We start from the raw sequence: 56,259 nt of genomic DNA on the forward strand, positions 1-56,259 counted from the left end.
AAAAGACCCCAGTTAACCTTGTTTTCAGTGGCCCTTTGTGGCAACTAACTTTTTCTGCATTATGCCCAATCCAGCAACAGAGATCACACACATGGAATCAGCTTTTCATGCATGTAATCAATACAGATGCACAGCTGGATGAAGAAGATAATCAGATCTGTCAGAATTTATTAGTCAATCCACAATAGATTATGATGATAATTAACAATATCAGTTGTACAGCACTTTTGAGTGCACAAAGTGCATGATACATATTATCTTGAATTGTTGCAGCAATCCTGGAGGGTAGGGGACTATTACCCCACATAGGCTGTGAAACTGCTGAGGCCTATGGGCATCTAGTGAGTTTAGGACAAAGGCAAGATTTGAATTGGCATCCTGTAGCTGGGCATTGATCTGATATGTCCAGACACATTTTCCAATGCACATTCCCAAATGGGATAGGGAAGCTTGGAGAACTTGATTTTGGTCAATCACACTCACACACATGGTTGGTGCTGTGGGTTAAACCACAGAGCCTAGGACTTGCCGATCAGAAAGTTGGCGGTTCGAATCCCCGCGACAGAGTGAGCTCCGGTTGCTCGGTCTCAGCTCTTGCCAACCTAGCAGTTCGAAATCACGTCAAAGTGCAAGTAGATAAATAGGTACCGCTCCGGCAGAAAGGTAAATGGCGTTTCCGTGTGCTGCTCTGGTTCACCAGAAGCGGCTTAGTCATGCTGGCCACATGACCCGGAAACTGTACGCCGGTTCTCTCGGCCAATAAAGCGAGATGAGCACCGCAACCCCAGAGTCGGTCACGACTGGACCTAATGGTCAGGGGTCCCTTTACCTTTACCTTTACTCACACACACACACCCCAACTAATATGAGGATCAGAATGTAATTATCCTTTGGATTTTGCATTTCTCTGAACCTTATGATAGTGTTCTTAGCTCAACAAATGTACCAAAATGCATTAAAAATGTGCACTTGAGATAATATATAAATATGTATTTAAGTATGAATCTTAGTGTGAATTTCTTTTTTAACTATTAATGGATTAATGCAGAAATGGGCTGAAATGGATTTGTAGATTAACATGTGCCAAACTGACACATGAACTGGTTGATCTACCACTAATCTGGGGTCACAGTTAACATGCACATCTAGTTTGCTGTAACTAGAACTGGATCAGGGCCAATGCATTTTCACTTTGTAAATCCTTGCTTAGACGGCTTGCACACACGGAAATCAATTTGACGAAATCTATGGAGCCTATTTCCAAGAGAGTGATTAGGATTACAGTGCCATAGACCTTTATGAAAGATGTTTACTGAGAATTCTTAGCTTTAAAATGTAGCCATTCATATATTTATAATGATGTATGTTCAATACCTTTGGCTTTCTAACAGGAGTATACTAATGGAAAAGAGGCTGCTGGATGGCTCCCATGTGCCTGTTATATCTTGCTGCATGAGACTCATTCAAGGAATCAGGAGAGACATCTTAAAGACAGCCAACTACAGGAGATTTGGTATTCTGAATGAAGGACTCAGCTGTGCAAATCTATTGAAATCTATTGGAATTGAGAACACCTCATACATGACACTTCTTATCTCCAGTATACAGTGGTACCTCAGGTTACATACGCTTCAGGTTACAGATTCTGCTAACCCAGAAATAGTACCTCGGGTTAAGAACTTTGCTTCAGGATGAGAACAGAAATTGTGCTCCGGCTGCGCGGCGGCAGCAGGAGGCCCCATTAGCTAAAGTGGTGCTTCAAGTTAAGAACAGTTTCAGGTTAAGAACGGACCTCTGGAAGAAATTAAGTACTTAACCAGAGGTACCACTGTAGTTAGCAACATAAGAAACTGTTACAGAAAGGCAGTTAAATTCCCATTGATTTCAGGGAGAGCTAAGCCAGTGGTTTACAATGGTACCTCGGGTTAAGTACTTAATTCGTTCTGGTGGTCTGTTCTTAACCTGAAACTGTTCTTAACCTGAAGCACCACTTAAGCTAATGGGGCCTCCCGCTGCACGCTGCAGCAATATTTCTGTTCTCATCCTGAAGCAAAGTTCTTAACCTGAACTTGGTTAAGAACTTCTTGGTTCCTAACTTCTTAACTTCTTGGTTAAGAATTTCTTGGTTAGCGGAGTATGTAACCTGAAGCATATGTAACCTGAAGCATATGTAACCTTAGGTACCAGTGTAGTTGTTTGCGTAGTGGACTTCAGCCTTGGAAGTTTAGTGGTTTAGTGTTTAGGACTTCAGCCTTGGAAGTTTAGTGGCTCTCACCCTAACCTCACAGTGCTGCTATGAAAAGAAAACAGGCAGACCATGTGCATATTATGTCTTGAGCTTACGATGAAATTGCTCCAGCTGAAATACAGAACTAAAGCTTTAGCTGGAAGGTGTCCTAAATCACAGCTCCTACAAGTTAAATCCCTCCCAACGTGCATTGGAAAATACAAACACAAAACAATTCAGGCTCCATTTTAATAAAAGGATTCAGGTTTCATATTATTATCTAATACTATTCTGTAATTCATGACCTATTTGTTCACATGCCATGTATCATAACACAGAAGTCAAGAACCATTTTTAGAGCGGACCATATGTACTCCCTTTCCATGAACAGGAAAACTGAGGTCAATCAGAGCTACTGTTAAATAGCCTGGTTGGGGGGAAGGGGTTCTAAGATGATTTGTGGGTATTGCAGAAAGTCTCACAGTTAATTTGTAATGGAATGGCGCAGAGGGAGAATTTTCAGCAACAATCGAGAGATAATTGGGTACATATATAGCTCATTGAAATAAACAGAATGGAAGAATTAATTGCTTAGTTCTCTTTGATTCCAGTGGGATATAAACCTGTTAAATATTCTCTGGATTCCAGAGGGGAAGCTGTCTTAAGTCTGTTGCAGAAAAAACAACAGCTTTATGGCACATTGAATACTACTAGGACTGTTGACGTAGGTTTTCATAACTGCATTTGAAAAAAAATGTTCTCTAGTCTACAGAGGGCCTTCTTGGTAGTGGCGCCCGCCCTGTGGAACGCCCTCCCTTCAGATGTGAAGGAAATAAGCAGCTATCCTATCTTTAAGAGACATCTGAAGGCAGCCCTGTTTAGGGAAGCATTTAATATTTAATGCTGTATTGTTTTTCACACTTCATTGGGAGCCGCCCAATTATTATTATTATTTACTACAAATCTTATTTCCCAGTAAATCTGCTCATCTTTACAGTGTTAAAATATTCTTTGCTGTTTTCTCCAAATTTTGATCAAAATATTTATTGCTGTAACATGCCAGATATTGCTGTATCCAACCCCTGAGAGTGGTTTCCGACCCGTAGACTATGGTGGGGGAAAGTCAAATCATCTGGGCTAAGCCTATTTTTGATCACAATCTTTTTTGCTGTTGAGATAAAGCGCTTATCCACACTTACAGATTGCCCCACTCTTTCCAGACAGAGGTCCACCTTTTAACACTGCATGTCCAAGCATTTTATTTTTTGTCCTGTGCTTTCTCTGCAAGAACCCGCTTTTAAAAACTGAATCAGACCAAACATCAAGTTAGGTTTTCTGCAGATTGACATTTGCTCCAATTGAGATTTAAAGAGCGGGTTTTCATGGAGAAAGCTCCAAAGCAAAAAAAAAAGGGGGGGGGGAGAGAAGGTGCTCAGGCGTGGAACTTTAAATTGCGATCTATGCCTAGAAAGAGCAGAAGGAAAGTAAGTGTGGAGAAGGCCCAAATAACTGGTATTGCTATGTAGGATGGCTTTGATTTATAACCTGAGTGAAAAACGAAACCTGTTTGTTAGGGTCTCATAGCCGGTTACAACAAAGCCGCCACACACTGCAGGTCCATTCTAATTGTGATTAATGAAGGCCACAACCTGCATTCTCTCATCTGTAGCATTTGTTTTTAAACGCTGCTGAACTAAGTTTGATTCTTGAGTCATGCACTGGAGCTGCTTCATTTTGGCATCTTCATAGCTTTTTAACAGCTGGATTGCCTGGAGTGACCTACTGCTAACATTTTCAGTGCTTCATTTAACAGCGATGCGAACAGCCATCGCTTCACTGGCTTGACTAAAACGGGTAGGGAGAAAGAGGATTTGGCTCACATGGTAAGGAAATGTTATGTAAAGCACAGTGCTCAAAATAAGAGTGGTGGGTATTTGAAAAGCTCTGTTTCTAAACAATGCAGTTGCAGACCTTTGCAATGAAAACAGAACCACAATACACTTTTTGAAAAAGTCCATGTTAAGATGATATAATGATGTGCACATATTCCTGATAATTTGTGTTCCTTAGTAAAAGTTGCCAGGTTTCAAATCATCAATTACAAATTTGCCTGTACCAAAAAGTAGGGTTTCTGTCACTGTGCTGCGTAATTTATATTTGTTCTTGCGTTATCACCCTACTTCCCCAGCTAGGTAAAGGTAAAGGGACCGCTGACCATTAGGTCCAGTTGTGACCGACTCTGGGCGTGCGGCGCTCATCTCACTTTATTGGCCGAGGCAGCCGGTGTACAGCTTCCAGGTCATTTGGCCAGCATGACTAAGCCGCTTCTGGTGAACCAGAGGAGTGCACGGAAACACCATTTACCTTCCCGCTGGAGTGGTACCTATTTATCTACTTGCACTTTGATGTGCTTTCGAACTACTAGGTTGGCAGGAGCAGGGACTGAGCAACGGGAGCTCACCCCGTCACGGGGATTTGAACCGCGACCTTCTGATCAGCAAGTCCTAGGCTCTGTGGTTTAACCACAGCGTCCCAGCTACCAGGGGGTAAAACTGAAGACCCATTTACTTTAGGAAGATGGTGCTGAGCAGTGGAATACAGCAATCTGTCTCACTGTATGTTAATGTCTATAAAGGTGAAGGTCTGATCTCTTGCTTTGCAACCTGCCAACATTATCACTGGTGCTCTTTGGTTTAGAAACATGCAAGATTGCAATACAAACCTAACCATAGTGGACTCTGCACAGACAAGCATAACAAAATCTGTTTCACAATCTTCAGAAAGGAGTCAAATTTTATGAAAATAGGGATCCCTTCTATGTTATAGAATTAAGACGTTTAGTTTGGTAGTGTATGATAATGAACTTTCTTATATTTGTAAGTCTTTTAGCAGTGGGACTGGGTTAAAGTTGTCGCTGTCATTGTGATTATTAGTAGAAATGTCCTTGTTGATAAACATTTTTTTCCTCGGGGGGAAATCAATAAAATTGTAAGCAAAAAGAATGATAGGATTCTGCCACTGCCACCCCATCATCCTGAAACCACTCAATGTCAGTACAGCTTTGCATTTCACTGTTTTAATATGGGGAACTAAATGCAAACAAAACCTTTTTACAATAAATCTCAGAATGTTTAACAGCTGAAAGCTGAGCTGATTCTTGCACGCAGTCTTAACCTCTGTGGCCCTTTCACCTGATCAGGCGGTCCACATTTTAATGAAAAGGCCATTCAGATTGTGTGAGCTTTGCACCGGAGATTCTCTTAAGCATGCATTAAACAAACTGAAAGCATAAATTGGCCAATAGCGTGAAAATTACCAAAACACCAGTTCTCGTGGGAGCCTTCTCCAAAGTAATCAGGAAGCAAAGGAAAGGAATTAGGCAGAATTAACAGGGCATGATCCTGCCAAAGATAAGCAGCAAGTCTTTCAATGGTAGAAGGAAGCACATGTGTTGTTCTGTCCCAGTGAAATCAACTGTACTTTGAAAAGTTTAACTTTGGCTAGATCCAGGTCCATGTGAGGGAACAGCCAACGTTAAAAAAAAAATGGGGAGTAGGAAATGTTGCATGTGGTGGCAGCACACCACTTGCTTCTTTTACTAAACATTATCTGAGGGTTGGCAGCAGCTATTAGCCTTCCAAAACAAGTGGCCAGGCCATAAATATTAGCAGAGGTGGGTTGGAGTAGTTCAGATGAAGTCCTGAATGTGGAGCTGCTGTGAACTAGCCACCTGGGAGAGATTTGGGGAACAGATCACATGTCCACTCTTTCCTCCTCCCCTAAATCAGACTGAGCATTGAACAGACAGGACTCTCTAGAGGCTCCTCCTATCACAGTTGCACCAGAGACCAAATAGCGGAGCTCATTTTCTTGCTGCCTTCCTTGACCATCATGAAGCAAAGACGATGTAACAGCATTTTCATCTCAATGCTAACTTTTACAAATCCCAAAAAAGCTTTTTGAGTTAGTCCGTAAATATGGTTTCTGCCAAGATCAGCTCACAGGAGGATTGGCACACTGGAGATATTTCCTCTTCTTTTCTTTCTACGCACGGCTATCCTGCCTCTTTTGGTTTCCCTTCTCCATTCTCGATTTTACATCAATGTTGTCGATGTGTTAGAATTAATTCTAATGCATTGCACACATTTTCTGAGTAATTATAGGCTTTAAAGTGTCTTTACCAATGGTAAAATGGACATGGCATGCATTTAACCAAGTTAATGCGATCCCTGATTAAATATGCAAACTTCTATAAAGTTCAGAAAACTCCTGACTAATGCCACAGGCACATCCTAACTTCAGAAAATGAGTAATCTGTCCTTTTGATTTGTTTTTATGTGAAAATGTCACTGTACATGAGTTGCCCCCTCCCACCTCCCTCCCACAGCTCCTTCATAAACTCAAGTCAACAATTATGTGTTCAAATATTTGCGTGTGGCCTTTAAAGCTGGAAGCAAAGAAAAAATCTCTTCTATCGGTTGACACAGCTGTGAATGAACGAGGTGCCTGCACGTAGATTTCCTTGAATATTTTGAAGAGCTGCTTCTCATTATCCCACTGGAATATTTGGGAGAAGGTGTAGTCACTTCCCAGGGCTAGGTAGTGATGATTCTTAAAGGAGAACGGCTGAAGGGTCATAGCTCCCCGGGAAGGCAGAGCTTGGATTTCCACAAATTGTTTGCTATTCCACATCATGACTCTGGAGTCGCCAATAAATCTTGTAAGTGAGAGGTAGAGGTTGTCCTGTATTCGAAAGCTTTTCACAGCCAACACATCTTCCATGTTGGGTATCTCACTGTGTGGGAGGAACTTTCTGGAATTTTTGTTCCATTGAAGGATAATGGGAATCTGCGAGCGGCTTGACAGGATTAGATGAGATTTTCCATCTATATCAACAAACTCAGCATCTGTGTCCCGGAACCATTCATGCAAGGACTGGTAAGAGTAGAATCCCTTGTTGTTCCATTTATAAATTGTCGTCAGACCAGCTTTTGAGCTATCTGCGATGACAAAAAAGGTTTCACTCTCTATCTGAAAGAGTTCTATGTCATTCGGCTTTGAAATGCGGGAAACTTCTATGTCCTGGAATTTGACAAACTTTGTCCAGCCTTCCTCATACTTATAAATGTGTGAGCCACCGAAAAGCTGAGCCACCACCACAAAAACCTGATCATCAATCAAGATAGCTTTGCATCCCACTATGGACTGACCTGTTGGCTCAAACAAAGTAGCAATATCAGCAGAGTACAATTAAATCTTTTAAACAATATATTGACCAATTCATCATTGTTTTTGAATGAAACCAACATAATCCAGGCAGTCAAGATAGTTATGAAGCGACCATGTTTCTTTCCACTGAGAATACCATATTAACCTTGCCTCTGAAGATCTGAAATGAACTACTGTCAACATTAAAGAGGACCCAATGGAGTACATTGTTGGTAGGGCTAAAAACTTCAATACTGGAGAAATGTTTCGGTCAGTCTGATGCTCTGGACAGCTATATCAAAATCTAGAGCAGGCCCTCCATTTGTTTTATTTATTTATTCATTTATTTAAAAGCATTTATAAACCACTTAATATTTTAACACTAATATCTACTTGGTGTACATCATTAAAACAAGAACACAACATAAAATCAGTAGTGTAACAGTAGTATAAAAGCATCTAAAATAGCAGTTCTGGGAATTAAAACAAAAACAATCTTAAAGGTCAGTGAAAGCCAGGGCAAAAAGATAGATCTTTACAATGTTGCTGGAGTACAACTCCCATAATCTCTGACCATCAGTCATAATGCTGATGGGGACTGGAGTCTGTCATCATCTGGACGGCTACAGACTCCTCATCGCTGATCTAGGCAAACAAGCTAAGGTTCTTAGAAAACTCTCTAGCTTGAGCTGGTAGCCAGAGCCTGAAATGCAGGAAGGTCAAATTATTCCTCCGTTGATCAGGTAAAGGCAAGAGGCCAGATTCCTAATACTTACAGCAAAAAAAAGAGTAACTTCTGTGCTTGTAGAGGAAGGATGGTGAACCTGTGGCCCTCTATCATTCCCAGCCAACATGGCCAACGTTCAGGGATCTTGGAATTGTAGCCTGAAAACTGAAGGACCACAAGTTTCCCATCTGCTGTACAGGGAGCCGTAGCCTGAGCCTACCCAATCGATGATAGTCCACCAGGCTATATCCCAACCCATGAGATTCTTGGAGTCCCAAACAAGGAATACTGGAGTCAACTCTACCAGTCATATTTATGGACCCCTCCTGTTGTTAGCTCATTTAAATAACTGTTGCTGATCCTTCCAGTAAATGTTGTGACTGGAGGCATCCACCAAAGCAGTCTTGGAAACACATCTTGGAGAGCCTAAGAGCATTCATGACTGGTGCAGAGCTACTGAATGAAAGGACTGCTACTTTTACAGATTTAAAAATCAGCATAGTAGCCTTTCAGCCATAACAACCTTGGGTGTTTGCTGCTGATCAACAAGAATGCCCTTTCTTTGAAAGAATCAGCCATGCTGAAATAGACTTGATTTGACTCTATAAATTTCCTATCCATACAGCAACCTACTTCCTGTTCCTTGCTAAGGGGAACATCATCTTTCTACAACACCCAACATTTTTTTTAAAGCTTCACCTAAACACCATAAATTGAACAAACAACAAACATGATGTTTTGTATTTGTTTTTTTCAAGTGCAATAGTTTCAAGTGAAAGGTCAGCGAAAATATGAGCTGAGAATCACCACACAGGCAGTGCTGAACAATTCCTTGGCTGCAATCCTGGACACTTACCTGTGAATAAGTCCCATGAACTCAACAGGTTTTACTTCTGAGTAGACATTCATAGGAATGCAGTGTCAACCTCTTAAAAGCCTCTTTGTCAGGCTCGGACCACAGATCTTCTGGGAGCAAAACCACTGTGAGGGTGAGCTAGAGCATCTCAGTGTGCTGGCTTTGGCACCTAATACAGCTTAAGTGAGAACCTTGGGCAGGGGAGAAGTTTTCTCCATCTTGCCTCTTCTGGCGCTGTGCTGTCTAGAACCAGAGTTTTTCCATGAGGGTGAGTTTTGGTTCAGGATACAGGAACCTGGTGAGAAAAGGGCTTCCTTCTAAAACAGGGTGGGTTGTCTGAAGTGCCTTGTGGTTATTGTGCCTTCTCTTTCAAAGCTAGAGGTGGGGTCAAGTGAGGGGAGGGGGTCTCATCTGGAAAAAGTGTCCCTTTTAATTGGGACATCTTGGTTGCGTTTGTGCATAGTGATGTAGTATGCTTGATTAGAGGCTAAGAGTAGTTTGACTTAGCGCAGCGCAGGGACTCTCTTCTGCGGCTCTGGAAATCGCTTCTGAGCATGCACACCTTCCGGCGTCTGGGCATGCGCAGAAGCAATTTCCAGCGCCGCAGACATGCGCAGATGCGATTTCCGGCATTGCGCTGCGCTGGCCCAGCCCACGGTGGATCTATGTGGGAGTGATCTGACGTGCCCGATAAGCCTTGCTGACCCCTGGAATAGGGTGAGCCTGTGGCCTGGATTCAGGAATTGAGTACCGGTAGTTATCATAAGAAAAGAGTGGCCAGGATGGTAACCTGGCAGACAGGAGATAAACAACACACTCAGGATTTTGTTTTAGACCATCCCTTCTGATGTACGTATGATGTACTAGACGTGGTCTTGGGCTACACCCCTTCTGTGATGTATTTATTTTTATTTTTTATTAAAGATTTTCTTGTTTTACAGAAGTAAGTGTAATGCCTCGTATTTTTTCCATGTAACATTTTTACAAATCCGTTTCATTTGTTGAGACATTAGGGGGAGAAGAAAAAAAGGGGGGGAGGGAGGGAAGATGGGTGGGGGTGGGTGGCGATCTTTCTATTTTGCTTAATGTATGTAGGGTTTGGTGTCAGCGTTGCTTGTGTTCCTTTGGTGGTGAGAGAGGTTGGGGTTGGCCTAGGGTGTGGTTGTTTGTTTGTGATTGGCTGTGGTGATCTTTGTTTTCGTGTGTGAGTGGGGTGGGTGGGTGTTTTGGATCAGGTTAGCCATATTGATTTGTATGCTGTTGGTGGATTATTGTCATTGTCTTGTTGGGCTGTCTATGTGACAAAGGGGAGCCATACCGGGGTAAAGGCGTCTTCTTCTGTTTGTCCACGTGTCAGTTTCAGTTTATTGGTTACTTTTTCTAGTAGGGCTGTTTCCCATACTATTTGGTACCATTGGTCCATGCTTACTCCACCCTTCTGAGGGATGTGTCCCAACAGTCCCCTAAAGCAGGGATGGGGAGCTGAATGCAGCCCTCAAATCTCTCTATATAGCCCTAAGCTACACCCCTTACTATAGCCATCTTTGAGTAATTGGCTTGCTGAAATCTGTCCTTAAACAGCAGTAATACTGATTGCTTCCTTGGATAGAGGATGAAGAGGTGTGTGTGTGTGTGTGTGTGTGTGTGTGTGTAAAAGTAAACCCATGACATTTGTGTTGCCTGCTGTACTGTACACACCCATTGCTCCATCTACTTTTGTCTCTGGTCCCACTCTCTACTGGCATTAGGCTCCCAGAAGGTTGCTCATGAGTTACAATTTCCCCCATCTCTGCCCTAAAGTCTAGTTAAGATGTAAAAGGATAGATCAATTCAGACCTCCCTACTTTAGTTCAGAGTCTAGATTTCTTGGCAGAGGTGTCCCCAGGAGCACGGGGAATGACAGTGAATTGGAACAGTTTCTTGCATGCTAATGGGCCTGTTTACCATAATCAGACCTAATGTAGTTCAATAAGCATCATACTGTCATTTATTATCTAGCAACTAGTAACATGGAGCAGTGCTTGTTTTGAGCTGTCATGTGTAAAGAGGGAGAATAGAATGGGAAGGGAAGGAGAAGATTTGAAGAAAACATCATCATGTCTTAAGGTGGAAATGGGAGGAAGAAAGGGGCAGGAAGTCATTGACTAACATTTTGAGTTGGCCATTGTGGATTCCTGCTTGCCAAATTGATAGAATCCTATGAAGTGAGAGAAGTCAATGAATAAATGCAATGGCGCATCTTTCATTACAAAGGTTTGTGGTTCATTTTTCTCAAGCGCATCAGCCTGGATAGCTCGGTTGGAACGTGGTGCTGATAATGCCAAGGTTGCAGGTTCAGTCCCCAAATAGGACAGCTGTATATTCCTGCATTGCAGGTGGTTCGACTAGATGATCCTATGATGGCCTGGGAATCTGATTCAGAGGCTGAACCTGAGGAATCCCAGCCTGCACAGGAGTCCCCGCCTCCAGGACCGGCTGAGCTGGGGCAGGGGCTTGAACCTGAAGGGCCCTCACCTGTGCCAGATCCTCAGAAGCAGACACCAGATGAATCCGCTCTGGCTCCGGAGGTGATCGAGGACCCATTGCCTGCAGGTGCTCCTCTCCCAGCCATGTCGGGGGAAGCTGAGGTTGCCTCTGGGTCTGGTAACCCTCCAGCCTCTCCTGAGCTGCAGAGGCTCAGGGCAGAGAGGCGGAGGGAACTAAGTTCTCACAGGAGGAGTGCTCACCTCCAGGCCAGGAGAGGCGAATCACCTGTGGACTGGGGCTGCCCTATGCCTCGGGGCAGATAAAAGCCGGCCAGCCCCAAGTTGCGGGAGCAACATTGTTGATTACCTGTTCCTGCCAGCACCCTGCCCTGCTCTTCTGCCAGAGTTCCTGACCACACCCGACTCCCTGCCTTGGACCCCTCTTCAGCCTCGGACCGGACACGGACCATGCCGCACGGTAACCCCCCCCCCCCCCGGGACCTGCACAGATCCTCAAGGTCCCTTCCAACTCTACAATTCTAAGCAACAATTTTGTTGCTGCTCTTGTCTCATCTCCTCACAGGTGCGAGCAAAGTGTTTGTATGAGGGAACATGAAGGTTTGGTTGGAGACCAAAAAACAGCCAGCTCAAACCTTCAGGAGGAGGACTCAAGGTAAGCGGGGGCAAAGAATGCTTGGTTGATCTGGGCAGGGCCAAACAACAATGTTTGGGGCTGTCTCTCTAAGACCATGATGGCACCACCTCTAGTTGCAGGGAGATTAGATGACATTGGCTATCTGATGAGCATTCATTCTAATTTGCTTATGGAGAGGTCAGATGACAATGTGTCAAATCAAACACACTGTCCAGTATATCTTTGTATCGCTTCCTTTAGAGCAAAAATATATATCCAGTATTTGGGTCAAGCTGGGTTGTTGCATAAAAATGCCCATCAACTTTAATTGCATACCCTGAATTTGCCAGTATATGATTGAATCCCACAGTCTGGAAGCCCTGTCCCCCTATATTGAGAAAAAGTATGGCAAGGTTAATACCCCCTATCTAAGTTCCAAGGTTTGAATTTAACCCCCCCACCTCTGATGCTGAGGGTTGCTTTTTGTTTTTTTAAGAGTTAAAAGAGATTTGATCTCTAACATTTCATCTGCTTTGGTCTATAGTGTTACTGTACTCCATTCTGAAGAATCAAGTTTACTTATTGCTGCATAGCTCTGCTTTGCATTCCATTTCTTGGTCAAACTAGAGTGTGGCATCTTGTGACCCTCTGAGGATCCTGCAATATATGAACTCATATTCTATCCATCATAATGATAACCATTTTGTTAGTGAACTAGACTAAACTATTTTTTATTTTTCAATGGATCCAACCTAAATTCAGCAGATATCAGCAAGAGATATTCTTTTCAATGTGCATTTTTTCCTGATACTCGGATACTTAAAAAAAAAAGACACTAATAATCAATTAAGTAATATAACAAATAAAAATTATGTGTTCATTTTTACCAGTAATGTTGTCATAACTCCTGAAGTTCTTCTCAATGTGATCCCATTCTAGCACCATGCAATTTTCCATGCTGGGCTGGGCAATGGCGACATACACATCATTGTTTGAGTGGTATGTGTCCACTGAAACTGACTGGTAGGGTAAAATCTGATGAACCACAAAATCTGAAAAGAAATGTTTGTAATTAAAAACAACAAAAATGTTACAATTGAACATGGCAGAAAACATAAAACAGAAACGTTGTGCTGATTTCTCTCTGGAAAACCCTGGCTTGGAAAAATTACTTTGGGGAACAGTCTTCGGGGGGGACGATAGCAGAATGAAGTATGAATTTAAACCCATGTACTCCTTGGGGGGGGACGCGGGTGGCGCTGTGGGTTAAACCACAGAGCCTAGGACTTGCTGATTAGAAGGTCGGCGGTTCGAATCCCCGTGATGGGGTGAGCTCCCATTGTTCGGTCCCTGCTCCTGCCCACCTAGCAGTTCGAAAGCCTGTCAAAGTGCAGGTAGATAAATAGGTACCGCTCTGGCGGGAACGTAAATGGCGTTTCTGTGCCTTGCTCTGGTTCACCAGAAGTGGCTTAGTCATGCTGGCCACATGACCCGGAAGCTGTATGCTGCCTTCCTCGGCTAATAAAGCGAGATGAGCGGCACAACCCCAGAGTCGGCTACGACTGGACTTAGCGGTCAGGGGTCCCTTTACCTTTACCTTACTCCTTTTTTTCACTTGAAGTCACTTTCACCTGATCAGAAGCAGATCTGCACAGTTAAAGACATGAGTCTGACAATGTCCTACATAATTTTGGTCTTAACTCCAATGATATATTATGTGCTAAAAGACACATGTTTCCACACACTGTGCCTTTCTGTGACTATATCCTCTGTGCCTCTTCTGGTTTCTGATACCTACAGTATCTTGTAAGTCTTAAAGTTTGAAATTTTGAATTAACTAATATATACAGATGGTCCTACCCTTTTGTGGGGGGACTCTGAAAAGGAAAGTCTTAAATGATGTATCCAGTTTGCTCTGAAATGACAGACGTCAGTAGCAAAGGAGGGCATCCCAGCAATTTGTTTCACAGTATGGATTCTATGGGCTTTTACCCACAGTATGGACGCGGGTGGCGCTGTGGGTAAAAGCCTCAGCACCTAGGGCTTGCCGATCGAAAGGTCGGCGGTTCGAATCCCTGCGGCGGGGTGCGCTCCCGTTGCTCGGTCCCAGCGCCTGCCAACCTAGCAGTTCGAAAGCACCTCCGGGTGCAAGTAGATAAATAGGGACCGCTTACCAGCGGGAAGGTAAACGGCGTTTCCGTGTGTGGTTCTGGCTCGCCAGAGCAGCGATGTCACGCTGGCCACGTGACCCGGAAGTGTCTTCGGACAGCGCTGGCCCCTGGCCTCTTAAGTGAGATGGGCACACAACCCCAGAGTCTGTCAAGACTGGCCCGTACGGGCAGGGGTACCTTTACCTTTACCTTTATGGATTCTAAAGAATGTCACTTCACACTGCTGGAACACTCTATTAAAAAATGCATTTTCTTTCCAGAGGTGGGCCGTCAGATTGTTCCTTCACTAATAGAATTGCTTTGCTTTCTCAGCATTTTCCTTCTCCTGCAGTTGTTTTGAAAACTAGAACACATTTCGCTGATTTTCTCCAACATTCTCATGTGTAGCTGTTGATCAGCTGTGTGGCTGGATGATGCCCCTCTGACTACCATGTTCAAAAAGCCTTTGGTCAGTTACTATGCAAGTTTCAACCCACCAAAGACTATAAGCCACCAGCCTGTAGTTTGCTGTGTGATATTTACAGGTTACAATACATGGAGTAAATATAAACAATAATTTTTTTAGTATTTAGATACTACTTTCCCCGCATTTTCCATAATCCTAACAGCATAGTAGGCCAATATATTATGCCCATGAGCAGTAGTGGTGGTGAGAGGTAAAGGTAAAGGGACCCCTGACCATTAGGTCCAATCGTGACCGACTCGGGGGTTGCAGCACTCATCTCGCTTTATTGGCCGAGGGAGCCGGCATACAGCTTCTGGGTCATGTGGCCAGCATAACTAAGCCGCTTCTGGCAAACCAGAGCAGCGCACAGAAACGCTGTTTACCTTCCTACCGGAGTGGTACCTATTATCTACTTGCACTTTGATGTGCTTTCAAACTGCTAGGTGGGCAGGAGCAGGGACTGAGCAACGGGAGCTCACCCCGTCGCGGGGATTCGAACCGCCAACCTTCTGATCGGCAAGTCTTATGCTCTGTGGTTTAACCCACAGCGCCACCCGCGCCCCTTCGGTGAGAGATAGTTACTTGCTTAAAGACATCCCACATGGTTGAGTCAGGTCTTGAACCAGAGAATCGCAACTCACAGAATATGATCTTAAATACGGCCTCAAACTAGGTATGCAGCATCAATGAATTGGTGAATGTATATAAACACAAGTGATTGTGCACATTCACAGGAAGGCACTAGGAGAATGTGCACCAACCGACAGCATCAACAGGGAATTTTACACATGGTCTGGTGAGTGAAGATAACGGTCAGCAAATGCTAGAGAATGTGAAAGTATCAGAAATACTTCAAGTGGTTCAGCGAATAAGCACGGCATTTGTGTCAGTTCTGTGCAACAGCCAGGCCCAATCTCCTATTTACGTTGACGTACCAGTATACCTACTTTCTGGTTGACATTGTCTACCTGTACATACACCTCAACAGCACTTGGAAGACTAGGCATGTTGACCGGTCAATGCAGAAGACCCCTATTAGTAAAGACTCTTTACATCGTCATGTGAAATCTAACAGTCACCAGTATTTATGCACATCCCCCACTCAACTCAAAATAATCACTACACACTTCTGGAGAAGTAAATGACAGAAGCTATAACTCTACTAAACACACAACAGTTAGTTTACCATTGCTGATACACCACTGATAATAACTGCATGGCCTAAGCATGGTCCTTAAAAAGCAGAGACATCACCTTGCCAATAAAGGCCCATATAGTTAAAGCTATGGTTTTCCCGGTAGTGAGAGCTGGACCATAAAGAAGGCTGATCGGTGAAGAATTGATGCTTTTGAATTATGGTGCTGGAGGAGACTCTTGAGAGTCCCATGGACTGCAAGAAGATCAAACCTCTCCATTCTGAAGGAAATCAGCCCTGAGTGCTGACTGGAAGGACAGATCCTGAAGCTGAGGCTCCAATACTTTGGCCACCTCATGAGAAGAGAAGACTCCCCGGAAAGGACCCTGATGTTGGGAAAGATGGAGGGCACAAGGAGAAGGGGACAACAGAGGATGAGATGTGTTCCCGAAGCTACCAGCATGAGTTTGATCACCTGATCGGCAAGTCCTAGGCTGTGGTGTAACCCACAGCGCCACCCGTGTCCCTTTATTATTATGATTAAGGTAAAGGTAAAGGTACCCCTGCCCGTACGGGCCAGTCTTGACAGACTCTGGGGTTGTGCGCCCATCTCACTTAAGAGGCCAGGGGCCAGCGCTGTCCGGAGACACTTCCGGGTCACGTGGCCAGCGTGACATCGCTGCTCTGGCAAGTCAGAGCCGCACACGGAAACGCCGTTTACCTTCCCGCTGGTAAGCGGTCCCTATTTATCTACTTGCACCCGGAGGTGCTTTCGAACTGCTAGGTTGGCAGGCGCTGGGACCGAGCAGCGGGAGCGCACCCCGCCGCAGGGATTCGAACCGCCGACCTTTCGATCGGCAAGTCCTAGGCGCTGAGGCTTTAACCCACAGCGCCACCTGCGTCCCAACATTATTATGATTATTAAGTATTAAATGGCACTTGAAGCTTTGACTTCACATGCAGGGAGAAAAAGCTGTCCATTCTTTGAATCCAGGTTCATACTAGCAAAATGGAGAACTTAAAGTTGAACTAGATGTGACAAAAGGACGCGGGGTTGGTGTTGAAAACATCACTGTCTATAATTAGTTCTCCCCTGAGCGAGACGCATCGCACAGCATGCAGTCCCTAAACTGTTTCCCCACTCCGCTTCTCTACATTAGCTGCCACTAGCAAGGGAGGGAAAATATACAGTTGTGGTGAAGTGATGACACAGGGTAATTGCGTCACTGCATGCTACTGGGAATGAGACACTAGATCACGGTTTTTGCCAACAGAGCCATGTTGTCCATAACCTTTAATTCTACCATTAGTCTTGCCTTACCTTCCTTTGTCTGAGCAGATCCAGGAAGACAAATCCATTCTAACAGTGCAATACTACATATGTTTAATCCGAAGTAATTTAATACTACGTATGTTTAATCCAAACTTACTAGGCCTTACTAGTAAGTGTTTCAGAAAAACAACAGAACAGAAGGTGTCAGCAAGCAGGGATGTAGGAGAAGATTAAGAATTAGGTAAAAGAAGAACATTTTATACACAAAGGAGTGGATTTTTGAGAAATAAGTATTAGCTTTTTAACTAATCTGTCATCACTTTCCATGTAAATAATAAAATGAGACAATTAAAAATAGGACATTTATGTCAATGCTAACAGAACAACGGTCTTGGTTTGTGGACTTGCATAGCTCACACTTCTCATTATCCATTTGCTATAAAATATACCTGTAGTGGTGCATTCATCATCAAAACTTGAGACATCATTTAACTTCTTGTCCTGAAATTCTGCTGGACCAACACACAGGACATCAGAAACAGTGGAATTTGTCATCTTTAACCACAAAAACAACCACTTGGCTTTGCAGTCACATTCAAACTTATTTCCCCTTAAATCTCTAAAAGGACACATAAAAATAAAATAAACAGATTTAAAAAGGTTGTTATTGAGCCAACAGTCAAATATTTCTTCAAGTTACTTGTAATATTTAATTCAAAGAACATTCGAACAGTTCAAAACTGATTCTGGTCAAAAAGTTGACAGCCCACAAACCCTGCTTTCTACATGGGGTGGGGAGGTGGTGATGTTGAAATGAATGGAGGCTGCATAGGTGAAATACATATTAGGTTGTAACATGCTGCAAATTTGTTGAGATAACTCTATGCTGTAAATATATCTGTGAATACAAACTGTCACAAAGTATATTGTGCATAACCTAAAGAACACACTTATTAATTTGTTGGAACAATCGTTTCCCATTATTTATGAGATCTAATATAATACTTTCCAAGGATTATTATACTGGTAGCTGAAGGTTACCATATTTTTATTACCCACTTCCTCCGATGAACTCTTATATGGGTAACCTTGGACACGTCACTTTCTCTCTCAGTGTCAGCTACCTCACAGGGTTGTGGTAAATGTAAAATGTGGGTGGGATGATTGACAGCATGCATGTTGCCCTGCGGAAAAGGCACTCTATCATCTATCTATCTATCTATCTATCTATCTATCTATCTATCATCTATCTATCTATCTATCTATCTATCTATCTATCTATCATCTATCTATCTATCTATCTATCTATCTATCATCTATCTATCATCTATCTATCTATCTATCTATCTATCTATCTATCTATCTATCTATCTATCTATCTATCTCATCATCTATCTATCATCTATCTATCATCTATCTATCTATCTATCATCTATCTATCTATCTATCTATCTATCTATCTATCTATCATCATCTATCTATCTATCTATCTATCTATCTATCTATCTATCTATCTATCTATCTATCATCTATCTATCATCTATCTATCATCTATCTATCTATCTATCTATCTATCATCATCATCATCATCATCTATATCTATCTAAATAGTACAGTGGTACCTCGGGTTAAGAACTTAATTCGTTCTGGAGGTCTGTTCTTAACCTGAAACTGTTCTTAACCTGAAGCACCACTTTAGCTAATGGGACCTCCTGCTGCGCTGCTGGAGCACGATTTCTGTTCTCATCCTAAAGCAAAGTTCTTAACCCGAGGTACTATTTCTGGGTTAGCGGAGCCTGTAACCTGAAGTGTCTGTAACCTGAAGCGTCTGTAACCCGAGGTACCACTGTAAATGCAATATAGATTTCCTGTATGGGAGAGTCATTTATTTATTTCCTCCTGTGTTATGATTTTTGGTAATACAGTGGTACCTCGGGTTAAGTACTTAATTCGTTCCGGAGGTCCGTTCTTAACCTGAAACTGTTCTTAACCTGACGCACCACTTTAGCTAATGGGGCCTCCTGCTGCTGCCGCGCCACCGAAGCACGATTTCTGTTCTCATCCTGAAGCAAAGTTCTTAAGCTGAAGCACTATTTCTGGGTTAGCGGAGTCTGTAACCTGACGTGTATGTAACCTGAAGTACCACTGTATTAGGTGGCAGAAACCCAGGAGCGGCTGGTGTAGCAGGACAGTGTTGCTCTTCTGACACCAGCATCACTGCTGCTTATCAGAGTGGGGCACTGCAGAGCCCCAGCCTCCACTATCGTACTTCCCTGCCCCATCATGCCAGCAGTTCTTGCATAAACTACGAAATATCACAAGCATTTCTCATAGAATCATAGAGTTGGAAGAGACCACAAGGGCCATCGAGTCCAACCCCCTGCCAAGCAGGAAACACCATCAGAGCACTCCTGACATATGGTTGTCAAGCCTCTGCTTAAAGACCTCCAAAGAAGGAGACTCCACCACACTCCTTGGCAGCAAATTCCACTGTCGAACAGCTCTTCCTGTCAGGAAGTTCTTCCTAATGTTTAGGTGGAATCTTCTTTCTTGTAGTTTGGATCCATTGCTCCATGTCCGCTTCTCTGGAGCAGCAGAAAACAACCTTTCTCCCTCCTCTATGTAACATCCTTTTATATATTTGAACATGGCTATCATATCACCCCTTAACCTCCTCTTCTCCAGGCTAAACATGCCCAGCTCCCTTAGCCGTTCCTCATAAGGCATCGTTTCCAGGCCTTTGACCATTTTGGTTGCCCTCCTCTGGACACGTTCCAGTTTGTCAGTGTCCTTCTTGAATTGTGGTGCCCAGAACTGGACACAGTACTCCAGGTGAGGTTTGACCAGAGCAGAATACAGTGGCACTATTACTTCCCTTGATCTAGATGCTATACTCCTATTGATGCAGCCCAGAATTGCATTGGCTTTTTTAGCTGCCGCGTCACACTGTTGGCTCATGTCAAGTTTGTGGTCAACCAAGACTCCTAGATCCTTTTCACATGTACTGCTCTCAAGCCAGGTGTCACCCATCTTGTATTTGTGCCTCTCATTTTTTTTGCCCAAGTGCAATTTCTAGCAACATTTTTTTTAAAAAAACAACCCAGACCATGCAAAGAAACTTTTGAGTACATTTAGAATTTTGGAACAGAGCCTCTTCTCAAGTAGATCTCTAAAAGGTTACTGCTGAATGCAGTTTTTGGTATATCTGCACTTTTACAAAAATGCACTGTTGAATAAGCGCTTAAACTAGGCCATTGTGACTGGTGTGACACTGGAAACAGAGTATGGCTGTGAGGGTTGCGTCCCTGATTCACTCATACTTTTTCGAAACCAGTCAGTCAACTATACGGTGGTACCTCAGGTTAAATACTTAATTCATTCTGGAGGTCTGTTCTTAACCTGAAACTGTTCTTAACCTGAAGCACCACTTTAGCTAATGAGGCCTCCCACTGCCGCCGCACCACCGCTGCATGATTTCTGTTCTCATCCTGAAGCAAAGTTCTTAACCCGAGGTAATATTTCTGGGTTAGTGGAGTCTGTAACCTGAAGTGTATGTAACCTGAAGTGTATGTAACCCGAGGTACCACTGTACTAGACCTTGCGGTTCTCTTTTCCAACCCTCCTTCCTTTTTTGTTTTCCCCAGAGACTGGAATGGAGAACTGAAGATCAGCTGGAGGGGAAGGGGAAGGGGGCTGCTAAACTCTTTCCATTCCTGCATTTTGTCCACACACACGCCAAGCTACTTTCCCATGCTTGGGTGAAAAGATGAAGGATCCTCATATCTTTCCCCTTGCAAGGTGGGCAATTTTGAGTTGAAAGATAGCATGAAGGCAAGAGTTAAGCAGCCTATCTCTACATGCCCTTCTTCAGTCCTGAGTGGCAGCTTGTCAATACAGTGGTACCTCGGGTTACACACGCTTCAGGTTACATACGCTTCAGGTTACAGACTCCGCTAACCCAGAACTAGTACCTTGGGTTAAGAACTTTGCTTCAGGATGAGAACAGAAATCGTGCTCCGGTGGTGCAGTGGGAGCAGGAGGCCCCATTAGCTAAAGTGGTGCTTCAGGTTAAGAACAGTTTCAGGTTAAGAACAGACCTCTGGAACGAATTAAGTACTTAACCCAAGGTACCACTGTACTGCTTTTGGTTGAAAAGAAATATGGAGGAAAGTAACAAAGTAATTCAATTTAACATTAGATTTGTCCAGACGTACACTGGGAATGCTGTCAATGGGCTGTAATTCTAAGTGAGATCTGAAAAAAAGTTTGGTAAAATGTGCAAATGCCCCTAGTTTGCAAACGTTTCTTTGTGTCAGATAAGGGCACATTCAGCTTTCAGTCATCAAGTGTTGAATAATTGAGAGATGGCAACTCAAGCGATGTACATGTTACTTGAGAACATATATATTTACTTAGCAATATATAATTTAAAAGTGGGAGGTCACATGCATCTAAATGTTAGATAAAGCACCCATGCAGAAGAATTAATTACCATGACTATTGCTATCATGAGATCATTAGCAAAAAGGTAATGAAAAATATTTCACTTGGCAATCTGGAATCAGGCTACCAGAAAGCAAGTGCCAATTGATGTATCGTATTTTTTGCTCTATAACACGCACCCAACCATAACACGCACATGATTTTTAGAGGATGAAAACAAGAAAAAAATATATTCTAAATGAAACAGTGGATGTATGATTTTTGTGGTTCATGCTGTGGCCACAGACATGTGATCTGATGGTGAGTTTGGGGTAGCCCAATGCAAAAATCCTGAGGATCCATGTGGATCCGTCCTTTGTAACCACGTTTTAAGTGGGGAGGGAAGGAAAAGCACTCAAGGGACAAGGAACACACGTGGGGTGGGGGGAGAAGGATGCTGTTAATAATGCAGAAGAGGGGTATAAGAGGAGAAGGCTCCTCTCCTCTCCCGCCTTGCTCCTTTAAAGCAAGCAGGCTCTGCTTCTCTCCCTCCTCCCCAGCTCGCTGAAAAACTTTGCTGCTATTTAGCCAGCTGAGTGGGGAGGAGAGTGGGACAGAGAGCCTGCTTGCTTTAAAAGAGCCAACCAGACAGGAGCCGCTTACACTCGTGTAAGCGGCTCCTCTCCTCTCTCGCTTTGCTCCTTTAAAGCAAGCAGGCTCTCTGTCCCTCTCTCCTCCCCACTGAGCGGCTCTTCTCCCACTTTGCTGTTTCAAAGCGAGCCACGGAGGAGGGAAGGAAGGGGAACCATGGATCCTCTGCTCACGACTGCAGCAGATCCCCCCCACCATCCATAGGCATTCGCTCCATAACACGCACAGACATTTCCCCTTACTTTCTAGGAGGAAAAAAGTGAGTGTTATGGTGCAAAAAAATACGGTATTTGTTTCCAGAATCAGTTCAAACTACAAACAATATTCAAAATTCCAAACTCGGAGTTTAGATACCCACACAAGGAGAGGCTTGCAATAACAACAACACAAATGGTTTGGTTGGCTTTACTTACAGTTCAATCAGAGAATCTAAATCACTGAAGATATCCCTTGGCAAAGCTTTAATCTGGTTATTGGCCAAAGAACTGGAAAAAGTAAAGTTAGGTGTTAAAATAGTTGAAGAGATGATAATCACTAAATAGAGCAGCACTTAGCTAATGTTAACCGTTGGGTGATGCCCAATTCCCAATGTTGACAGTGACTAATAGGATTATGAATGAATTACGTAAAACCCTTGAACGTTAATGGAAATCCAAAACACTCTTACTTAATTCATGAGAATAGAAAGTCGCGGCTCTTGTTTATAAGTTTGTAATAACAAGCTTTGCAAAAACCAGTCTCAAGGTGCCATCAAACAGATTTCGTTTTGTTTTTCTGGCTTAGGATGAAGAAAGTACACCTACAAAGGTTGCATGTAGAATTATGTATTTTAAGTACAGTAATGAGCCTGCTGAATTTCCATTCACTCCTTCTAGGCCACATGCCCAGCCTCCCTCACACAATCAACTTTAGAAACAAGATCTTCCTGCTTTCAACAGGAAATGCTCATTGGCTGCTTCATTAAGCCCCTGAGCAGCCATTATGGCTCTTCCTGCTTCTCATTGGGTCCAGAAATGAAGAGGAGGGCAAGTAATTAGACATACATGTTGCCTTGTGCATATGTTGGAACATGCAGATAAGGATATTTAAAATTATCATGTTGATTTGCAATTTCTGGTGTTCTGGGTTGGTGAGTTGGAGACCCCTGACCCGACCTTCTTGACCAGTGCAGGTCCCCCAGCTGATGCCTAATGATGTTGCTAAATGCCAGGCTTGTCCCCGACTCTTGCAAAATCTGACACGTTTACTCCCCACATTACGAAATAGTTTATATTTTGAACTAGCCGTGAAATATTCAGACATTGTCTTATGACACTAATACAGTGGTACCTCTGGGTGCAAATGGGATCCGTTCCGGAGCCCCGTTCGCATCCTGAAGAGAACGCAAGCCGCGTCTGCGCAGGTCGTGACTCACTGCTTCTGCGCATGCGTGCGATGTCATTCTGAGCATCTGCGAGTGGCGCAACCCGGAAGTAACGTGTTCCGTTACTTCTGGGTCGCTGCGGAGTGCAACCCGGAAATGCTCAACCGGAAGCAACTTTAACGCAAGGTATGACTGTAATCATTGACCATGAAAGAAACACCCCTAAAATTGACTCCACACAATGTGTTTCTCTTCATATGTAAACCATGAGGTGATTGCAATCTAAGGGTCTTGTAGAGCACATGAAGAACACAGAATACATTGCCTCCCACCACCTATTCTAGGTTCATTTGATTCTTTAGTCTTAACAAAAAAATGACTTTATCCAACAATGAGGACTAGAACATTTCTTGTTTCACATTTTTGCACTGCCCACTGCAGCTTATGTGGTGAAGTGAGAAAAATGCCATAGCTGTACCTACAGTGCAGGTACTGGAAAATCTAGTTTGGGGCAAGATATAAATAATTCAAAGTAGCATTAAAAGACTTACAGGTGTGTCAAATCTCGAAGGCCACGAAATGCGTTTCTTGAAATGGTTTCTACCTTGTTTCCTTCAATAAATCTATGCAGAAAGATTTGATTGAAAGACACACGTTAAAGAGAATGTTTCAGTTCGTCTGGTAGAAGAACAAAAGCAAATACTGAATAAAACATGAACAGCATTCTTCCCAGGACTTTTTCCCCAGACAGAACTCGCTGGAACTCTATTCTGGCACCTCTCATGTGGGTGCCATTGCCATGAGTTCCGGCACCTCTTTTTCTATAAAAATAGCACCAATTATTCCCCTTTTCTTGGCTTAAGTGTCTGATGTGGTCTGATTAACAAAAGCCTCCATTAACCAAACTGCTCATTTCAGTGCACACACGAGAGTCGCCCTCAGGAGGTTTGTGTGAGCAGCAGGGCTCTTGCTAGATTTTGGGTCAGGCTTCAGTATGCTTTTATTGCTTGTCATGTAACAACTGCCCCTGTGAGTCAGACATAAAGGTAAAGGTAAAGGGACTCCTGACCATTAGGTCCAGTCGTGGCCGACTCTGGGGTTGCGGCACCCATCTTGCTTTACTGGCCGAGGGAGCCGGCGTACAGCTTCCGGGTCATGTGGCCAGCATGACTAAGCTGCTTCTGGCGAACCAGAGCAGTGCACGGAAACACCGTTTACCTTCCCGCCTGAGTGGTACCTATTTATCTATTTGTACTTTGACGTGCTTTCGAACTGCTAGGTTGGCAGGAGCAGGGACTGAGAAACGGGAGCTCACCCCATCGTGGGGATTCGAACTGCCTACCTTCTGATTGGCAAGTCCTAGGCTCTGTGGTTTAACCCACAGCACCACCCGCGTCCCACACATATATACTGCTTAAGGTAAGGTAAAGGTACCCCTGCCCGTACGGGCCAGTCTTGACAGACTCGGGGGTTGTGCGCCCATCTCACTCAAGAGGCCAGGGGCCAGCGCTGTCAGGAGACACTTCCGGGTCACGTGGCCAGCGTGACATCACTGCTCTGGCGAGCCAGAGCCGCACACGGAAACGCCGTTTACCTTCCCGCTGGTAAGCGGTCCCTATTTATCTACTTGCACCCGGAGGTGCTTTCGAACTGCTAGGTTGGCAGGCGCTGGGACCGAGCAGCGGGAGCGCACCCCGCTGCAGGGATTCGAACCGCCAACCTTTCGATCGGCTTAAATAGCCCCAACTAGGCAGTGGCTAACTCTTTGCCACTTGGCCTACATTCATAACATCACCATGTTGGACTGGTGTTGTTTCAATGCACAAGAATTTGGCCACATTTTTGTTTTTGGAAGAAAACTGTAAACATAATTTTTTAAGAGGCACTAGGTGCAAAAGAAATGAAGGAAACCAGGAGCTTGCAGCATAATGAATACATTGCCTTCCCAGCTGTACTCCTATGGACACCTAGAAAGTAAACCCCAGTGAATAGAATGGGACCTACTTCTGAGTAAGCATGCATAGGCTTGTGCTGTTATAGTTCTTCACACATTTGTAACCCCACTCTCCTGAGTTGAAGCTGCAAAATTCTAGAACCAATATAAAAGGAAATTCATGACCCAGAACTTTTAAGTCCCACTGGTTCCAATGGGAGATATTAAACCATGTGATTATCTCTCCTACTGAAATCAGTAGGACTGAAAAGGACTTACTGATTTCAACATTTATACCTTACTTTTTTTTATTACATAAACAACTCAAAGCACCATACAAAGATGCTCATAAAATGTGTAAAGCACAGCTAAAGTAGGCTACGTCACTAAAATCGATTTCTTATAAAAAACAACAACCCAGCAACAAATTAAGACTATTTGGCATAAAACCAAGGGTTGTCACATTTAAAATATGAATTGGGTTGGATCTTTATTATGGAGGAAGTATAAATCAAGTTTGGGCAGAGGGAATACATTTGCTTTTTGCACCCAGTCTGTAACCTGCCTTGTCATCGTGGCATTAACTTAATCAAAACCATATGTAATATGGATTGGCCTTCTGAAGCAGCATGAGATATATGCATGTGAGCATTTTGATTTTGTGGTTTATAGAATGAAAAGGAGGTCAGTGAGAAGGTGGGGAGTCATCTTTTTTGTTTAATCAGAAGGCACCTGGTTCTAAGAGGCTAGTGAAGTAAGTGTGGCGAAGGACCGCATTGGCTGATGACATACCACAGCTGAGGCTGTGTTTCCATTTTTTAAATGTAAACAGCAACAGTACCATGCAGTGGTAATATTAAGGGGTATAGCTATTCCTGTCTTCCTTATTTTCTACTTTTGACATTAATTCTATGGTACAGAGGGGGAAATGCACCAACTGGGATGCAACAGAGCACATGACTGCGCTTAGGCAAGGGTAAAGGGACCCCTGACCGTTAGGTCCAGTCGCAGACGACTCTGGGGTTGGAGCACTCATCTCGCTCTAAAGGCCGAGGGAGCCGGTGTTTGTCCGCAGACAGCTTCCGGGTCATGTGGCCAGCATGACTAAGCTGCCTCTGGCAAACCAGAGCAGCGCACGGAAACATTGTTTACCTTCCCGCCGGAGAGGTACCTATTTATCTACTTGCACTTTGAAGTGCTTTCGAACTGTTAGGGTGGCAGGAGCAGGGACCAAGCAATGGGAGCTCACCCTCTTGTGGGGATTCGAACCGCCAACCTTCTGATCAGCAAGCCCAAGAGGCTCAGTGGTTTAGACCACAATGCCACCCACGTCCCTTTATGACTGCGCTTAGAAAACATATATTTGTTTGGGTCAAATTCCCCATTTTTCTGTGAAACACCCTCATTTAACTCACAGTAATTCGGCACATTTCGTGAGCTTTAAATGCTCTCCTATTGAGTCCACACACAATACATCTCAGCTGGAATGAGGTGCCCAATTTATCACCAGCTCTTAATCATTATCACGTTGGCTGGGATCCAAAGAGCTACTTCAGGCACACCAAAGGACTCGAACGTGATCAGTGGGATTTTTTAAAAACAACAGCAGACACCCCGCCCCATGCCCTACCACAATCTGCTTTTGAAAGTCCCTTCAGTTTTAAAAGCAGTTTCCAATGTGGCAGGGGGCCTGTAGTTTGTGAAAAGACAATTCAGTGCCCCTTTGCAGTGCTTGGAGTACTGACCCTTAACACATGAAACGTAACACAAAATACATGTTCAAAGTAAGCTATAACTTCTCCAGTTTTGTGCAAAACCTTATACAGTGCTTAACGACAAAGAGCTGTGTGGCACCTTAAAGACTAGCAAACTTGAAGGTGCCGCAAGACTGTTGGTTTTGCTGAAACAGGCAAGCATAGCCAGCCCTCTGGAAATAATTAGACGTTAAGTGCTGAAGAAAAAGAAAGCCAAGCAATATTGTACGTCAGCTTTCCACTGCAAGTTGTAATGTGCTAAATGGGAATTCATGTACATTTCCTGCGGAGAAATGCACGAGAGCTCCCTGTTTCTGGAGCCCAGGCATCTCCAGTTGGGGAATTGTATTAGTTCCTAGTATGCACATTATATCTTGCAGTGGAAAGCAGAAATATGAGATTATTCACACGCATTCACTTGCCCCGCCTGAGTCACAACATGTAATGTCATCTAGAGAAAAGGAACATTTCCTTCCGGGACAGTGTACTGGTAAATCATCAAAGTAGCTTCATCCATTTAAGAAATCTTAGTTTACTACAGTAAACAAAAGAAGAAACTTACAAGTACTCGAGATGGAACAGACCACCAAAGGCATCATCCCGTATGATAGTAAATGAGTTAGAATTCAGCAGTCTAAAAAACGGAATGCAAACATTAAGGGGGAGGAGAGAATGTTTGTAAAAGGCCGCCATACAATTTAAAGCACTGTGAAGAAATGCTAGACAAAGCTGGATTTCCCTTAGTCAGTTTCTTCAGAATGCATAAAAAGAACCATTAACAAGTCATCAGTGAGCGTTTAATACTCTCTCTCTCTCACCCTGCTTTGGTGCAACTAAGCACACATTGCTTTGTTATCAAATATGACTCTGTAGGTAGTAGGACATAAGAACTAAGAGCCTGATAAAGGTAAAGGTAAAGGGACCCCTGACCATTAGGTCCAATCGTGACCGACTGGGGTTGCGGCGCTCATCTCGCTTTATTGGCCGAGGGAACCAGCGTACAGCTTCTGGGTCATGTGGCCAGCATGACTAAGCCGCTTCTGGCAAACCAGAGCAGCGCACGGAAGCGCCGTTTACCTCCCCGCCAGAGCGGTACCTATTTATCTACTTGCACTTTGACGTGCTTTCGAACTGCCAGGTTGGCAGGAGCAGGGACCGAGCAACGGGAGCTCACCCCGTCACGGGGATTTGAACCGCCAACCTTCTGATCAGCAAGTCCTAGGCTCTGTGGTTTAACCCACAGTACCACCCACGTCCCAAGAGCCTGCTGGAGCAGGCCAATGTCCCTTTTAGACCAGCACACAGCTACCAGCCAGCTACCTGTGGGAAGCCCACGAGTAGGAAGGCCAGTATGAAGTAAGCAGCACATAAGTGCCACACAAAATGCTACCAAACCATTCTACGTTCTAAATCTTATATGAATAATCCAAAAATTGAGAGAGCTATGTACAAGATCTACTACAGAAGCCACAAACAGAAAACTCATTCAAATTGTCTCCAAAAGGAAGAGTCAGTCTTTAAAGTTCCTTTAGCCAGGCTCCTGTAGATATCAACAAAGGTAAGTTATGGGAATAATGCCACCGGATCGCTAGTCGGCATCGTTTACGGTCGGAACTACGACGGTATCTGATCGTCTTCGAACCTCCGACTCTCGTTCTTGATTAATGAAAACATTCTTGGCAAATGCTTTTGCTCTGGTTCGTCCAAGAATTTCACCTCTAGCGGCACAATACGAATGCCCCCGGCCATCCCTCTTAATCATGGCCCCATTTCTGAAATTCAACAAAATAGAACCAGAGTCCTCTTCCATTATTCCTAGCTGGAGTATTCCGGTGACCGGCCTGCTTTGAACACTCTAATTTTTTCAAAGTAAAGGCTCCCCTCCTGTGGTTTTCAGCAACTAGTTTTCAGAAGCATACTGCCCCTCACAGCGTAGGCAGAGCACAGCCATTCTGGCTAGTAGCCACTGCTAGCGTTATCCTCCATGAATTTGTCCAATTCCCTTCTAAAACCATAGGATTTGGTGGCCACCACTGCCTTCTGTGCTCCATGAAGAAATACTCCCTTTATCCTGTCCTGAATCTTTCAACTATGTGAATGGCAGGAAGTGGAGAAAGTAGGACCTTGCTCCCTTCCGGGATGTGCCTTGTATGTGATAGCTAGGTCACCTCAATTTTAGAGGGACTGGGGATGTTGGTGGCCCACCAGAATGTTGTCGTCAAGTGCAGTGATTTACTTCCCCCCATAGGAATGACTGATAGCCATTTACAGTGGTACCTCTGGATGCGAACAGGATCCGTTCCAGAGCCCCGTTCGCATCCTGAAGCGAACGCAACCCGCGTCTGCGCAGGTTGCAATTCGCTGCTTCCACGCATGCGCATGACGTCATTTTGAGTGTCTGCGCATGCAGCGAAACCTGGAAGTAACGCGTTCCATTACTTCCGGGTCGCCATGGAGCACAACCTGAAAACACTCAATCCAAAGCTACTTCAATGGGCTGGCGGTTTGGGGAGAGACCACTTTAGCTGGAACACCAGGAGATAAAATTTGGGCAACTCACCAGGCTGTTCTGTCTTCCCACCCCCCACCCCTTTTCAGGGCAAGATGGTCCTTAGGTAGCCTTGTGGTGGCAGCTGGAGGAGAGGAGAGGTCAACTCAGTTGAATGATGGATTATGGCCACCTCACTGGGTGTTCTGCCTCCCCCTTCTGTCTGCACAGCTGTACCCTGGGTTCTGTTTCTTTACCACACTGGGGTGTGGCAGAGTGTTGGGAAGCCACGATGGAATGCATTGAACAGGTTGGTTGATTGATAGATTAGTCACAGTTCTACATCACTGTCAAACATTCATTTAGCATTTCTGCTGACTTGGATTCCTATAGTGTCGTTTAATGTTTTATAGTTTAAAAAGAGAGCTGAGTAAAACAGTACCAAAAAAAATCAATGCCAAAATATAGTCATCGTTTAATAACCATAGAAAATATTAATATGAATGTTGATATAATGATTTGTATGGAAAATGCTCTCAGAACCTCGATAGAACAAGCCAGGACCACCTTGGAAGAGCAGAGTGGCAAGATATGACGCTATTGGATTAAAAAAGGGGGTTAAAGGTGCTCTTGGATAGCAGAATAAGAGGAACAGAATCTATGACTACTAGAAAAGAGTAGTTACAGATAGGTAGCCGTAGTTCATCATAGTGAGCTCAGTGCAGCAGAAATGCATAAAAGAACAGAATTGCACTACAACTCTGTAGTACAGTGCAAATCTGCAGGGACTCTCCCAACTTTCAGGCCATAAACACATTTCTTGGGGCTTCTCTCCCCCCTCAAGGGAAAGGGAAGCAAAGATGGGTGGTGCCATCCTTCTCCTCAGATGGGTATAATCCAACTCTCTTCCTGGTGTAAAGCAACTGTAGACCAAAAGTCCACAGAGGGACAGGCTAGGACAGAGGTGCTTGTGGAACCAACAAACTCTAAGTGTGAATTGTTGTCACTTTTCCACAGTTACCATTAATTTCTACCCTGACCATTAAATTCTTTCCAAAGTTGAAATTTTGACCGGATTTCCTAGTTCCAGCTTGGGTGGAACTGGGCACTATATATGAGGAGACGGACTATAATTCAGAAGAAGGCTCCAGCAGATTACAGCAGGTGTTTGCAGACCTTTCTAGGTCTGTCTAGAAGCCGACTGACGTCAGCACAAATTGATGGCGTCACGAGCATGGGCTGGTGCTTGCAGCCTGCGCTGTGCTGATTCTTTTTGCAAAATTCTACATTTTATTAGTTAAACACACACAAAAATACAGTTATCACAAAACAGGAGTGCAAATATTACGGCAACCGCAAATCATAAAATGGATAATGATTGCAAAAGTTTCAGTAAAGTCGGACAAAAGTCAACCACAATTACAACCTGAAGGGCATTGGATAGTATCGTACAGGAAGGTTAAGATGCTGATCTTCACAGTTCGCAACAATAATCTCAGCCTATCCCTTTGTTAACTGTTGTGTAACGCAGTGCATTGATTGCATGGCTTGGCAGTTCACTGCACTGCTCCCAAGAGAGTCATCTAGAGAATTGGAAGCATATCCATCATCTGTTTTCCAGTCTGTGGGCCATGCAAGTTTTGTGGCTGGTTCACCAGGTCATCTGCCTTGGTTGTTGGGTGGGCAGGAGAAACAGCACGGCTGCTGTTTAGTCAACTTCACCAACAATTCCCAAACCAAGATAAAATTACAGCGTGGGGTGTAGATTTTGGCAACTGCCAAGCCATCAAGCAAGCTCCTGTCTCCTTCCCACCCACGATTGAGAGCCTGGGAGGCAGCTTCTCTTTCTCAGAAGAAAGGAAGGCCCAAGGAGTTTGAGACAACAATGCGAATTGCGATTCAAAAGCATGGTGGGAACTAAGCATACTCATGCCAACTTGGATATGGAAGGAACCAAACAGGGAATTATACTGCTATGGCAGAGATATAAGAAGGAAGCTGTTAAGTAGGAATACTAAAAAGGTGTTGCTTGTGGTGGTGGTGTTTAAGAATCCAGTTTCTTTTGGTCTTCTCAACAATGTAGCATTGCTGTTGGAGCAGAATTTCCTTCCAATATTTTAGCATAATCCTTCAAATGAATGTCAAACAAGAGAAGCGTTTGTAATGTGCACCTCTAAAAAAATATGAAACTGGATTTGAGAATAAGCTTTATAATCGCATGTCAATTTATTTTGGATTCTGCACTAACCTTTCCTTTCCTTTCAAAGCAATGACTCCTCAGCTCTTTATGTGGTTATAGAAATTAACGTTCATCAATCGTGAGTCTCAGTCTGTGATTTGGAAACAGTTATTTCAAAGTCCCATGATGCCTCTTCGCAGGCAAGAGCTTTGATCATCTCTTTATATATATATAAAAATAAAAATTTAATACTTACAGCAACTGCAGGGAAGGCAAATGTGAAAACATTCTCTCTTTTATTTCAGAAAATGTTCCATTTACCAGGCTCCTGAAGGGGAAAATACAAGGGAAAATCCATAGGAACTAATTACAACACTTTTTCTTGTTATTATTACCATCATCATTATGACTCTCTTTCTTAACAGCTTTTCATGACCTTCCTTACAGTTCTTAACTTGCTCCTCCGGAAGTTTTCTCCTTTCACCGTTTTTATCAATTAATCTGAAATATTGTGTGCATTTGGCTGCCTCTGTCTGAAAAGTGAATCGAGATCTGCTTTCTTCGTCCCCTTATATTATGGATTTATTTTCCTACCTATTACATATATGCATTGTAATATATGTGTGCCTTTGTGCTATAGCTGTAGATACAGATGACATATGAGTGAACAGAAGCAATCAGTGAGTGAATCAGAACTGAAGACTGACTGGAGGGTTTTGAAGCCCAGCAGATTTTAAAGCGAGGCAAGTTGAAAAGTCCTACATTACCAAAGGCAGTGAACTCACTCTCAACTTCCAGGACCCTGAATCCTGTTTGTTCCAAGATAGTTCAGACCAGCTGAAAATCATCTCTTCCCCTCTAGTGGGAAGATGGCCACTTACTCGCTACATCTCCCCAATTCTTTGAGTTTCATAGGCTGGGCTTTTTCTTCCGCATCACCCGCCCCTCTCCAGTCTTTTGACATCTCTGGAACTGCCTGCTGCTGCAGCGTCTTCTGCTCGCCCTAAAACAACATCTCCGGCTGAGCTACCGCGCAGGCATCTCCGGAAACGCCAGGCGAGCGCCTCCCTTCCCATGCGCACTGTTTGCACGGAGCAGCCGGAGGGGGCACGTTTGGTGCTGCGCTTTTTCCAGCACCCTCTGAACGTCAGAATCCTAGAATCGCGGAGTGAGTGTCGGAAGGGGGGGAGACCCCCGAGGGTCATCCAGCCCAACCCCCCTGCAATGCAGGAATCTCAAGTAAAGCATGCACACGCGCCGCCCCAGAAGGGAAGGTTTGGTGCCATCCGTGCGCTGCGTTGCGCGCCAGCCCCCCACCCACCCATCACCCTTCTTGGCTCGACTTACAAGGAGCTGATGTCTCCGGGGCTCCGCGGCACCGCCGCCGCTCCGACGCAAATGATGGACTCTTTGGTGCAGCTGCAGATGGCGGGACACCGCACCGGCTTCCTCACCTGGGCGCGCTGCAGAAGGCACGCCAACGCCAGGAGCCAGAGACAACCGCTGCCCAGCCAGCTAGCCATCGTGCGCCCTCGGCCGCCGCCGCCGCCGCGTGGTCCCCCTTTGGCCCTGCTGCGCTCGTGGCCCGAGCAATGCAGCCGCCGCCGCCGCCGCCGCTGCTACTGGAGAGGCTGGAACGGGAGCCAGGCAGCATGCTGCACCCTGAAGCTGCCCCCTCTCTCTCCCTCTCTGCAGCACTGGAAGCAGCGCCCAGGTTCCTGCTGTGCGCTCAGGCTCCTTCCTCCGGACTGACATCAGCGCCGAGGCCTCCTGCTCCCCCCCCCCCCACAGCTCCTCATCCTCCCCCCCCCCTTCTTCTGCTTTTCTTTCTTTCTTTTTTGGTCTCATGAATAATACATGCAAGGGAGAGTTTGAAGAAATCGCCGGCTACCCACCGACCCTGCGCAATCGGAGGCAAGGAGCCCATCCTCTCCATCGGAGTTTCCCATTTCCGCCCCCCCCTCAACCCCCGCCCTACAACCTCACCCAGCCCAGTCAATAGTTCTAAAAGAAGGTCCATCTCATTGGTGAGGTTATGGGGCGAATTCCCATAGCAAAGGGGCATGGGGGAATTCTGGGTGGCTTCCCATAGCGCAGTGAGGGCTGCCCAAACGGTGGGGGGGTGATGATGATGATACCTATATTTATACAAAGTACCAAATAATAATACAGTGGTACCTCGGGTTACATACGCTTCAGGTTACATACGCTGCAGGTTACAGACTCCGCTAAGCCAGAAATAGTGCCTCGGGTTAAGAACTTTGCTTCAGGATGAGAACAGAAATCTGTGCAGTGGCGGCGGCGCAACAGCATGAGACCCCATTAGCTAAAGTGGTACCTCAGGTTAAGAACAGTTTCAGGTTAAGAACAGACCTCCAGAACGAATTAAGTGCTTAACCCAAGGTACCACTGTAGTTCTAAAGGAAGGTCCAACTCATAGGTAGTGTTATGGGGCGAATTTCCAGAGCAAGGGGGCATGGGGGGAATTCTGGGCGGCTTCCCATAGCACAGTGAGGGCTGCCCAAATGGTGGGGGATGTTGATGATGATGATACCTATATTTATACAGTGGTACCTCAGGTTACAGGGATGTGGGTGGCACTGTGAGTTAAACCACTGAGCCTTGGGCTTGCCGATCAGAAGGTCGGCGATTCGAATCCCTGCGACAGGGTGAGCTCCCATTATTTGGTCCCTGCTCCTGCCAACTTAGCAGTTCAAAAGCACGTCAAATTGCAAGTAGATAAATAGGTACTGCTCCGGCGGGAAGGTAAACGGCGTTTCTGTGCGATGCTCTGGTTTCGCCAGAAGCAGCTTAGTCATGCTGGCCACATGCTCCCTCGGCCAATAAAGCGAGATGAGGGCCGCAGAGTCGGTCACGACTTGACCTAATGGTCAGGGATCCCTTTACCTTTACCTTGGGTTACATACGCTTCAGGTTACAGACGCTTCAGGTTACAGACTCCACTAACCCAGAAATAGTACCTTGGGTTAAGAACTTTGCTTCAGGATGAGAACAGAAATCGTGCAGCGGTGGCACAGCGGCAGCAGGAAGCCCCGTTATCTAAAGTGGTACTTCAGGTTAAGAACAGTTTCAGGTTTTGGGGGATTAACATGACAGCTAAAAATCTGAATCTATTTAAAGACAATTATGAAAAATGCTGGACAGAAGTGAAAAAAAGATCTAGAAATTTGGTCAAAACTGAAGCTTTCCTTGTTGGGTCGAATTGCAGCTATAAAGATGAATGTTTTGCCGAGAATGTTATTTTTGTTCCAAACATTGCAAATTATGGATAAGGTGGACTGTTTCAAGAAGTGGCAAAAAGACATTTCCAAGTTTGTCTGGCAGGGCAAAAAGCCCAGAATAAAATTTAAGATACTAACTAATGCTAAAGAAAGAGGGGGGTTTGCCCTGCCAGACTTTAAACTTTATTATGAATCAGCAGCCTTCTGCTGGTTGAAGGATTGGCTACTTCTTGAGAATACAGATATTTTGGACTTAGAAGGGTTCAACAATACCTTTGGGTGGCATGCATATTTGTGGTATGACAAGGTTAAAGCTCATAAAGCTTTTAAAAATCATATTGTTAGGAAAGCATTGTTCAATGTCTGGATCAGGTATAAAGACTTGCTGGAAAACAAAACCCCTAGGTGGTTATCCCCAATGGAGGCAAAGGCTGTGAAAAAATTAAATATGGAGTCCAAATGGCCGAAATATTGGGAAATTGTGGAACAGGAGGGGGATAAACAGAAATTGCAGAGTTATGAGAAACTGAAGGATAAAGTGCGAGACTGGCTCCATTATTATCAAATAATGGAGGTGTTTAAGTCCGATAGGAAAAATGGTTTTCAGGTGGAGAAATCGAAATTGGAGACAGAACTGTTAGAACCCAAAACTAAGAATTTGTCAAAAATGTATAACTTGCTGTTGGAATGGAATACGCAGGATGAAACAGTTAAATCAGCCATGATCAAGTGGGCACAAGATATTGGTCATAACATTATGTTTGAAGACTGGGAACGGTTATGGACCACCGGTATAAAATTTACGGCATGTAATGCCTTAAAAGAAAATATTATGAAAATGATTTATAGGTGGTACATGACCCCAGTCAAGCTTGCAAAAATATACCACTTGTCTGACAATAAATGCTGGAAATGTAAAGAAACAGAAGGAACATTCTTTCACCTTTGGTGGACATGCCCAAGGATTAAAGCTTTCTGGGAGAAGATGTATAATGAAATGAAAAAGGTACTTAAATATACCTTCTTAAAGAAACCAGAGTCCTTTCTCCTGGGTATGGTCGGCCAATTGGTGTCAAAGAAGGATAGGACTTTTTTTATGTATGCTACAACAGCAGCAAGAATACTTATTGCAAAGTATTGGAAGACAGAAGAACTACCCACCGTGGAAGAATGGCAGATGAAAGTTATAGACTATATGGGACTGGTAGAGATGACTGGCAGAATCCGAGAACAGGGGAAAGAGACTGCGGAAGAAGACTGGAAGAAATTTAAAGATTATCTTAAGAAATATTGTAAAATTATTGAATGCTAAGATGATGCTGATTCTGAAATTAAGGGGTTGCTAGCTGTAATCATTATGTAATATGGAAAGAATTGTTAAGAAGGTTAATCTAAATTAAGGGAAGGATTTGTTGAAGATAAACTAATTAGAGAATGGAATGCAGTAAGGAGAGGTATGAGGAGGTCGGGAAAGTTATTTTCACGAATATAAGGGAATGAAATTATACATGTGATTTTTGTTTGCTTTTATTTTTTATTTTTTATACTTTTTGTGTCTTTTTTGTGTGATTTTTGTGTTTTATAAAACTTGTGAAAATGTTAAAAAAAGAAGAAGAAGAAGAGTTTCAGGTTAAGAACTGACCACCAGAACGAATTAAGTTCTTAACCCGAGATACCACTGTACCAAATATTATTGTGCAAATAAGAATCATTCAGGGATGGGCACTACATTTTGTCCTCACCCACGGTGCCATATTACCAAAGTCTTGTGGAAGGATGGCATCAAGGATGTGATGTCTGTATGCACTGAGCATAATTCAGGGCGACTTGTAACGATCATAGCATTGCAGTCTTGGAAGGGGCACCGAGGGTCATTTAGTCCAACCCCTGCAATGTAGGAATCTCAGTTACATGACAAATGGCCATCTAGCCTCTGCTTAAAAACTTCCAATGAATGAGAGTCCACCACCTTCCAAGGGAGTCCATTTCACTGTCAAACAGCTCTTACGGTCAGAAAGTTCTTCCTGGTCGGAATCGCCTTTCTTTTAATTTGAATCCACTGGTTTGGGTTCTAGCCTCCGAAGCAGGAGAAAACACACTTCCTCCATCCTCCACGTGACAGCCCTTTAGGTAAAGGGACCCCTGACCATTAGGTCCAGTCATGACCAACTCTGGGGTTGCGGCGCTCATCTCGCTTTATTGGCTGAGGGAGCCGGTGTACAGCTTCCGGGTCATGTGGCCAGCATGACTAAGCCACTTCTGGCAAACCAGAGCAGCGCAGGGAAACACCGTTTACCTTCCTGCCTGAGTGGTACCTATTTATCTACTTGCACTTTGATGTGCTTTTCATCTGCTAGGTTGGCAGGAGCAGGGACCAAGCAACGGGAGCTTACCCCATCGCGGGGATTCGAACCGCCGACCTTCTGATCGGCAAGTCCTAGGCTCTGTGGTTTAACCCACAGCGCCACCCGCGTCCCTCAGGATACTTAGATACTTCAAAAAGGCTATCATAACACCTCTCAGTCTCTTTCTTTTCCAGGCTAAACATACCCTTATGGCTTGGTTTCCATCTTGGTCGCTCGATCATCTTGGTCACCCTTCTCTGCAATATTCCAGCTTGTTAATATTCTTCTTAAATTGTGGTACTCCAGGTGTGGTTTTATTTATTATTACTCGACATGAAACAGAGAAACAAGCCGATATTTATTACAGCAGGCAAATATCCATTAATGCCCAGTATCTATTGCAGGCTGTTATTAAATGGACTTGGGTGAGGAAAAGTGTTAGATTCAGATCTGGGAAACATGGGTTCAAATTCCTCCTCAGCAACAAAGCTCACTGTGTGATATTGGCCCAGTCAGTCCTACTTGGTCAAACCTACCTTACAGGTCTGTTGTGAGGATACAATTGGATTGGGGGTGCCATGTACAACACCTTGAGTTTCTTGGAAGAAGGATTGAATGTAAATGACATGATAGATTGTATTTTTATATTCTGCTGGAAGCCGCCCAAAGTGGCTGGGGAAACCCAGCCTGATGGGTGGGGTATAAATAATAAATTATTATTATTATTATTGATGGATAGATAATAATCTTACGCAGCAATATCAGATTTCAGATTAGTCTTGACAAACATTGTTCATTATATCAATGCAAAGCCTTACTCGTTCATTCTCCCTCTTGAGTATGCTTGTTGCTATTCTTTATTTTGCCTGCAAAAGCCTTTCTCACTACTACAGTGGTACCTCGGGTTACATACACTTCAGGTTACATACACTTCAAGTTACAGACTCCGCTAACCCAGAAATACTACCTCAGGTTAAGAACTTTCCTTCAGGATGAGAACAGAAATCGTGCTCCGGTGGTGTGGCCGCAGTGGGAGGCCCCATTAGCTAAAGTGGTGCTTCAGGTTAAGAACAGTTTCAGGTTAAAAACGGACCTCCGGAACAAATTAAGTATTTAACCCAAGGTACCACTGTACATATCTTTGATTCAAGTTTGTTCAGACAGACAAATCTAATTTCCAGTGCTATTTTTCTATAAAAAGAGGTGCCGGAACTCACCATGAACACCTCCAATAACACCCACCAAAGAGTTGCCGGAACTGAGTTCCGGCGAGTTCCAGTTGTTGGGGGGGGGGGAAGCCCTGCTAATTTCAGAGAAAATTATAAACCAAAGCAAATCTTTGCTTGTTACAGACAGATATCTCAAATTATGACAAATCTATCATCATTATTTCTTTGCCTGAGCTGGAAGAGGTGCAAGTTCAAAGGGAGACTTGCGTGTAAATGATGGTGAGTCCTCTTAAAGACTTGATCAGGTAATGTTCATTTCAAATGACATGTTGAGAAACATGTTATAGAATCATACAATTGTAGAATCAGACGAGACCCTGAGTTTTATCTAGTTCAAGCCCCTGCAATGCAGGAATTTCAGTCAAAGCATCCATGACAGATGGCCATCCAACATAGCTGTCAACTTACAGATTTGAAAATAAGGGACCAGCAGCCTTGAAAATAAGGGATCAGCAGCCAAAATAAGGAATTTTCAGAGCACAGGTATGTTCACCTTCTGAGCCCCTCCGAGCCAAAGGCAGAAAGCCCAGCCAGCAGCCAAACGAAGCCTCAAGCAGTGGTTCCCACAGCACAGCAACCTGGCAAAGGGGATGCAGCAAGGAAAACCACCGTCACCTCTTCGCTGGGAAGCGCTGAGCAAAGGCGAGTCCCCAGGCAACGCGGCCTATTTGATTGGCACAAGGCATGCAAGCTCCACCCCCCAGTCGTTCTTAGACTCGTTATTGGGTGAGCAACACAGCCAAGCAACACAGCTATGCCATCCAACCTCTGCTTTAAAAACTCCAAGGAAACAAGAGTTCACCACCTCCTGAGGGAGACTGTTCCACTCTCAAACAGTTCTTGCTGTCAGAAAGTTCTTCCTGATATATTTAGTTGGAATCTCTTTTCCTGTAACTTGAATGCAATTGGTTCAGGTCCCATCCTCCTGAGCAGATTCATCCAGGTGGAGGAACAGCACATGACTTGATCTGCATGCCCTGCGGTGTTCTGGAAACAGCAATCGCAGACATCTCTTATTCTACAGTTAATCCCATTGAGTTCATTGGGATTTGCTCCTAGGTGAGTGAGTCTAGGGTTACAATCACAATTTCCCCAGTGCAGTCCACTCCACACATCAGGGTCATTATGTATTTGATGAGCAACTGACTCACACGGTCTGAACATACAAAGAGTCCTGCTGGATCAGACCAGATCCCTTATTTGGCAGGAAACTCCCTTATCCCAGCGCCGTGTCCCGCTGCTGTCCCTTATTGATGATGTCCCTTAAATTTCCTGGGTTTCAAAGGAAGCAGCTCCTCTCCCTCCCTCCCTGCCAGCCAGGGAGGAGGGAAGCTCCAACTGTGTTGCTTGGCTGCGTTGCTCACCCAATATGGAGTCTAAGAATGACTGGGGGGTGGAGCTTGCATGCCTTGTGCTGATCAAATCAGCCGCATTGCCTGGGGACTCGCCTTTGCTCAGCGCTTCCCAGCGGAGAGGTGACGATGGTTTTCCTTGCTGCACCCCTTTGCTGGGTTGCTGCGCTGTGGGAACCACCACTTGAGGCTTTGTTTGGCTGCTGGCTGGGCTTTCTGCCTTTGGCTCAGAGGGGCTCAGAAGTCGAACATACCTGTGCTCTGAAAATCCCTTATTTTGGCTGCTGATCCCTTATTTTTGAGGCTGCTGGTCCCTTATTTTCAAATCTGTAAGTTGACAGCTACGGAGAATGAAGCTTGCATGTTGACCTTGAGTGCAAAAGCATTCTCCCCGTTCATGATTTCCAGCAACTGGTCTTCAAAGGCACACTGCCATCAATACTGGAAATTGAGGTTTGGGGGTGAAATGACCATGCAGGCTAGGATGGACTTCCTGGTGAGCCAAAACTAGCTTGGCACGCACCTCTACACCACAGCTAACAGTGCTGTAATGGCTGCTGTGTGCGCATGGTACCAAGGTTTCCCTATGCCAAGAATCCCAGGACTAGGCTGTAGCTCATGATATATTGTTCATCTTTAAACTGTCACAAGGCAGTTCATCCCACAACCAGCAGCTAAGCAGCTGTAATACCTTAATCGTGCTTTGAAATACTTCTGTTGATTTCTTCAGAGTTACTGAAAATTTATAGGAAATGTAGAAATTACCTCTCTGGACTACATCAAGTTCTTTCAGGTTACGTGCGTTGTTTCCAAAAGTGCCCAGCCAAAGGTCAGGGTGGAGGTCACTGTAAATATGGAGCTGTCATTCTAAACTATAATAATTAGTGCATTTATCTGGTTTATATAAGAGCCTTTTTAGCGGCAGTCATAAGGACATCTTGTGGCAATTAATCCATAAATTAATCCTGTATCACACAAAAAAAGTACTTAACTGTCATCTGCTGCGAACTTTACTGTCAATCAATTTCACTAGATGACGTCAAGTTCTAATATTGTGAATAGGAATGATTCCTCTCTATTTATTCATCATTTTGCAGACCTCTTTCATCATGTGCCTGGTTTATTGTCTTCTTTTTTAGACCAAGAAGCCACAAATGATCTAACTCTTCCCCATATTCTTTATCGGTTGTCCTGCTGGTGATCCTTTATTATCAACATTTGCCGCACTTTTTGGACCTTTGGAAGTTTTATATACATTTTTTGAGGGTGCAACCAAAATGCTTTAAATATGGCTGCACCATGCATTTATATGATGGCGCTATCATATTTTCCGTTTCGATAGTCCTTTCATCTATTTTGTCTTTTCGGTTCTGTAACAAAAGTGAAGGCCGGACTAGACATGACAGAAGCATTGAGCGCATCCCAATCTTTTTTTTATTTTCATTCTGCCATTTATTTATTTATTTATTTATTTACTTACAGTATTTCTTACCTGCCCACCTTAGGGTCCTAGGGCAGGTTACCACAATAGAATACACAATTACCGTATTTTCCTGCATATAAGACGACTGGGCATATAAGACGACACCCCCCCCCCAACTTTTCCAGTTAAAATATAGAGTTTGGGATATACTCGCCGTATAAGACTACCCCTCTTCCAACGCACACCAAATAAAAATTAAAAAAACCAGTCTCCAGTCTGGCTCGGAAATCCGCTCCACTTCCCAGTGGCCGGGGGCTTCTGGGGTCAATTTTCAAGCGTATTTCTACTTCATCTAGAGAGCCTGGTGTCCTCTGATTTAATTTGCTGTCGTTTTATCCTTTGGTGGGGAGTTGCTGCAGGAGCTGCTGCTGTAGACGACCACCGACTTTTGAGAAGATTTTCCTGGGTTAAAAAGTAGTCTTATACACCAGAAAATACAGTATATACAGATAAAATAATTACAGTTAAAAACCACATGAAACCATTCAAACTGGAACTTAACAATATAGCAGCCACAGCTGCCTCACCTCTTTGAATTCTGGTGAGGAAACATTCTGCATAGGTTCAACCTTTCCTTCCATGCTGTTTTCCCTACATGGGTCTGTATTTCTCCGAGGATAGTGTTCACTGGTAGAAAAGTCCTGCAGTGGAGAAGGCCTTCCTTCTTCTCCATGCTAAAGTCCTGATCTAAATCAAGGAGTCCTGTGGGTGTTAACCGCAAAAGGCAAAATATGTAGTGATGCATTCATGCATTTTTATCATCACATCTTATTTGGCTCTAGCTTGACATTTATATATATATAATTTTTATTCAATTTTAACATATAAATTATAGTACATACCACAAAACTTCGTCTTTTATACAATCTTTTTTGGACTTCCATCAGCTCCTCTGATGATCCACCGTTTTAACCACTTCTTATGCATTTCTTAAAATCATATTACCTTTAAGGAACCATCCTCCCCCTTATCCATTTTTGCAATAATTCTAATAATACTCCTCGCAAAACTTCTTGCAGTCCTACAAATGTAGTCTGATCATCACAAATATTTTTCAAATAGTCTGTAAATTTACTCCAGTCTTCAGTGAATTTCTGGTTCCGCTGGTTTCAAATCCTTCCTGTTAATTTATCCAGTTCTGCATAGTCCATTAATTTCATCCTCCATTCTTCTTTCGTCGGTAATTCTTCTTGCTTCGACTTTTGGGCCAATAACATTCTTGCTGCTGTTGTTGCGTATAAGAATAGCTTACATTCCTTTCTATTTATATCACTTCCTACAATGCCCAGTAAAAATGCTTCTGCTTTCTTTATAAATGTATTGTCAGGGAACTGCCATCGGAGCCAGAGGCGGAGGCAAGGCTCCAAAGCGACGCTGGAGAAGGGCCCAGCAGGGAGAGAGGCAGCTCATCGGCTGGGGAAGGAAATCAGTGTAACACCAGGGATAAAGGGGGGCAGATGGGGGAATCGGCGAGGGGGCTCCAGGACTCCTCGCCGGAGACCAGCGGGGAGAGCACGGGTCCTCCGCTGCCCACACCCACCATGCGCAGAAGACTTCCGCACAGGGAGAGTAGGCGGAGACATGGCGTCAAAGAACTTCTTTGCTGGAAGAGGTTCAAGAACCCACTGACGGATTCTGCAGAGCAAAAAGCAGCTTCCGGGAGCAATTTAGGTTGGGGAAAGGGTTAAACACCCTCTCACTGAGCACCAGTACAGTACACTGATCTTCAAAGCAGCCCTTTGCTTACACAAAAGTCGCAGGAGATCCCAAACACAACTCTCTCACATCATGTTTGTTGTTTAGTCGTTTAGTCATGTCCGACTCTTCGTAACCTCATGGACCAGAGCACGCCAGGCACGCCTGTCTTCCACTGCCTCCCGCAGTTTGGTCAAACTCATGCCGGTAGCTTCAAGAACATTGTCCAACCATCTCGTCCTCTGTCGTCCCCTTCTCCTTGTGCCCTCCATCTTTCCCAACATCAGGGTCTTTTCCAGGGAGTCTTCTCTTCTCATGAGGTGGCCCAAGTATTGGAGCCTCAGCTTCACGATCTGTCCTTCCAGTGAGCACTCAGGGCTGATTTCCTTCAGAATGGAGAGGTTTGATCTTCTTGCAGTCCATGGGACTCTCAAGAGTCTCCTCCAGCTCCATAATTCAAAAGCATCAATTCTTTGGTGATCAGCCTTCTTTATGGTCCAGCTCTCACTTCCATACATCACTACTGGGAAAACCATGGCTTTGGGAAAAACATCATGCTTAGTTAGGCCCTTCCTTCCTTCCTTCCTTCTGCCATGCAAGGAGGGTGTCTGTCTAACAGGCAATGTTAATGTTTGTCTAGCAAATACTTTGTATGTAGGAGTCAGTGATCAACATTTCTATTGCTTCTATTATGATGCTCATTCTTCAGTTTTTAAATTACTTCCCATCTGTATTTTTAGACTTTGTACAGTGGTACTGCAAATGCCATTTTTGTAAGTATGTTATTACTGAATTTTCAGAACAGAACAGAATCAAACAATAACTTGAGTACAATGAATTGAGTCATACATTTCTTGGATTACGCAGAGTTCTGTGCCGTTATTTTACACATTGATCCTATTCTGCCACATCCAGGGTGGCAGAATCAGTATGAGCTTTTAAACTTGCTTTTGTGGGTGGTGTGGGGAGAGCACAAAAATGTGACCACTAATTCAAGTGCTCGTCTCAAGTGCTCCAGTGCTCTTTGCTTTTGTCATTCTATTGTGGTGCTATTCAGATCTATGCTTAAAGACCAGGGCCTAAAACTCTTCAGGCAGGTGCAGCATAAATGCATTATGTGGTGGTGGTGCTATATGAATAATAAATACTTAATAATGTAATACAATTCAAAAAAGAGAACCAGCAACTGGAGCATGACCATGCAGTTTTCAGGAGCCATGTGTTGTGTTGTGTTGTTGTGTTGCTTTCTTCTGGAGCATTTTACACATTCATGGTGGTGGGGTTTTGTTCCGTTTCGTTTTAACGTACATAACTACTTTCTGCTTTTCCTCCCGCGGTAAAAAATGACTTTTTCAAACAACTTTTCTCACACGCAGGAGAGCAAAGTAACATGACTCCGTTCTGAATGTGATGCCATGAGCTTGCCTGCGCACTGAGAGGCACGTAAAGAATATTGTATGTCTCGTTCTTTATTCACCTGCGAATAAGAAGGAGCCTTTTCTGGCCTCCAGCTACACCTGTGAGTGCTGGGCGGAGGACAAAACAAGGGGTGAGGGGAGGTGTCATTCAAAACCACTTCTTTTCAGTTGAATGGAACATAAATCTCTTTGAGAGATGTAGGAAAATAGCCTATATGTAGCCCATATTTTCTGAAGCGGCCCATATTTTCAGGGTTAGACAGGTAGGGGGATGGGATGCAGAAAGAGAACAGGGTTCCTTGATCTGGATTATATTTTCACCTCTAGTTGCTGAAGGGGAAATATTCCGAAACATCTGGAGGATCTATGATGGACATGCAGCTGCATAGTGATACCTCACTGCAGATGTTGAAGTACATTGCTAACACTTCTCTGCCACTTCTCTCGCGCGCACACACACACACACAAGTGAGCAAGGGTATCTTACAAAGCAGATCTGTCTTAACACTCTCCCATGTGTGTTTGTGAATACTGTACTGTATCTTAAAGGGACGATATTGCTTGAACAATAATCAATGGCTACCCAATGGAGGGAGATCACCTGGATTTGAATGATAATGGATTTTATTTTTATGTCTTTTTTTTCCTTTGTATCTTACCCAATGGAGGGAGATCACCTGGATTTGAATGATAATGTTTGTGTTTGCTTCGCATGCTGTGCCCTTTGTTGTTACTGCCTAAAGGTAAAGGACTCCTGACAGTTAAGTCCAATTGCAAATGACTCTGGGGTTGTGGGGCTCATCTCGCTTTACTGGCCGAGGGAGCTGATGTTTGTCCGCAGACAGCTTCCGGCTCATGTGGCCAGAATGACTAAGCCCCTTCTGGCGAACCAGAGCAGTGCACGGAAACGCCGTTTACCTTCCCGCCAGAGTGGTACCTATTTATCTACTTGCACTTTGACATGCTTTCAAACTGTTAGGTTGGCAGGAGTTGGGACTGAGCAACGGGAGCTCACCCCTTCGCGGGGATTCGAACCGCCGGCCTTCCTATCAGCAAGCCCTAGGCTCAGTGGTTTAGACCACAGCGCCACCTGCATCCCTGCTGTTACTGCCTAGTCGTATGTATTTGTTCCACCGGCACTGGGCAGCAAGGCATAAGTTCTGTTCTAGCAGGGACTGAATCAGCAGTCCTGGGAGTTTGCTGGCCTCTGTCTGCTTTAGTGCACAGCACCTGAGAGTCTTCTTGGCTGCAGGGTTATATGCATTTATTCGGTGTTGGGTGAGAGACAGCCCTCTGGCTTGTCCTACATGGATTAGTTTCCTCTCTCTGTGTGTGGTTGCATGTGGGCAACATCATTGGCAAAGTCTTCGATGGGTAGACTTTGGTGATGTTTCCAGACGTAACTATGTCTGCTCTTTTTTAAATGCTGTTTTGGAGTTTCATTTTTTGGCGCTATGCATTTTCCTGCTCACATATGGTGCATTTCAACAGAAGCAGAGTGTCTCCACATTGTAATCCTCAACACTGTAATCCTTTCTCAAAGAAAAGGAAATGAATGGCAACTAACATGAGCTATTATTCAGTGTAACAAACTACCACAAATGCTCTTAAAACGCACAGCACACAATCCAGCCAGTGTGAAGTCAGTCACATTTTAAAGAGCTTTTTAGAATAGAAACGTGTGCTTTTGACATGCTATCTTCTTCTTCTTCTTCTTCTTCTTCTTCTTCTTCTTCTTCTTCTTCTTCTTCTTCTTCTTCTTCTACCACCCTATACCCGGGGTTTTCAGGACGGTTCACAGAATAAAATCAAAATATAAAACCACAAAATACCAGTACATAATAAAAATAAAAACAACAACCCAATAGCCCCTCCATTAAAAACCACATTTTAAAAGGGCATAGGATGTATAGGATGTTGTTGTTGTTGTTTAGTCGTGTCCGACTCTTCATGACCCCATGGACCATGGCCCCATGGACCAGAGCATGTATAGGATGTGGATGTTCCCATTATTATTAACATGTTTTGACTAGAAATATAGGCATTTCTCAGGAATATTGTTATTAATGTGGTGGTAGTGGTACTGATTTTTTACCTTCACCACAGTGTTCCAGGGTGAGTTACAGCAATTTACAGTTCAATACTCAATAATATTAAAAACTGTTTAAAACAAATTACAGATCAGTCCTTCACAGAGCTGAAAAATCTCGTCAAGAATAAATGTAATGAATTTTTATTTCTTTAAATGCAAGGGGGGAATTTGTAAAAAAAAAAGGCGCTGCAAAATGTTATCTATTTCTTTATTTACATATGGTTTAAAATATAGGGGAACACATTGCCCCACCCTATATGGGACTCCTCTACTGCACATCTACGAAGCAATAGCTGTGTCCTCCTTTGCACTTCTTCAGACTATGAACAGAAGTATATTTTGGGTTAAGTATTCTGTTCCAGAAAAAAATGGATTAATGGGAGTGTATGCTGCCAAAAGACATTGTTACAATGGCATCTCCATCATCTGCAAAGGGCAGAGGCATCAGCAATGCTCATTACTGCACACACCTGTTCACCACATATTATTGTTTCCCATGCCAAATGTGTAACATTTGTTTTTAATTCCACCTATTTATTGTTTTGATGGAGACCAAGCATACTTGGCTGACATCTAAAGTAGAGCAGAGCTGAAATTTCTTAGAAGAAACTTTTCTGAGAATCTTTCTGGTTTCTTTTTTCTGAGCCCAGATTGGAGCAAAGGCCATTTTGGTTTTTTGTCCGTCCCCCCCATATGATCTTTTATTAATTTCCCAAATTTCACACTTCAAATACACATTATGTTACATTTTACATTTGCAATTTGCTCCTATGAGCTGACTTCCCTCCTTCCCTCTTCTGACTTGTTTTTGTCACATCTAAATTTTTCGCAGTGTCTTTTATCCATTCTATATATTTTTGTTCTGTTTACGCATTGTCCAAAAATTATCTGTATGTAAATAAATCCTTCTATATATACAACTCTTGTTGCCTATCTATATATTATTTGCATCTACCATTGGTTACTTTGATTACAATATACATTATACTTCTTATTGTTGTTATTCTTTTTCAGTAAAGATATATTTATATTACGCAGGTTTAATTCGATTCTACTCATTTCTCTATTTCACATATAGCTTTCCTATATACAGCATAAATTTCTTCCATTCTTTTTGAGATGTTTCATCGCCCTGTTGAATTTTCCCCGTTAATTTGGCTATTTCCGCATACTCCATTACCTTCTGTTGCCAATCTTCCACTGTTGGTAATCGCTGTTGTTTCCAGACCTGTGCTAACAATAACCTCGCTGCTGTTGTTGTGTATAGAAACAATTTCTGATCATTCTTTGCAATATCCTCCCCAACCATTCCCAACAAGAATGCTTCCCTTTTTTTCTGGAACGTATATCTAAAGATCTTTCTTTAATTCGCTGTGTAAAGGTAAAGGTAAAGGGACCCCTGGCCGTTAGGTCCAGTCTTGACTGACTCTGGGGTTGCGGCGCTCATCTCGCTTTATTGGCCGAGGGAGCTGGAGTACAGCTTCTGGGTCATGTGACCAGCATGACTAAGCCACTTCTGGAGAACCAGAGCAGTGCACAGAAACGCTGTTTATAAATAGGTAGCGGTACCTATTTATCTACTTGCACTTTGACGTGCTTCCGAACTGCTAGGTTGGCAGGAGCAGGGACCGAGCAATGGGAGCTCATCTCGTCACGGGGATTCAAACCGCCGACCTTCTGATCGGCAAGTCCTAGGCTCTGTGGCCACCCGCATCCCTATAATTCGTTGTATATGTTTCCCCCCAAATTTTTCACCTTGTCACATAGCCACCACATGTGAAAGAAACTGCCCTCTTTCATGCTGCATTTCCAACAATTTTTGGAATCATTGGAGCATTTGGGGGGGGGGGCGCGACAGCTGCCATTTAAACACCCGACCCCACCAACACACACACACACACACACTGCGTTGGAACGATGCTCGGATCAAGCCATCATGGAAAAGGCAAAATGGTGGTCAGGCTGCTACTGTTGTCGCTTGTAGTGACAGCAAAAACCACAACAGCAGAATACCACTTCTGATAGATTTTTATTAAAATTTTAAAGGTTGCAAAAAAGAAAAATTAAAAAAAAGATTTAAACAGAAAAAAGGAAAACATACAAAACAATACCAGCACAAAAGATAGGGGGGGGGAAGAAATCCTAACCTTCACATAACTTTCTTTCCTTTACTTATTTCCTTGACCTCCTCACACCTCCCTTTTTTGTATTCTAATTCAATTAAGTATTTCAGCAAATCCTTTCCATCTTTGTTTTTATCCTGATGATTTATCTTAATATGCTAGATTTTACATTCTCTTCTTTCACTAAACAACAATCCATTTTTACTTAGACCTTTATATCATTTCTGCTAAAAACCACATAGCTTCATTCCAACATCCTTCTAGCATTCCTTAATTTTACAATATTTCTGTAAGTAAACTTTAAATTTCTTCCAATCTTCTTCCACCGACTCTTCACCTTGGTCTCGGATTCTGCCAGTCATTTCCGCCAGTTCCATATAGTCCATTACCTTCGTCTGCCATTCTTCCCGGGTGGGTAGATCTTGTGTCTTCCAGTACTTTGCAATACCACTTCTGAATAAGGAAAGTGCTGTGCTATAGTCACTGCCAGGGCTGGCCCATGCATGAGACAAGGTGAGGCAACCACCTCAGGTGGCAGGATCCACAGGGCAGCAGATCCAGATCTTTATTCCCTCCTTGTTCCTCATGTAGATCTTCACTCACCCCATCTTCCTTGGCAGAGAGGAGGGCGCCATTTTCTGGTTTGCCTCAGGTGCCAAAATGTCTGGGGTCAGCCCTGGTCTCCCCACCCCTGAGAAACAGTTGGAGAAATTGGGTGAAATTATCCCCCATTTTCTCTCTCCACAAATAGGGTGGTGAATTCTGACAAATCCGTTCCACTTCCCAGTGGGGAGGCGTTGCGGTGGACCGCGTGGCCACCCACTCCCCACCGGGGGCGGGGGACTTTGTCCGCCGTTGCCTGGGGGATCCCGGCCATGTCAGAGCCCAGCCAGCCAATCCGCTGGCTGGAGGGGGGCGTGGCCGTGGCCGTTTAAACGGAGGAGCGAGCCAGAGGACTTCCTCTTTGGCTCGCTTCCTCAATCACCCACCCTCCCTCCCTATTTTGCAGGTTAGGCAATGGCCTTGCTATGGACTTTGGTTGGTCGCCTTGGTTGTCCGAGGGGCCTGGTGGGAATTTTCCCACTTGGCAAATTGGCACTGGCCACTTGCTTTTCGCCTACCTTGTAGCAATCGTCACAACTTTGTTAGGGTTGCGGTTAGGCATTGTTTGACCTTGTGTGGGGGAGGGGAGGTGTGGCCATCACCTGCCCCTACATGCTTAAGGGTATTCCGTTAAAGGAATCCGGGGGTGTTGATCTAGTCTGAAGCCCAGCTGGGGGCTAGGGCCTTGACACGACCCCGACAGAAATACCAGGGGGAGCTTGAGTTGGTTCGCATCGACAGGGCTCCCCCTACCGGTGGCTTACCCTTACTGGACTTCCTGCACAATGGGCAGGAGTCAGATATAGTAAGGTCCAATCAATGCCTAAGCCAATATCGCTCACATTCTGTAATTTCAATGAAGTTGTGGCCAAAATTTGCCCAATAACATAAACCTAATATCTGTGTCCTTGTGTGAATTATTTCCAACGAGGGGGTGGCTGCGGGGTCCCGACACGCAAGAGTATTTGCCCACAGCTTTCATCTAGACTAGAGAGACATGCAAAGATACTTCAACATCAACAAGGTATATCTGTTCAGTAATTTCTCCCTTTGACAGCATCTTGTGGCTCATAGGATTCAGGCGCTGTGAGGGGCGAGTACATTTACTCTTGTAATTGTATTCTTTATTTAGATCTGAGAGAGAACAAGAATGTTTTAATCTTAGCTGTGTTCCCTTGGTCTTTACCACCCATACAAACAGACACATGCTGTGTCCCAACAGGGAGCAATCCTATTATTTTTAATGATCTGTGTTGTGTACCATTTCTGCTACTAAAGCTAAAAGAGCATTTCTCCCTAAAGTCAGCTGTTTTTTCTAGCTGAAGTAGCCTTGAAAGATGACACAGGAGTTGCTCTGCCACTCTCCAGAGTTCAGTTCCCTCAGGATGGCCATTCGAAGGATTTGTTTGTTTGCTTGCTTAAAGTGTTTGCACGTCACTTACAACAATGTTCCCTGGGCAGCTTGAAACAATAAAATAATGTCTGCCACTCATTTTTTTCTTTAACAAAAATACGAACAGTATAGAAGTACATTTTCACACATGCAGTGCCGGATTTACATATAAGCTAAACAAGCTATAGTTAGGGCCCCACTCTCTTGGGGGCCTCCAAAAAAACTAAAGGAAAAAACCTCGATGTACATTTCCAAAATATAAGAAAAAACAAATAAAACCTACATACAGCAACAGTGTTTTGTGTCGTGTATGGACCTATTCAGTCCATAAACTACCATATAGCATATATTCAACACAAAAAACAGTGACAAATTGTTGTTGACAAAGGACAGCTGGACATATAAAGGTCCCTATTACCTTCAGTAGCTAAATCCGGCCCCACACTCATGGGATGCCATTTTGTGCAATGAAATTCTGTTGGATCTATTGGGCTGCAAAGTTGAACCTTATATTTAACCCCACCCATCCCATTTCCCCTATTATTACAAATAAAACTCTAGTGAATTTCTTTTAAAAATCTACTTATGCAAAACCCAAGTGCAAGGCCCCCTCAAATATTTTATTGGAGGGATGGTGAAGGGACTCCTGCCCCTAGGAATTGGATCTTCTGTTGCATGCACAAGCTACTCAAGAATTGAATTGGGAGGCAGATACCGTGAACAGTGACCTCCAGAAGGCAATGCTGGAAGGAACAATTAAGGCTACAATGGTACCTCGGGTTACATACGCTTCAGGTTACATAAGCTTCAGGTTACAGACTCCGCTAACCCAGAAATAGTGCTTCAGGTTAAGAACTTTGCTTCAGGATGAGAACAGAAATCGTGCTCCAGCGGCGTGGTGGCAGCGGGAGGCCCCATTAGCTAAAGTGGTGCCTCAGGTTAAGAACAGTTTCAGGTTAAGAATGGACCTCAGGAATGAATTAAGTACTTAACCCGAGGTATCACTGTATTTAGAAAGGAGCAATGTATCCTGTTGAAATGTTGAACACCCATTCCAACAGAGCTAGGATGCAGCCTCAGTTTGGCATGAAAATTGATTTACATTATGTCTTTTCTCCTAACTTATTTGAAGGTTAATGCTTGCTTAGATCAATTGGCTTGGGACGGGGGGGGGCAGTTTAAGCTCTATGATGCAGCACTAAGCAGTGGTAAGGAATAATATGGATTTAGCAGCACAAATACTCGGAAGATTTGTGTACATAGCACAGGCAATCCTTGTTCAAGAAAAGATATCTGGCTTAAAACTTTTTTAAAAATGTGCATGTAAGCGTTTTCACTTAGTCTGCCAAAAGATTTGTCACTGCGGAAAAATAATTATTATTGGAGGAATCCAAGTTATGAAAGAGCACTTCACATGGTTCCCAATTTTGCACAGAAAAGAGAGCATTTCTACAAGGTTAACCAAGGCCATAAGTTCTGTCACTATAGCGGGCAGAGAGAAGGAAGTCTTTCGCACAATTCATAATTAGCCGGTGGAATTCTCCTCCACAAGATGTGATTGTGGTTGTCAGTCTGGATGGCTCAATGCTAGTAATGCAGAATCTTTGAGCTGCTTTGTTGTTGTTGTTGTTGCTTGGTCGTTTAGTCGTGTCCGACTCTTCGTGACCCCATGGACCAGAGCACGCCAGGGACTCCTGTCTTCTGCCGCCTCCCACAGTTTGGTCAAACTCATGCTAGTAGCTTCGAGAACACTGTCCAACCATCTCATCCTCTGTCGTCCCCTTCTCCTTGTGCCCTCCATCTTTCCCAACATCAGGGTCTTTTCCAAGGAGTCTTCTCTTCTCATGAGGTGGCCAAAGTATTGGAGCCTCAACTTCAGGATCTGTCCTTCCAGTGAGCACTCAGGGCTGATTTCCTTAAGAATGGATACGTTTGATCTTCTTGCAGTCCATGGGACTCTCAAGAGTCTCCTCCAGCACCATAATTCAAAAGCATCAATTCTTCGGCGATCAGCCTTCTGTATGGTCCAGCTTTCATTTCCATACATCACTACTGGGAAAACCATGGCTTTAACTATACGGTCCTTTGTTGGCAAGGTGATGTCTCTGCTTTTTAAGATACTGTCTAGGTTTGCCATCGCCTTTCTCCCAAGGAGCAGTCGTCTTTTAATTTTGTGACTGCTGTCACCATCTGCAGTGATCATGGAGCCCAAGAAAGTAAAATCTCTCACTGCCTCCATTTCTTCCCCTTCTATTTGCCAAGAGGTGATGGGACCAGTGGCCATGATCTTCGTTTTTTTGAAGTTGAGCTTCAGACCATATTTTGCGCTCTCCTCTTTCACCCTCAATAAAAGGTTCTTTTGAGCTGCTTTACTTCATATTTATTTTGCATCTTTTTCCTGCCACCTTTTGAAAATGAACATGCCCGGTGAGGGATGGGCTTCTAGTTGGTGTTAAAGCTTAAAACGAAGACCCACATTGCCCAAGTATGTGGCGGCTTGAATTCTGATCTCTCAGTGCTGCAAGGAAATATCACATTGCAGTGTGTTTTATATCATCTTTCCCGGGCCTCTTGAAAACAGGCGTGTCGATTGAGCTGGTGTTTGAACATCAAATGCATAATTGTGACTGAAGCCTACACATCAACTTTCATTCTGATATCTCCATTTCCAACCAGATAATATTTCTCATTATTCAGCACCAGGGCGTATGTTTGCTTGTTATATACTATCTCAATTGAACGTTGAGTTACGAGCCTGAAATATGGTATGGGCATTTGGGACACAGTTCTGCAGATCAGGTTTCAAGGATTCAGCATTCTTGCCTGGAGCAGAAAGATTCGTAGCAGCAGGCCAGTTGTCTTTCAGGACAGTTTGCTTGCTGCGACTGATCTTCTCATCAGGGAAATCCCTGATAAGCTGCTGAGGAATTTGCAGGGATATGGTTTGAAAAGTACTAGATTGGGCTCCTTCACGAACCTTCACATGAGGAGGAATTTACGGCAAAAGTAAAAGGGTAAGAGCTGTAATTGGATAGGAGCAAAAACCTGCCTTCCTTGGCGTGCTGAGGAAAAGGGGCTTGAATATAATCTTGGCTGTTTATACCAGAACTGTATGTTTTCTAATCTCCTGTGTTTCAGTGAAATTTGATTCAGTCAATAGTTCATTTCACTCAGCGAACACACAGCCTTCCTCAATGTTCCAAGAGCTGGTTGCCGGGTAAACTCTTAGCAGAGGAAGCTCATTTGTATTCCACACCCTGAGCCCCGATGATAAGAAGCCAAATACTCCTAGGAAACCGCACAAATGAAATATGGCACGCGGGAGGCGAGATATTTATAGAAACAAAATATCAGCATTTTCCACACATTTACACAAAGCAATTTCAGGCTTTTCGTGAGGAGAAAAGAGCAGCGCTGGCACTCGGGCTTGCTTGCTTCCCCCTGTAGCCACACATTTCTGCCGGAGAGGCCCCATTGTGGAAGAACGCTCAAGGAATGGCCACTGCAGATTAAAGATCAATGGCAGCACATTACAAGAAGCTGCCATATTTTCGCTCCTAAGATGCCTTTGTAATAAAAACGCCCTCTTTCAGACAATAAACAGGGTTACAGGGGTGAAATGATGAAGCGCTCGCTAGGAAATGGGTTTATTTTGAAAGCGTCATTCAGCACATAGAGCAGAAAGCATCTGCATCTGATGGTGCAGTGATCAGCTGTGGCTTTCCTCGGGCCTCTGCTTCAATTACATAAGCCAGTGGTTTTCCAAAATGAGATCCAGAGGACTCTGGTGTCTCTCAGAAACGTAATGGAGAGCATAAGTAACTGATGAGTGCCCTCAAAATATATATACAGTGGACGCTCGGGTTGCGAACATGATCCGTGCGGGATGCACGCTCGCAAGCCGCAGCGTTCGCAACCCGCAGCGGTGCATCTGTGTATGCGCAGGTTGTAATTCTGTGCATGCGCGGCTGCTGAAACCCGGAAGTAACCCATTCTGGTACTTCTGGGTTTCGGCGCATCCGTAACCCGAAAAAACGCAACCTGAAGAGTCTGTAACCCGAGGTATGACACTCTCTCTCTCTCTCTCTCTCTCTCTCTCTGTGTGTGTGTGTGTGTGTGTGTGTGTACACCTTGCCCATTGTTACCAGTCTTTCCTGTCATAACCCAGCCACAGGAGAATGTGAAGTTTGTCCAAGGGGACATACTTTTTGGTCGCAGGGGGATGACAGTGAGACCCAACAATTCCAGGTCAGAGTGTCACATAAACTGTGTGCATCCCATAATATGCCTCCAAATCCTCAACGTATTTTGCCTGGCAGATTCTTATTTGTTTTGCTTATTCTTGCCCTAGCTATAATTTCCTGATTGCATATTCCCAATGACACCTGTGAATTTGAATCAAGATATTTTAAAGCAGCCTGTTGCATGCTTTTCCGTTTGCATTTCTTTTAACATTTGGCATCACGTACACATACTTCACCCAAGTCTCCTAGGCGTCTTGGCTGATAGACTCATTCTCACAACTCTGGCTCCGATGAAGGCTTCCCTGTCTGTCACTTGGCAGTAGAATGCGCGGAAGTGCCTGCTTGCCCTCTGATTGGCTCTTGCATTTAGTAAAACATCCCTGTTGGCTGCCTGTTTATTAAGGTGGGGCAAAACTAGTTTGCAGAGGACGGCAGGGAATTATGTATTTGATTACTTCATAAGCCGTAGACTGGGGAAAAGCGAGACTTGGCAAAAGATTCAAGGAACGCATGCAGCGCATGGAAATCCTCAAAGCAGATGAATGCAAACTGAACCTGTGTTCACACTTCCGTTTGCTGGGCACTCATTTCATTTCCAAGGCTGGGTTTTTAATCGGTGGTTCACACATTGGGTGGCACTGTGGGTTAAACCACAGAGCCTAGGGCTTGCCGATCAGAAGGTCAGCGGTTCAAATCCCCACGACGGGGTGAGCTCCTGTTGCTCAGTCCCTTCTCCTGCCAACCTAGCAGTTCGAAAGCACAACAAAGTACAAGTAGATAAATAGGTACCGCTCTGGCAGGAAGGTAAACGGCATTTCTGTGCGCTGCTCTGGTTCGCCAGAAGCGGCTTAGTCATGCTGGTCACATGACCCGGAAGCTGTACGCTGGCTCCCTCAGCCAATAAAGCGAGATGAGTGCCACAACCCCAGAGTCGGTCATGACTGGACCTAATGGTCAGGGGTCCCTTTACCTTTACTGTTACAGCAGCTCCAGGATGGCATAGTGCATACCCGACTCACCTGTCCCTGACTTCAACCATGGATGATGTTGCAGGTGCAACTGTGCCTAGCCAAGATTCATGATTCTTGCACCCTTCCTGTTAACAGGAA

The 56,259-nt window shown here is 44.1% G+C and overlaps 1 protein-coding gene across 1 annotated transcript; it reads right to left on the bottom strand.

Annotated features, from left to right (window-relative positions):
• Nucleotides 1–5,287: 5,287 nt before the first annotated feature.
• LGI2 (leucine rich repeat LGI family member 2) lies at nt 5,288–33,696 on the bottom strand. The gene is made up of 8 exons (XM_083755001.1): nt 33,279–33,696; nt 32,188–32,259; nt 27,827–27,898; nt 24,129–24,200; nt 22,628–22,699; nt 17,591–17,760; nt 13,005–13,169; nt 5,288–7,437 (listed from the first exon to the last, which is right to left on the bottom strand). Exons 1-8 carry the CDS (start codon nt 33,452–33,454, stop codon nt 6,620–6,622), a joined length of 1,617 nt encoding a protein of 538 aa, XP_083611127.1. The 5' UTR covers nt 33,455–33,696; the 3' UTR covers nt 5,288–6,619.
• Between the last annotated feature and the right edge of the window lie 22,563 nt (nt 33,697–56,259).

This window comes from Podarcis gaigeae (genome assembly GCF_964106915.1).
Source record: "Podarcis gaigeae genome assembly, chromosome: 9".
In the NCBI taxonomy this organism is placed as follows: domain Eukaryota; kingdom Metazoa; phylum Chordata; class Lepidosauria; order Squamata; family Lacertidae; genus Podarcis; species Podarcis gaigeae.

Bases quoted from the DNA above. Each gene is read 5' to 3' on its own strand.
- LGI2 (XM_083755001.1), bottom strand. From the start codon at position 33,454: ATGGCTAGCTGGCTGGGCAGCGGTTGTCTCTGGCTCCTGGCGTTGGCG. The intron at 22,700-24,128 runs GTAAGTCTTTTA...TACTTTTTCCAG, and splicing joins CTTCGAGATTTGACACACCT to TTCTTTGGCCAATAACCAGA. The intron at 13,170-17,590 runs GTATATTTTATA...ATTTCTTTTCAG, and splicing joins TGATGAATGCACCACTACAG to ATTTTGTGGTTCATCAGATT.